This window comes from Aotus nancymaae, unplaced genomic scaffold (genome assembly GCF_030222135.1).
Source record: "Aotus nancymaae isolate 86718 unplaced genomic scaffold, 86718_ANA_hifiasm-v0.15.2.pri h1tg000033l, whole genome shotgun sequence".
Classification (NCBI taxonomy): domain Eukaryota; kingdom Metazoa; phylum Chordata; class Mammalia; order Primates; family Aotidae; genus Aotus; species Aotus nancymaae.
Genome location: NW_026988447.1, coordinates 55,010,281 through 55,082,369, shown reverse-complemented (window position 1 = coordinate 55,082,369; position 72,089 = coordinate 55,010,281). Strand labels below are relative to the sequence as shown.

At 39.5% G+C, this 72,089-nt stretch overlaps 1 protein-coding gene and 1 non-coding gene across 2 annotated transcripts; both read right to left on the bottom strand.

Annotated features, from left to right (window-relative positions):
* Positions 1-44,019: 44,019 nt before the first annotated feature.
* LOC105710143 (small ribosomal subunit protein eS24-like) lies at positions 44,020-44,538 on the bottom strand. The gene has a single exon (XM_064383739.1). It carries the CDS (start codon positions 44,518-44,520, stop codon positions 44,200-44,202), a length of 321 nt encoding a protein of 106 aa, XP_064239809.1. The 5' UTR covers positions 44,521-44,538; the 3' UTR covers positions 44,020-44,199.
* A 25,432-nt stretch (positions 44,539-69,970) lies between these two features.
* LOC135277831 (U6 spliceosomal RNA) lies at positions 69,971-70,077 on the bottom strand. The gene has a single exon (XR_010345414.1). It is a non-coding gene; the product is annotated as a U6 spliceosomal RNA (small nuclear RNA).
* Between the last annotated feature and the right edge of the window lie 2,012 nt (positions 70,078-72,089).

The following is a 72,089-nucleotide window of genomic DNA, read 5'->3' as shown; positions in this document are numbered from 1 at the left end:
TTTTTTTTGCCCTCCAACTTATAGTCTTATCGGTCCACATATCTTTATTTCATCATGCCACACACTTTCATGTCAAGTGATTTGAGTCTTTTGGCCTTGTTCTTGCTATCAGCCAACTTCATAGTTGAAGTCCAGAGTTGGTTGTTTTGGGTTTTTTTTGGCCTATTTATGTAGGAGTTATAATTTTATTTGCTTTGTGACAACATTATTTTCTGGCACATTTTCTTCATATTCTTTTAAAGAGTTTCTTTTTCAAACCCATGTTATTCAATGTTAAAAAAATAAAGAGTTTCTTTGTTTGGATGTTTTGCTTACACTTACTTGAATATGCTGTTTTTTTCCAGACTTGCCATTAGCAAGATTCCTGTGGAGTGAGAGAGGGCCCAGGGTAGTTCTCCAGATTCTTTTGCTCAAAGTCTTCCTCTTTTGATGCCGCAGTGATGAATTATTTCTTCAAAACTATGATCTCGCTGCATAGCTCCACCTTTCCTTGTTCTCACAAGGGTGTACAAAAGTGTTGAGTCTTCCCAGCCATGGCTAATGAGAATCCCAGCTACTGCCTTCCACTGTATCTTTCCCTTTTTAAAAAGAGCATTTTCTGAGTTTAGTCACCTTAGGCCTTCCTTGGGCTCTCCTTGGCTTTTTTCTCTGCCATTTCCAGTTATTGCTCTCTATTCTGTCTTGGACTGGCATTTCCCATAATGGCAAGACTGTATGGTTCCAGGAGAAAATGTTTGCCATCAGTCTCTGCGATGACCACTACCACGCCCCTCTTCTTCCATTCTTCCCAGTGCTGGGACTGCACCAATGCTGCTTCTTGGGTCTGCTCTTTAGAGCTCAGATGTTTTGACCACATCTCAATGTCATTTGGAACTTTGACATTGTCATTTTGCTGAGGATGTAGTGTGTACTTTTTATTACGGTTGATAGTGTTGTTATCCTCATTGCTCTGATTTCCAGAGTGAGAAGATTCAAAACTATGCTGCTGCCATTTTTCTACCCAATTTATTCAATTGAAAGGACAATGCTTGAGTCTAAAATTCATGTCCTTCTTACTAATTTGGGGTTAATATGTCTTTTCTCATGTCAAATGAAGATGGATAGAAAGACCGTTTTGTGGTGTTTTTTAATTGTCTGATTTAGACGAACAAAACCTAACAACCTTGTACTTGTCTCCACAGTTTTTGAAATGTTATTGGTCTGTGAAACAATAAAGTCCAGAAACTACTGATACGTATTTGTGTATCTATCTATCATCTATCTCTTTACCTGTATCCATGTCTGTCATCTTCTATCTCCATCTTCTACTAACTTCTCTATCATTTATATATTGATCTATCGATCTATCTTTCTACTTCAACAAATAAATACTATTTTCTAGGCGCTCATCCAAGATGCAAAAGTAATATGGAAATTAAAAGCAACCATTTGGTGGCTGTTAAGGAACTCAAAAGCTAGAGGGATAATAGACGTACAACTGATCAGCTAGTGTATAAGAGAGGGACCAGATCTATGCAACATGCTGCAGCAAAAGAGAGACGGGAGCTATGCTCGCTAGATAAATTAGAAGTTTGAGAAAGTTGTATGGAGGCAATACTAATAATTTGGACTTTGGCTATTTGGCGGCTCAAATGGGAACAAAGCGAAAAGACAAAACCACATTAATATAAAAGCATGTGGCATGGTCAGAAAAAGTAAGTGAACCAGAGAGCCTGGACAGGAAGGTGGAGGAAAGAAAATCACACATAGTGCCGGAAAGATAAATTGTGGGGAGTTTGACTGCATTCTAAACGCGTCTGGGAGGGCCTGGCGTGGTGGCTTACACCTGAAATCCCAGCATTTCGGGAGGCCGAGGCAGGCAGATCACTTTAGGTCAGGAGTTTGAAACTAGCCTGGCTAACATGGTGAAACCCCGTCTCCACTAAAAATAAAAAATTAACTGGGCATGGTGGTGCACACCTGTAATTCCAGCGACTTGGGAGACTGAGGTACAAGAATCACTTGAACCCGGGAGGCGGAGGTTGCAGTGAGCCAAAATCACGCCACTGCACTCCAGCCTGGGTGACAGAGTGAGACTCTGTCTCAATAAATAAATAAATAAACAAACAGTCTGGGCTTTATTCAATAAGAAAAAAATTTTAACTAATAGAAAAATAACTGAAAAATTACTACACATAAGTTGGTAATCAATAGTTTTCGTATATTCATCAGCAACCAATTAGTCCATATAAAGATTGAGAAGACACGAAAAGGTGAATTATATAGAAAAAATTAATTTGAAATGAGAAAACATATGAGAGAAAGGTTTCCCAATATTTGTGAAAGAAATAAAAGATCTGAACCTTTGAGAAGCTGTACAATGTTTGTGGATAGTAAAAGTCACATTGTAAATACATCATTCTCTGAGTTAACTTATAAATCAAATGTAATTCCAATTAAAATATCAATATGTTATTTTTGTGGAATGAAACAAGTTGATTCTGAAGTTCACAAGGGAAAATGAAAAAAAAAAATACCCTGGAAAACTCTGAAAAGGAAGAGCAGTAATACAAGGTTAGCCTTCCCAAATATTAATATATGCTATAATACTTTAATATTTAAAACAGTGCAGTACTGCAACTGCCTGTACACAGACAAAAATGTAACAGGATAGAAAGCCCAGAAATGGACCCAAATAAATGTGAGGATTTATTCTGCTTATTTAATAGGTGGGATACATTTTGACTGTTTAAAAAATGGTACAATTAGGAAGTTACGTAGGCTACGACAAAGCTGGACCTATATCTTTAAGTGAGTACAAATTCCAAATGCATCAATGTGGACAATATATAAAAATACATGACCGGGAGTGGTGGCTGAGGTAGATCACCTGAGGTCAGGAGTTTGAGACCAACCTGGCCAACATGGTAAAACCCATCTCTACTAAAAATACAAAAATTAACCAGGGATCGTGGCAGGTGCCTGTAATCCCAGCTACTTGAGGGAGGCTGAGGCATGAGAATCACTTGAACCTGGGATGCAGAGGTTGCAGTGAGCAGAGATCGGGCCACTGCACTCCAGCCTGCAGGATAGAGCAAGACTCTGTCTCAAAAAAAAACAAAAATTACATACAGTATATGTATTTGTCTGTTTTCATGCTGCTGATAAAGACATATCTGAGAGTGGGATATTTACAAAAGAAAGAAGTTTAATAGACTTACAATTCCATGTAGCTAGGGAGGCCTCACAATTATAGTGGAAGGCAAAAGGCACTTCTTACATGGCAGGGCAAGAGAGAATGAGAGCCAAGCAAAACAGTTTTCCCCTTATCAAACCTCAGGTATCATGAGAGTTATTCACTACCACGAAAAAAGTATGGGAGAAACTGCCCCCATGATTCAATTATCTCCCACCTGGTCCCTCTCACAACATGTGGGCATTATTGGAGTACAATTTAAGATGAGATGTGGGTGGAGACACAGCCAAACCCTATCAGTATGCTAATAAGACCACTTAACTACTAGAAGAAAACACGAGCAAACGTCTTTCTAATTGGTGTGGAAAGTGTCTTTCTATCTGTGACTTCAAACCCTAGATCAACAAAGTTTGAAAAATACTAGCATATTATGTATACACACACACACACACACACACATACATGATATATAAAATAGGCTTCAAATATATAAAATAGGCTTTGTTATTGTGCCTTTCCCGCCATGCCATATAAATATATGAAGTGGGCTTTATATATATATGAGATATATATATATTTATATATATATATATAAATATATAAACTATATTAAAAATATATATTTATATGGTATGGCAGGAAAGGCACAACCAGAAACAAATGACATTCTTAGAACATGTCTAAGTTTGCAACTTAGACATGAAAGGCTAATGTCCCTCATACGTAAAGACTCTTTAGAAATGGGAAAAGAATAACAAAGAATCCAATTAGAAGGGTAGGCTAAGGAAATGACTAGCAGATACCATGGAAAATAACAATAACAAATGGCCTTAAATATGAAAAAGTTCTCAGTATAAACATAAAAAGAACAACACAATTTATATTTTGATGTCACTTCACACCTGCATTAGAAGATGTGACAAATTTTGATGTTATCTATGGATACTATTTGCATTATATGACCAAGGCAAAAAGTTACAGTTGTCAGATGAAGGGAAATTGGGCAATATCTATCAAATTACAGCAAGTTTGCTTGAAAAATTTGCTCTACCATGGTGAATGTGCCTTTGTGAAATAATACAAGCTCGATTTTATTCATTGTGACATTGTTTATCATAGCAAGAGATTAAGTTAAGTAAAAGATAGAGAAGGCTGAATTAGAGATGAGGAGGAGAGATAATTGGAGGCTAACACCAATCTATGAAAAGTTTTCGGAAACGTGAGGCACCATGGAAAAGGAGGGACCCTTTTTCAATATTTTCATGAAACATCAAGTATTTTCACGAAGCTAAGTTTATCCAATATAATTGTATTTTATTTTCAGTAGGTAAGACATTCATTCACTCTTGTTTGACTCTTACTATTTTCTGATCATTCTCTTTGCTTCTCTGTTTTTATCTAATGCTTTTTGCTCTACTCTGAATTCTCCATCTAGAATATAAGCCTATAATTTATATCTGGTATATGGACATGTTTAAACTCAAACGTTTGTTTAAAACAATGATTTTCAAAAATCAAATTTATATGAAAAGGCGTATATTGGAAAGTTTCACTCCTACTCTTAATTTCATCCTTCCAATTTCATATCAGTTCCACACACACACGACCACTTTCATTATCATAAATCTTATCATAAAAAGCCTGTCACTGCCTGTGGCTGAAATCTCTTCCCTCTTCAATGAACTTTCCATGATTTGGCAACGTTATTTTCCTAAATGTCAGGTCCTGTTGCTTTCCTCCTCAAAAACTTTAAATTGTTCCGCATTGTCTTATTATTGTGAATGTTTTCTCATCTTCTTAAAATTGTGGTAAAATTCACAAGTAAAATTAGCCAATTTAAAGTGTGCGATTCAGTGGCATTCATATATTCACAATATGTGCAACCCTTGGCCTCTATCTAGTTATAAAACATTTCCATCACTCCAGAGGAAGACCCCACGCCCATTTAACAGTCACTCCTCATTCCCTAGAAACTTCCTAGTTTTTGGCAACCACTGATTTGTTTTCTGTTTATGTGGATTTACCTATTCATATAAATGCAATCATACAATTCCTTCCACTCAGCATGCTTCTGAGTTTCATCTATATGGTAGCATATATCAGTTCTGCATTCCTTCTTACGGCTAAATACTATTCCATTGTGTGGATATACCACATCTTGTTTATCTATTCATCAATTAATGGATATTTGGGTTATTTCCTCCTATTGTTAATAGTATGAACATTTACAGATAAGTTTATGTTTGAATATCTGTTTTCAATTCTTGTGGGCATAGACTGAAGAGTAGAATAGTTGGGTCATATGATAATTCTATGTTAAACAGAAAAAAAAACTGCCCAAACTCTTTCCACAATACATTCCCACCAGCGACGTACAAGGGTTTTAATTTCTACACATCTTTGTCAATACTTGTTATTTTCTTTTTTTAAAAAAAAAATTATAGTCATCCACTTGGGTTTGAAATGTGGTTTTGATTCTAACAACACTGAACATCTTTTTGTCTGCTTGTTGCCCATTCCTTGAAGAAATGTCTATTCATGTGCTTTGCTCATTTGTAAATTGGGTTGTTTATCTTTTGTTATTCATTTGTAACTGTTCTGTGTGTGTTGTGGATACTAGATTCTTATCAGATATTTGATTTGCAAATGTTTTCTGCCATTCTCTATGTTATATTTTCACTTTTTTGATCATGTCATTTCATGTATTGAAGTTTTTAATTTTGATAAAATCCAATGCATCTACGTTTTCTTTTGTTGTTGTGTTTCTGGTAATATATCTAAGAATCCTTCACCAAATCTAAGGTCATAAAGATTTAACCTATATTTTCTTCTGTTTCATAATTTTTTTTCTTACATTCAAGTTTTTAATTAATCTTGACTCAATTTTTATATATGGTGTGAGGTAGGAGTCCAACTTCAATCTTTTTTATGTAGATATTAAGGAGATTTCTGTCTACTCGAATTCCAACTCACACCTCTAGATGTAGGGCATACATCCAATCCCTAGATATATGTCTTTAACTCCTGGATATAGGGCATATTTACGTAACATGTAAAAAATACTTCCCCAAACCAATTAACTTTTTTTCTGGGGAATTTTTTGAAGGATAAACTGTTATGAGTTACTTTGTTGAGAGGAAATTTCTAGAAGGTAAAATGGAAGTGGAACTGACTGGGTTGCAAATTCAACTCTTTCCCTATATTCTCTAAAATAAAGTGATTGTTCTGATCCATTTATGTTATTCTTTAAGTTATGGTTAAAAGCAGATGCTACTCTGAGGCCATCTTGAAACTTACTTTATAACAGGATCTTACATAAGATCAAGCTTCTTAATTTAACTTGTAGAGGTAATAAACCAACAGGCCTCTGATCCCCTCCTGAAATTATTTTAGATTCAGAGGGTATATATGCAAATCTGTTACATGGGTATATTGCGTGATGCTGAGATTTGGAGTGTGAATGAATTCCATCACTCAGGTAGTGAGCATAGTACCCAAATAATTAGTTTTTTAACCCTTTCCCTGCTCCCTTCTTCTCCCCCTTAGTAGTCACCAGTGTCTATTGTTGCCATCTTTGTGTCCGTGTTTACTCATGCGATATTTGGTTTTCTGTTCCTTCATTAATTGCCTTAGGATAATGGCTTCCAGCTGAATTTCTGTTGCTGCAAAGAACATGATTTTGTTTTCGTGACGATTACACAGTATTCCATGGTTTATACAGACCACATTTTATTTATCTGGTCCACTGTTGATGGGCACCTAGGTTGATTCCATGTCTTTGTTATTGTGAAGAGTGCTCTGATGAACATGAGTGCATGGGTCTTTTTTTGTAGAAAGATTTATTTTCTTTGGTGTATATAACCAGTAATGGGTTTTCTGGGTCACATGGTAGTTCTGTTTTAAATTCTTTGAGAAATCTCCAAACTGCTTTCCACAGTGGCTGAACTAATTTACATTTCCACCAACAGTATATAAGCGTTTCCTTTTCTCTATTGTTTCTCTGTGGTTTATTTACTTCTTAATAATAATCATTCTGACTGGTGTGAGATGGTATCTCAGTGTGGTTTTGATTTGCATTTCCCTGATGATTAGTGTAAGGTGTTTTATTGTTAAATTTCTTAAATTAGTAAAATAAGTGTTATGGAATGTATGCAAATTGCATGGCTCATTGATTAGAACTTTCCTGCTACTATCGGAATATGATCATGAATAGTGACTGTAGTTTGAGGTTATGTATACTTGTCTCTTACTCTCTTTCTGTTTCCCTCTTTCTCACTTTCTGTCATTTCCTGGCTTACTTTTGAGGAGAAATCAAATTTTTAGGTAAATAAACTCATCTGCTGTTTGTGGAAATTATAGCTACTTTGACCTTTATGTGCATTCACAGCGTTTGCAATTCAAACGCTCATCTTGATAAGATGCTTTATGACAATTCCTAAAACCTATTTATTTTGAATAAAGAAGTGCCCTCCAATGTGTCAACTTTCTTAAATCAACTTTAGTAAATGGATTTTGTTTTTCTACATTACCACCTCTTCTAAAGGTCTCTGATACCATGTGGTTAATAAAAAACTTTCATATAATAGAATTGCTTCTGACCTTTTATCTTACTGTGCTCTCAAAATCATGCTAAGCTTTATATGCTATGGTATGTGATATAAATTTATTTATAGATGGAAGACTTTGCTGTCATTCTTTCAGAAAACAATTCAGAGTTATTACCATTTCCACAAAGGAAAAAGTTAATATTCATTGAAAGAAGTGATAGACATGATAATAAAAAAGTACAGCTCTTTCTTCAAATGGAAAAATACAGACATTGAAAAATGTTATGAATTAAAAGAGACTTAAAAGGCAAAAACTAAATGTAATAGATGGACTTTTAATACTAATTTGAACAAATTCAACTGTAAATAGTTATTTTGAGGAACTTAGGTAATTTTGGATATGAACTGGATACTAAATTAATTATTATTGAAAATAAATTTTTATTGAGTTAGGTACAGTAATAGTATTATAGTTAGGTAGGTAGAAAAATGCCCTTATCTTTTAGGGGAGCACCCTGATACATTAAGGTTTAAAATATCAGTAAAAATAGAAACAAATGTTGAAAATATTAATAATTGTTACATCTTGGTGACAGATTTATTTTGAATTAAAGTGTACACATTTAGTAAAGAGGGAAATTATTTTTGGTGAGATTTTTATTGAAAGCCTTTGTTTTTTCTTTTAACATCAGAGAAGATTTGTATTTAGAATTCAGGAGCAACTTCCAGTGACAGATCACTTTAGCTTTTTCTGTCATTCAATTAGAAGCTAGTGACATTTCAATCTAAATGAAAAATACTCTGAAAATCCAGGACCACCAAAGCACTTCTGAGTCTAATATATTTTAAATGCAAATGATTTCTGAATTTAAAGTAATTGATGGCAAAATCTGGTTAGGATGTTGTCTTATTTTTTGTTTGCTTTTGCAAGGTAATGCTGGAATATTCAGCAATGGTTGTGTTACAGTCTTTTTCTTATGGGTATTGACTCTGTCTTCCACAGCTTGCTGCAGTACCAGTGATAGTGACAGGAGAAAGGCAAATTCCTAGGCAGACAGGGATGGGTCCCTGGTGAAACCTGACCTTCAAGCCATAGACAGTTTAAAACCTGAAAACCAAGAGGCGATTCCAGAAAGAGCCCACGACTGAAGCAAGAACTTCTAATCCTGTCTTATCTTCTCTCTTGATTGGTTCCTTCTGGATAATGCCTTTTAACCAATCAAATTGCGCTTTTTCCAAACCTGCCCATGGACCAATCAGCACATGCTCCCTCATTCTAAGCCCAAATAAACCCCAGACTCAGCCTCACAGGCAGCTACCTCTGCTTTTGGGGTCCCCTCCTGCAGCTGTGAGCTTTTCTTTTGTCGCTCAATAAAATACTTCTCTGCCTTACTCACTCTCTGGTGTCCATGTACATCATTCCTCTTGGTTGTGGGACAAGAACCCAGAACTTGCTGAACTGCAGACCATGAGAATAAGAGAGCTGTAACATGCTCCTCCTTGTGGGAATACAGGAGAAAGAGAGCTCTAATATCCCCTGCTCAGCAAGCTGCAGGAACAAAGAGCTGTGGCATTTCTGGAGGCTCAGATATTGGGACTACTCAAGCAAGAGCTCTAACACCCTTTGGGTTCCACGGTTGCTGTCATCTCTGAGTTTTGGGGTACCACCACATTCCCCTCATATAGATGCTGGCACTCAACATGGAAGCCATTCACAGCATGCCCAGTCCAGCAGTGGGCTGGATGTGGAAATGTGGTAGGTGTGAGATCTGTGTGGACATGAGCCCAGCACAGCCTGCAAGGATGAGCAGGTAGATTGAGCCCAGTGGGCCCAAGTGAGACCTGGATAGAGGTGATGGTGGCTCCAGAGATTTCCAGCTGGCGAAGCAGCACCAAAGAAATCCTGTAACACTAGAGCCATACTCAAGTATGGAACAATATCAGGGTGGTAATTCTTCAAGATTAATATTCTGTTACAGGAATCACGAAGTCAAGTGGTACAGTCTACCGGCTGACAATCAAGTGCAGAATTTCCTTTGTTTGGTCATTCCAAGGAAGTAAGTCTAAATGCTGGAAGCCCAAGAGTGCAGCTTGGTGGATGGAATTAGGGCAGGTCAAGAGTTCCTATTAAAAAAGAATTGAATTAAAAGTAATAAATCAAATTGTTGGCAATAGTCTTGCTTCCCCCCACTCCACCCCACAATGTTATAGGATATTTAGTTCTTCCCCTGAATAAATTATTCAAGGCCATATTCACCTTGAGCCCTCTTGCTTTTTTTTTTTTTTCAAATCTCCATATCCTACTATAGTTACAACAAATGGAAACTAGTACTACATTTTACATATATTTAAAAGTTACTATGGAAGATTGAAATGAGCACAAGCTTTCTGGAGTTGGGCATGTTAAGTTTGTGTTGGAAGTCATACCGACAAGTGGAGTTATCCAGAAATAAGTAAAAAATATGGGACTGGAGATGGTGGTAGAAGTTAGGATTTAAAGTCTTAGAGGCAGGGGTTGAAGCTGCAAAAATGAAAGAGGTCTGGTGGTGGGGGTAGAATATAGAATAGTGTGGAACATACATGTTTGAACCTAGATGAAAAGCTCCATTTAAGAATAGCTGGAGATATGAAGCATGAAAATTAGCCTCCGAAGAGGTAGGAGAGGCAGGAGGAAAACAGCATAACCCAGAATATCCTAGCAGTACCAGAAAAAATAGTTTCAAAAAATATTGCATTATGGAGATGCGCGTTATAGAAAGACTGTTGAGGAGGTTGGAGAAATTACTACTGAATCAGGCATTTAGGAGATTATTGGTGATACTCAAGGGAGGAAGATTTAGGGTATGACTAGTTAGTAATTATAAATTCCACCCCTGTCCAAGAGCAGCAAATAGAGTTTTGTTTTAAATTTGAGATGTTTGAGTACATTTATAGGTCAAGGAGGATTCACAGAAAGGGGAAGAATGATGATGCAAAAAAAAAAAAAAAAGATGATGGATTCGAGAATACAGAATAAGACACTTTCTTGCAAGAGAGAAGGAGGAATATGCAAAGACAATTTTAGTTTGCAAACTGAGGTGTTTATTTTGACATGATCTTTTTCTTTCTAGTGAAAATAAGAAGTTAGGAAATTCTAATAAAGAGAAGGGAAGGTCATCTCAACAGCTATCAACAATTTTAAAATCTGTTTCATTTTCCCTGAAGATGGGTGGAAGGAGTTTGAAGCTTTCATTTATTCAATGACTGGTCAAGATCGCAAAGCTAGTACAGATAAGATGGAGTGTCTGTGAAGAGCATCACGCCATTCATGGTGTCACTTATAGGGCGGCAGTATCGAGTAGTGGTTAAACGCTTTGAATCCCTTTAAGTAGACTGATGAAGTTGAAATACCTGCTCCATTTCCCCTGTGACTTTGAGCCAGTTATTGAACCTCCCTGGGCCTCAGTTTCCTCTTTCTTTAAAATGGGTCTAACAGTAGTACTTCTCTCATGGGATTTCTGAGAGCACTGAATTAGTTATATACTACAATCACTTAGAAAATACGTGGTCCATATGTTTCTTGGATGCATAAATGTCTTCTTTTGAGAAGTTTCTGTTTATATCCTTCACACGTGTTTATTGTGGCACTGTGCACAATAGCAAAGACTTGGAACCAACCCAAATGCCCATCAGTGATAGACTGGATAAAGAAAATGTGGCATATATACATCATGGAATACTATGCAGCCTTAAAAAAGGATGAGTTCATGTCTTTTACAGGGACATGGATAAAGCTGGAAACCATCATTCTCAGCAAACTGACATGGAGCAGAAAACCAAATGCTGCATGCTATCACTCATAAGTGGGTGTTGAACAATGAGAACACATGGACACAGGGAGGGGAACATCACACACTGGGGCCTGTCGGGGGGTGGGGGGCTAGGGGAGGGATAGCAGGGGATAGGGGTTAGGGGAGGGATAGCATTAGGAGAAATACCTAATGTAGATGATGGAGTGATGGATGCAGCAAACCACCATGGCATGTGTGTACCTATGTAACAAACCTGCACTTTCTGCACATGTACCTGAGAAGTTAAAGTACAATAAAAATAAATAAATGAAATTTTAAAAAGAAAAGAAAAAATCACAAAGCTGGTATTAGAGCTGGTGTTAAGCTGGGGCTAGGGCTGGGAGTGATCATTGCACAGCAGTGAGTTTTTCTCTTTTTAAAATTTTCTTTTGTCTTTCTCCTGCCTTTATTCCTTCTTTCCTTCCCTCCTTGTTTTCTTCTTTGAGTGACTTTATTGAGTTACAATTATGAAATCACTCACTGTTTGTATAATAAGATGATTTTTGGTAAGTTTATATAGCTGTGCAACCATCGTTGCAATCTGGGTTTAGGTTATTCCTATTACTCCAAAAATTTGTTCTGTGCCATTTACAATCAGCTGCATTCCCACCCTCAGGCCCAGACAACCATAGATCACGTTTCTATCTCTACGGATTTTTTTTTTTTAAGTTTCATTTAATGGAATCATGAAATATCTGATCTCTTCCATTTGGCTTCTTTCCTTGCATTGTTTTTTGGGTTCATCATGCAACGTGTATCAGTAGCTTCTTCCTTTTTACAGCTGAATAATATTCTGTCGTTTGGATCTGTATTTCATTTCTCCATTTCCACCAGCAATATGAATGTGTTCATTTCAGAGGAACTGGCATCCTCTTCAAAATAAATTAATAATTGATTCAATTGTGAAATATTTTCTTAATTTCTGCTTTAGTTGACTTATAATTTGATCCTTATACAATAGCCAAGATATTCTCATTTATGTTATGAGGAACGTATTATAAACATTTTTTTTCTAAACCCATGCACTTCTTGAATACAAACTTTACAAACCCACTATTAAAGCCCTCCGAGTTTTTGTTGGAGAATAAAAGATAATGAATTTCTCTGACATGCTTAATACTTCCTTCTGGAAATGAAGATTAGTTGATATTAACTGAAGCAAGTAAACCAATTAAGATGATGATGATATGATTAAAACTCTTAACTGTATTTTACTGTTTACAAACTTTTATGTTATTTCAGTCAATTCTTTTAACAGCCCCGTTGTGGTATGCAGGAGCAGTATTTCAATCCTTATTACAGGTAATGAAACAGATTAAGAGAAGTTAAGAGCTAAAATCTCATAGGGCTGAAACTCAAACCTAAGTGCCCCTGTGCTCTTTATATTCCACCCAAACACTATTCCATTCCCCATGTGTCCTGTCCCATTCTAGGTGGGATGTCTCTATGTGTGTGTGTGTGTATGTGTGTGTATACAACAGTGCAAAATGGATATATGGGGCACCTTGTTAAAACAAGTATTGAGTATTTCAAGATGGCAACAGCAGAGCCTTAAACCAAATACAGAGCCCTTGAGAGCACAAGGACCCCTTGGGCCACACAGATTGTGTGCCCATGAAGTTGGCCATGAACTTGTGAAAGAATGTCCTATTCAGGCAACTACCAGTAAGATTATAGTGTCAGCTGTGGAGGCAGAAAAGCAAGGCAGAGTTACTGCTCCCATCTGTTTACTCTAAGATGGGAGCAGTAATATATAGATGCCAGGCCACTAAAATCTTATGTTCTGTGTACTATTTTTAATGTATTCCAAAGACAGAGAAAAATCACCGAATAATTTTAACTGAAAGAATTGCAATCTCATTTATATTTTAGAAAAAAATCAATCTGATCTATATTTCAAGGATGGATTTTGAAGTGTGAAAATGAAAGGAAGAAGATAAATGTGGGAAGAGATATCAGTATTCCGGGTTAGAAGAGAAGAGGGCCTCAAGGCAGTGGGATATGAAATGCTGAAGCGGGGGGAGGTGGGAGATCCTGCTCCTTGCCTTTGAATGCCTTGACAGCCAGCAATGCTCTGGCACCTCATTGTGCCTCAGTTTGGAAATTCCCTCCAGAGCGCAATTTGGGGGTTGTTGGTCAGGCTGACAACGTTTGCATTCCCTCCATCAGGAAGCATGGTGGTGAGCTGCTGGTGTCTAAAAACAGTCATTTCATGTATTTTTCCGTGTCTGAATTTCTTTTAGTTGTCAGAAGGCAATCCCACTATCAGTTTGTTCATTATGTTTGAGTAGAAAACTGTGGTTTCTTTTTAAATTTAGTAATTCAGTAGCTTCATCTGAGATAACATTGCCCCTGGTGGGTTAGTTCTCTTAACATTCTGGGAGTCATTTCTGGAGGGCGGTGGAATAAGAAAGTATTTTTAAAATATTAAAATTAGGTATCAACTGCCCTTCTATTTTCTCTCTCTCTCTCTCTCTCTCTCTCTCTCTCTCTCTCTCTCACACACACACACACACACACAAACATAAACATTCTTGAATGCTTTATAGAATGGTAGAGAAAAGGCTCAGAACTACAGATTCATTCACATAATGTGAAGCCTGTTTATGTAAATTGATGAATGTGTCACACATTTGAACTTCATCTTTTATGTGTAGCAACAGCAGATGTTAAAAATATAAACCCAACTCAGATAGACATTATGGTAAAGCTTTGAATGGGATAGGGAGTAGAGACTTACTGTCATCACTAAACATGCAAATGATCTCATGATTCATGTGAAGTGCTAAATGAGATTAATTTGTTGGTCAACTGGGGCCTTGTGTGAACTTTAGTATATGTCAGTAGTCTCTTGAGAAAGGATGTTCCACCTTATGATTAGGAAGAAAAGACTCAGGTTAGGTTTAGGGGATCAGAAATTGTGGGTGGGCAGAGAGAATGATCTATTTCTGAGATCATGGCTCACTCTGGTAACACAGAAGGAGCGAGCTGCAAACAAAGGCAATCTAAGGCTAAGAGAGAATTACAAATCAGTTGTATTGCCAGAGAGGTGGTCTCTGCTGTGCCATCTTTATATGTTTGGGATTAGTGAGAACTCCCAACTTCTTGCAGTTATCTGATGAAACAATTAAATGACATTTATTATAGTACAAAGTCATTTTCTTTGTACTATAATATACATATACAGCTTCTAACTGGGAAACCATATAGCTTTGCAATGGTAGCAAAGTAAATGTTTACTTGGGCTTGGCATTGGACTAGATATCAAATATCCTGTCCCTCAAGAGTGTTTTCCTTTGAGAGGACCCTCCCCTTCTTTCCTTTTTTTAATGAGACACTTTGTCCTTTGGCCTCTGGTCCCACAAAGGCATCCGTCTCCACTTCAGTAACTTCTATCCCATAATTTAAGAAAGCTGACATTATTTGGAATTCTGAAATCAATACCTGCCCATTCAGCATTGCCCCTTATAGAGATAATGGTCTGTGTGATTCACACAGCAGAAAACACATAAGCTTTAAATCAACCATCCTGCATGGTTCTGCAATTCTATATTCTTGAACTAGTATTTAATTAGTTTATGGGAGCAAATCTATCATGTATGTATGTTAACTACAATTAGATACAACATGAAGAAAAGCATTTTTCTTAATAAATCTCTTTGCATTGCATTGTATTTTGAAACATTGATTTTTCAGAAGAAAACTATCTTCCAAGAAGAAAAAGAAGTGTGGTAATATTCTAGATCTCCAGTTTTCCAAATTCCACTGCTTCTCTATACCACATAGTATTTTGGCTATGACTTTAACTTTAGATCTTCAGGTTAAGCTCTCCAGGAGTGTGTGTGTGTGTGTGTGTGTGTGTGTGTGTGTGTTTCAGTTAGATTATGATGCCATTAGCAAACTATTGCTTGAAAAACAAATTACCTTTCTCTATGGATCCTGAAAAACAGGCAATCTGGAGCAATTGAAGCCCCATAGGGCTCCAGTGCCAATGATGGTGTCTGATGCTGGCTTAGGTACCATACTAGTATGAGTTCTCTAGAGAAACAGAACCAATGGAGGATCTGTTTCTGTGTATATGTGTGTACGTATGTATATCTAGATCTATCTCTTCAGAATTACCTATCTATATAGACCTATCTATCTATTGAAATATATTTATTTTAAGAAATTGGCTCACAAAATTATTGAAGTTGGTGAGTCCAAAATCTGTAGGGTAGGCTGGCAGCCCAATGACCCAGGGAAGAACAAATATTGCAGTTCAATTCCAAAGGCTGTCTGCTGGCAGAATTCATTCTTGTCTGCGGAAGGTCACTCTTTGTTCTGTGAAGGGCTGCAACTGATTGGATAAGGCCCACCCATACTATACAGGGCAATCTGCTTTACTCAACATCCACCAATTTAAATGTTGATCTCATCCAATAAATGCTCTTACAGAAACATCCAAGATAATGTTTAACCAAATATCTGGGCACCATGGCCCAAACAAGTTGACACATAAAATTACCCATCACGGGTACCACATTTTACATAAAAATAATAATGGCAAATAATATATAGTGCTTATTCACAAGATAGGCACTGTTTTAAACACTTCATATGTTAACTGATATATTTATTTACTTATTTCTTTTCCTTTTTTTTTTTTTTGACACGGAGTTCACTTTGTCGCCAGGCTGGAGTGCAATGGTGTGATCTTTGCTCACTGCAACCTCCGCCTCCTGGGTTCAAGTGATTCTCCTGCCTCAGCCTCCTGAGTAGCTGGGACTATAGGTGTGTACCACCATGCCTGGCTAATTTTTTTCATTTTTAGTAGAGATGGGTTTTCACTGTGTTAGCCAGGATGGTCTTGATCTCCTGACTTTGTGATCCACCAGCCTCAGTGTCCCAAAATGCTGGGATTACAGGCTTAAGTCACTGAGCTCGGCCTATTTTTTCTATTTTTTTAAACTTTTATTTTGGCTTCAGGGGTATGTATGCAGATTTGTTATGTAGGGAAATTCATGTCATAGGGGTTTGTTGTACAGATTATTTTGTCACTCAGGTATTAAGCCTAGTACCCAAGAGTTACCTTTTCTGCTTCTCTCCCTCCTTCCACCCCTCCACCCTCAGTTAGACAGCAGTGTGTGTTATTCTTCTCTATGTGTTCATGTGTTCTCATCATTTAGTTCCCACTTATAAGTGAGAGCATGTGGTATTTGGTTTTCTGTCCCTGTGTTACTTTTCTAAAGATAATGGCCTCTAGCTCCATCCAAGTTCCTGCAAAGGGCATGATCTTGTTCTTTTTTATGGCTGCATCATATTCCATGGTATATATGTACCACATTTTCATTATCTAGTCTGCCATTGATGAGTGTTTAAGTTGGTTCCGTGTCTTTGCCATTGTGAATAGTACTTCAATGAACAAATGCATACTTATGTCTTTATAATAGAATGATTTATATTCCTTTGGGTATAGGCCTAATAATGGGATTGCTGGGTTGAATGGTAGTTCTATTTTTAGCTCTTTGAGGAATCACCACACTGCTTTCCACAATGGTTGAATTAATTTACAGTCCCACCAACAGTATATAAGTGTCTCCCTTTCTCTGCAGCCTTGCTATCATCTCCTTCCATTCCTTATTTTTCCTTTTCCTTTGCAGGATAGAAGCTTCCTTGCCTCAGGTTGCCGATGGCTGAGGCTAAACTCAAAGACCATTGCAGCCCCGTCCTCAGGAAACGAAGTCCATCTCTGCAGCCCTGGAGGAGGGCAAAAGAAGGGGTTGGTGGGTGCCATTTATTCTGGCCCCAGACCCAGAAGAGCCACGATCATGGTGGCTGCAGGTAGCAGGCATAGCCCCCTATGTAAACTAATTTAATTTTCACTATAGTCTTTTAAGAGACTATTATTATTCTTATTTTATAGGTGAGAACATGGAAGCAGGAAGAGATTAATAACTCACCTACTGTCCACCCATAGCTAGGAGGTGGCAGAACCAGACAGTTGTGTTTGTAACCATTATGCTATATTGCAGGGTTAAAAATAAAGGTTTTATAGAGTCTATTTTTTATTTTTTAATTACAGAAGACTTCTCCATTCAAGCAATGAGATGGCCTACCTGCCATCCTTCTCTTCTCAGAGAACATGCTGTTAGGTCTACCCGTTAAATATTTCCTACCAATGACTTAGCTGATACAAAATATCAATTTCAAACTTCCTCTGACACACATACTACTGTCCCCGAAATTATTTTCACAAAGAAAAATTCTCTCACATCCTCAACTGAAATTTTATCAACGTTCATGTTTATTCTTTTATCACAATCTATATTAAACCTAATAAAAGTAAATAATAATTGGATAATATTTATTCATTCCTCCATTCAAGACTTCAGTGAAAATTTACTGAATATCTCTTATGTGTCAGACACATTAACATATGGTCAAGTGCTTTATTTAAGCAGTGTGGGAGGCCAAGGCAGGAGGATTGGTTTAGCCTAGGAGTTTGAGACCAGCCTGGGCAGCAAAGTGAGACCTCGTCTCTAAAAACGAACAAACAAACAAATTAGCCAGGTGTGTTGGCATGCACCTGTAATCCCAGCTATATGAAGCTTAGGCAAGAGGAATGCTTGAGCCTGGGAGGTTGAGGCTGCAGTGAGTGAGCCATGGTTGCCCCACTGCACTCTGAGCACACGCCTACACTTTGGGAGGCTGAGGTGGGTGATCGCTTGAACCCAGTTCAAGACCAGCTTGGGCAACATGGTGAAACCCCGTCTCTACAAAAAATACAAAAATTAGATTGGCTTGGTAGCCCACACCGGTAGTCCCTACCATTTGCGGGAGGATCTCCTGTGCCCGGGAGGCCAAGGCTGCAGGGAGCTATGATCAAGCCACTGCACTCCAGCCTGGGCGACAAAGTGAGATCCTGTCTCAAAAACAAAAACAAAAACAAAAAAGCCATACACATAAAAAACCCCACCAAAAACAAAGGAAAAATAAGAAGAGGCCAGGCGTGGTGCCTCACGCCTGTAATCCCAGCACTTTGGGAGGCTGAGGTGAGAGGATCACAATGTCAGGACATTGAGATCATCCTGGCTAACATGGTGAAACCCCATCTCTACTAAAATTACAAAAAGAAAAAAAATAAAGTTAGCAGGTCATGGTGGCATGCACCTGTAGTCCCAGCTACTCCGAAGGGAGGCTAAGGCAGGAGAATTGCTTGAACCCAGGAGGTGGAGGTTACAGTGAGATGAGGTTGCATCACTGCACTCCAGGCTGGGTGACAGAGTGATACTCTGTCTCAAAAAAAAAAAAAAAGAAGAAGAATAGGAGGGAGGGTTTGGAGCTGAGAGACAATTATTGGCACCTACATATTTTACAAGTGCTCGCAAGAAGAACAGCCTTATCTGACACGTAGAACTATGATAAAAAATATATTTAAAATAAGCCTTCAGAAATATTCTGTGATGAGTATGTAAAATTACTCAACACCTATTTTTTAAATAGATGTGTTTCCCATCATTCTTTTTTATAACTAGACCATATAATGTTGAAACAGCGATTTGCTTTTGCAGAACATAATTTTCCTGTATCAATGTTTGGTTTGGATTTAAAATTTAGTCAAATAGTTTAGTATCTGGATGTTTTAATACATTTTAAAGGCACTTTAGCTGATTTTAATGCCAAACTGGAGTAGGACCATCTCTTAAAGCTTGGTAAATGAGATAGTTAAAGCAGTTTAAGCTCGCGAGAGTTCAAACTGCCAGAGAGAGAGAAAGAGAAATAGTTTCTTTTTGTTTTTTCCAAAACATTCTATTCAGTCTTGCTACTTTCATTGTGGGTTCTAGGCTTGGTTTTCTTTCTCACTGGCACATGAACACCAGACTTGCATATAACGCTGATGTTCAAGTGGAGCATATACGTGAATGGGTTGACATTGCTTCTCACTAAATTGTGCTCTTGTCCAGCTCGCCTAACCTATTTAATTTTTATTTTTCTTATCAGTAAGATGGAAATAATCATATTCTTTACTTAATAAAACAAGTACAACATGTGACGTTCTTTGACACAAAGCAAACACTCAGTAAATATTAGCGCTATTAGTTTTTTTTTTTTAAGACAGGGTCTCACTCTTTTACGCAGGCTGGAGTGGCGGTGGTACCATCTCGGCTCACTGCAATCTCCGCCTCCATGTCTCAGCCTTCTGAGTAGCTGGGACTACAGGCACATGCCACCACACCCGGCTACTTTTTGTGTTTGTTTGTAGAGATGGGGCTTTGCCATTTTGCCCAGACTGTCCTCAAACTTCTGGGCTCAAGTGATCTTCCAGCCTTGGCCTCTCAAAGTGCTGGGATTACAGGTGTAAGCTACCACACCTGGTCTTATGTTAGTCCTTATGGCTATAATTCCTCACTCAGCTGAATGGGACTGAGAGAATAGGCTGCTGGGAAAGGACGGACACCATTTGTCTCCGTCTGTCTCAGGACAGGCTGCTAGGGACAAATGATGAGACTTCTGCTGGCAGACAAGGACAAAACAAGGACAGCAATCAGGATGTAGTGACTGCTCTTCTAAAACCCAAGGCACCTGACTCTGAACAAATGTGCATACTGTTATGAGGCGGGATATTTAAAGAACAGCAGGAGAGCCAATGTAACTTGAGTGGTGTGAACAAGGACGAGAGAGGTAGGAGATGAAGTTGGGGAGGTAGCCAGAGGCTTATCGTGTGAGTCCACGTGGATCATGGCAAAGACTTACAATTTTGTTCAAAGTAGGAAGGAAAGCCATTGGGTGAATTCTGTTGTGATCCATTTTACGTGTTTAAAGAGAAAATTTTGACTCCTCTGTGGAGAATGGATTCTAGAGGGAAACGAAGGAGCATATAGACTAGTGAGAAGGCCATGGCAGTGACATGGGAGGGAAATTGTAAGGGCTTGTATTGAGGTGGAAGTGGGGTGTGAAAAGTACTTATGTTCATGGCATTCATTGAGAGTAGAGCTTACAGGACTTCCTGTAAGATTAAGTTAGCCTTTGAGAGAAAGTGAGTAATCAATGTTGATGTTTAATTTTTCTGTCTAAGCAACTGGGTTTATAGGGGTGTCATTAACTGAGGTGGGATAGAATATATGAGGAGCAGATTTGTGTGGAGGAAGGTTAAGAATTATGTTTTGGCCATGATATGTTTGACATAGATGTTAGACATTTACTTAAAAAGATGGAATTTTATTTTTCTCTACTACAAAAGTCTGAAGGTTGACAATCCAAGCCTGGAGAAGAAGCTCTGACCTATTAAGTTGCTAGGGATTTAGGCTGTTTTCAACCAGCCCAAGCGGTTGAGCTGCCTCAGCCGCCTAAGTAGCTGGGACTACCGGCACAGATCACCATGCCCAGTTAATTTTGTAATTTTTGGCAGAGTATCTCTATATTGCTCAGGTTTATTTACATTTCAAAAGTTGGCTTACTTGAGAAACGTGGTAATGTGGTCATCTAAAATACCATGCTAAGCAACCTGATCCTTTGACTGTATCGATAAAAAACTGATGGGTCACCACTGCATATGCCATGGCCCAGAGGGCCAAGAAAGTTTGTCTTTCACAAATGCAGATGTACAGAAAGAACATCTCTTCATTTACTGAGGGAGTTTCAACATTTTTATGCACACACACAAGTATACTCAAGTCAATGTTGTGTGTACTTTTGTGGAGTCAAATTTGCATAAAATTAGTTAGAACTCTCAAAGAGTTTCTACACAATTTATACCTCCAATACTGGAAATGATGCAAAGAAAAAATACAGAGCACAGTGAATTATAAAAAAATAATGCTGACAATTTAAAATGGGGAAAGCTAAAAAAAAAAAAAAGAGCAACAATAAAAAATCAACATATGAAAAAGTTTATTACAGGGATAGGTTATGGGCAATTACACAGATACTCTATGAGAGCTGGCCAGCTTTCACAATCAGTAACTGTATTTTGAAGTCTTGCATCACAATGAATAGCTGTTTTTTTTTTTCTTTTTCTTTTAGGACATGGGTTTTCTTGGAGAATATGTTCATATTCATTTTCTATGTGGTGCTGCTCTTTTAAAAATTTATCTATGATTCCTGTGATGGTGATTTTGGGGATTTTAGACTTTAGGGATTTCAACATTTGGGATTGTGGTGTTTGGAATTGTGTCTTTTGAGATTATGATCCAAATCCCATGAAAGGGATGTTCCTCCAAGTATCAGCCTCCTTTGTGGCTACTGCTCCAGCTCCAGTGCTAGTTTATCTTCTTCTGGCCCCAAAAATCTGCCCATTTGGTCCCAGTCCAAGACTAGTTCTTAAGGATCTCACAGACTCTCCTAATAAGAAAGGAGGCCGTTGTGTTTCTCTCAAATCTTAACTGGATTTATCCAGGGTTAAATTTTGATCTACCAGGGACCAGAGAGAAGACAGTAATGATTATAGTACTAGAACAGCCCTCCACATAGGTTGGTGGTGTGCTGTGAGGGGCACTGAACTATGCCCACTCTGAGGGTCCCTTCTCAATCTGTTCATCACTGAGCTGTAGTTCACTCCTGAATGACCTCTAATTCCCTTTTCAAATTTGACATTGGGTTAAATGATAAAGATACAGATATTGTTTATGAATAGTTTTTGTAAAAAGGTATGTTATCTGAGAAGGGACAGAGACTTCAGAGGTACTTACAAGACAAAAATTGTGGTTCGGTAGGATTCCTTTTGAGTCCCTGACACCATGTGAAGTAATGACTTCGGGCAGGGTTAGCCCAAGGTAATTTTGTTGCAATAAAAGGAACAGTTTGGAACTTGCCTTTTTCTTATCGATGTTAACAGGACTCATAACAAAACATCTTCTAATGCAAATAAGAATCCTTTTTAAAGCAGTAAGCTGGATGGCTGCAGGCAAGGCAAATCAACGTTCAAGATCAACAGTCGATTCAAGACAGGTCCTGGCACTCAAAAATAACTGCCTTAGAACACAGTGATGTTTGGTACTTGAGATTTATGAGTTTTCTTGATTCCATTGTGGGTTCCATTTTTTCCCTCTCAGCTCTGCTTCTCAGGGACTAATGGGTTCCATCGCTATTAAAAGCTCCAGTAGAAGTGGGTGCCAAGATGGCGGAGAGAAGCCAGCACTGGAACGCAGCTCCCGGCGAATGAGACGCAGAGGGCTAGAGAACTTCACGATTCCAAACGAGGTGCCGGGTTCATTTCTATGGGACTGATAGGGCACTGAAATAGACCCAGGGAAGGAGCCGCAGGGCGAGAGCCACCCAGGGGGACAAATCAAGATGAGGGGTGGGGCATGTCCCCACCTGTAACGTGCAGCCAGCTCAGAGGGTCGGGGGACTTAACCCCCTTGGTGCTCCGTTTCGGATCCTGTGCTTACCGCATCCCTCCTGCAACCCATGGTCCACTAGAGCCCTGCCAGATGGTGGGGCCCCGCGGGTAGTTGATGCAAATCTGAGTAGCAGCTACTGCCACATGAGGCAAGTTGTCGCAGGGCCCTGGGCGGGAGTTTGGACTATCATCAGCAGGATAGACCGTCCCACAGAGGGAGGCAGAGTTGAAAGCAGGGAAACAGACCATAAGGCCTGGCAGGCCCCACCTCCACAGAACTCAAACTGAAGCCCTCACTAGAGAGCTTAGCAGCAGATACACCAGCTTGACCCCGACCAGGAAGATCCAACTGGGGAAGGAGAGACACCATTAGGAAGGCGGGGCCAATCTCACCTGCAAACAAACTCCAGGGAAGGATCACCACGCAGCCACCTGACTGAACCCAAGAGAGCCCAGCAATGCCCTCTACAGGTCAAAAAAGATATAGCTTCAACCTCAACAGAAAAATAGTCACTCAGAGACTCCTCCTGAAATCACCAACTTTAAAGATTAAAGGGAGATGAATCCATGAAGATGGGGAAAAAAACAGCACAAAAAGGATGAAACCATCAAAGAACAGAACACCTCTTGTCCTCCCAGGGATCACAACTCCTCACCATCAAGGGAACAAAAAAAGAGAATAAATCTGACAAATTGACAGAAGCAGGCTTCAGAAGGTGGGTAATAACAAACTTCTCTGAGTTAAAAGACCATGTTCTAACCCAATGCAAAGAAACAAAGAATGTTGAAAAAAGGTTAGACGAAATGCTAATGAGAATAAATAGCTTAGAGAAGAACATAAATAACTTGATGGAGCTGGAAAACAGCATGAGAACTTCACAAGGCATACACAAGTTTCAACAGTTGAATCGATCAAGCAGAAGAAAGGATATCAGAGACAGAAGATCAAGTCAATGAAATAAAATGAGAAAGCAAGATTAGAGAAAAAGAGTGAAAAAAAAATGAACAAAGCCTCTAAGTATATGGGATTATGTGAAAAAACCTAATCTATGCTTGACTGGCGTATCTGAATGTGATGGGGAGAATGAATCCAAAGTTGGAAAACACTTTCAAGATATTATCCAAGAGAACTTTCCCAGCCTAACAAGGCAGGCCACCATTCAAATCCAGGAAATACAGAGACCATAAAGATATTCCTCAAGAAGAGCAACCCCAAGGCACATAGTCGTCAGATTCACCAGAGTTGAAATGAAGGAAAAAATCCTAAAGGCAGCCAGAGAGAAAGGTCGAGTCACCCACAAAGGAAAGACCATCAGACTCACAGCAGATCTCTCGGCAGAAACCCTGAAAGCTGGAAGGGAGTGGGGGCCAATATTCAATGTCCTTAAAGAAAAGAACTTTCAACCCAGAATTTCATATCTGGCTAAACTAAGCTTCATAAGTGAAGGAGAAATAAAATCCTTTACGGACAAGCAATTGCTGAGAGATTTTGTCACTTCAAGACCTGCCTTACAGAAGCCGCTGAAGGAAGTACTAAACAGGGAAAGGAACAACCAGTACCAGCCACAGCAAAAACGTACCAAATGGTAAAGAATAATGATGCAATGAAGGAGCCACATCAATTAATGGGCAAAACAACCAGCTAGTAACAAAATGGCAGGATCAAATTCAAACATAACAATATTAATGTTGAGTGTAAATGGCCTAAACGCCCTAATCAAAAGACACAGACTGGCAAACTGGATAAAAAGTCAAGACCCATTGGTGTGCTGTATTCAGGAGATCCATCCACATGCAGACTCACATAGACTCAAAATAAAGGGATGGAAGAAGATTTACCAAGCAAATGGAGAGCAAAAAAAAAATCAGGGGTAGCAATCCTAGTCTCCGATAAAACGGACTTTAAACCAACAATGATCAAAAGAGACAAAGCAAAGCATTATATAATGGTAAAAGGATCAATACAACAGGAAGATCTAACTAACATAAATATTTATGCACCCAATGCAGGAGCACCAAGATGCATAAAGCAAGTTCTTAAAGACCTACAAAGAGACTTAGACTACCGCACAATAATAGTGGGAGATTTTAACACTCCACTGACAACATTGGACAGATCAACAAGACAGAAAGTGAACAAGGATATCCAGGACTTGAATGCAGATTTGGGCCAAGTGGACCTAATAGACATTTACAGGACACTCCATCCCAAATCCACAGAATACACATTCTTCTCAGCACCACATTGCACTTACTCCAAAATTGACCACATAATTGGAAGTAAATCACTACTCTGCAAATGCAAAAGAACAGAAATCATAACAAACAGTCTCTCAGACCACAGCACAATCAAATTAGAACTCAAGATTAGGAAAAGCACTCAAAACCACACAATCACATGGAAACTGAACACCTTGCTCCCGAATGACAAATGGATAAACAACGAAATGAAGGCAGAAATAAAAATGTTCTTTGAAACGAATGAGAATGAAGACACAATGTACCAGATCCTATGGGACACATTTAAAGCAGTGTCTAGAGGGAAATTTATAGCAATAAATGCCCACAGGAGAAACAAGGAAAGATCTAAAATCGACACCCTATCGTCAAAATTGAAAGACCTAGAGGAGCAAGATCAAAAAACTCAAAAGTAAGCAGAAGACAAGAAATAACTAAGATAAGAGCAGAACTGAAGGAGACAGAGACACAAAAAACCCTTCAAAAAATCAATAAATCTAGAAGCCGGTTTTTTAAAAAGATCAACAAAATAGACAGACTACTAGCTAGACTAATAAAAAAGAAAAGAGAGAAGAATTGAATTGATGCAATAAAAAATGATAAAGGGGAGATCACCACTGCTTCCTCAGAAATACAAACTACCATCAGAGATTACTACAAACAACTCTACAAGCACATAAACCAGTAAATCTGGAAGAAATGGATAAATTTCTGGACACTTGCACACTCTCAAGTCTAAGCCAAGAAGAAGCTGAAACCCTGAATAGACCAATAACAAGGTCTGAAGTTGAGGCAGCAATTAATAGCCTACCAAAAAAAGTCCAGGTCCAGACGGGTTCACAGCTAAATTCTACGAGACATACAAAGAGGAGCTGGTACCATTCCTGTTGAAATTATTCCAAACAATACAAAAATAGGGAATCCTCCCCTAACTCTTTCTATGAGACCAACATCATCCTGATACCAAAATCTGGCAGTGACACAACTACAAAAGAAAGCTACAGTCCAGTATCCATGATGAACATTGATGCAAAAGTCTTCAATAAAATACTGGCAAACCGAATACAACAGCACATCAAAAAGTTTATCCACCATGATCAAGTAGGCTTCATCCCGGGGATGCAAGGCTGTTCAACATATGCAAATCTGTAAACATAATCCACCACATAGACAGAACCAAAGACAAAAACCACTTGATTATCTCAATAGATGCAGAGAAGTCCTTTGACAAAATTCAACAGCCTTTAAGCTAAAAACTCTCAATAAACTAGGTATCAATGTAATGTATCTCAAAACATTAAAATCTATTTATGACAAACTCACAGCCAATATCATACTGAATGGGCAAAAATTAGAAGCATTCCTTTTAAAAACTGACACTAGAAACAGATGCCCTCTCTCACCCATTCACTATAGTATTGGAAGTTCTAGCCAGAGCAATTAGGCAAGAAAAAGAAATAAAGGGCATTCGATTAGGAAAAGAATAAGTCAAATTGTCCCTATTTGCAGATGACATGATTGTATATTTAGAAGACCCCATTGTCTCAGCCCAAAACCTCCTTAAGCTGATAAGCAACTTCAGCAAAGTCTCAAGATACAAAATCAATGTGCAGAAATCACAAGCATACCTATACACCAATAACAGACAAACAGAGAGCCAAATCATGAGCGAACTCCCATTTACAATTGCCTCAAAGAGAATAAAACACCTAGGAATACATCTAACAAAGGATGTAAAAGATCTCTTCAAGGAGAACTACAAACCACTTATCAAGGAAATAAGAGAAGACACAAACAGATGGAAAGACATTCCATGCTCATGGTTAAGAAGAATCAATATTGTGAAAATGACCAACTGCTTAAAGTAATTTATAGATTCAATGCTATCCCCAACAAGCTACCATTGACCTTCTTCACAGAACTGGAAAAAACTATCTTAAACTTCATATGGAACCAAAAGAGAGCCCACACAGCCAAGACAATCCCAAGCAAAAAGAACAAAGCTGGAGGCATCACGCTAACTGACCTCAAACTATACTACAAGGCTACAGTAATCAAAACAAAATGGTACTGGTACCAAAACAGAGATATAGACCAATGGAACAGAACAGAGGCCCTGGAGGCAACATCACATATCTACAACCATCTGATCTTTGACAAACCAGACAAAAACAAGCAGTGGGGAAAGGATTCCCTGTTTAATAAATGGTGTTGGGAATACTGGCTAGCCATATGCAGGAAGCTGAAACTGGACTCCTTCCTTACACCTTATACAAAAATTGACTCCAGATGGATTAAAGATTTAAACATATGAACTAACACCATAAAAACCCTAGAAGAAAACCTAGGCAAGATCATTCAGGACATAGGCACAGGCAAGGACTTCATGACTAAAACACCAAAAGCAATGGCAACAAAAGCCAAAATAGACAAATGGGACCTAATTAAACTTAAGAGCTTCTGCATAGCAAAAGAAACAATCATCAGAGTAAACCAGCAACCAACAGAATGGTAAAAAAATTTTAGCAATCTACCCATCAGACAAAGGGCTAATATCCAGAACTACAAAGAACTAAAGCAGATTTACAAGAAAAAAAACAAACACCAGATGAGTAAGATAAAAAACAAAACAAAACAAAAAACAAAACACCATTCAAAAGTGGATGAAGCATATGAACAGACACTTTTCAAAAGAAGACAAATATGCAGCCAACAAACATACAAAAAAATGCTCATCATGATTGGTCATTAGAGAAATGCAAATCAAAACTACATCGAGAGACCATCTCATGCCAGTTAGAATGGTGATCATTAAAAAATCTGGAGACAGCAGATGCTGGAGAGGATGTAGAGAAAAAGGAACACTTTTACACTGTTGGTGGGAGTGTAAATTAGTTCAACCATCGTGGAAGACAGTGTGGTGATTCCTTAAGGACCTAGAAATAGAAATTCCATTTGACGCAGCAATCCCATTACTGGGTATATATCCAAAGGACTATGTATCATTCTACTATAAAGACAAATGCACACCTATGTTCATTGTGGCACTGTTTACAATAGCAAAGACCTGGAACCAACCCAAATGCCCATCGATGATAGATTGGACAAGGAAAATGTGGCACATATACACCATGGAATACTATGCAGCCATAAAAAACGATGAGTTTGTGTCCTTTGAGAGGCATGGATGAACCTAGAAACCATCATTCTCAGCAAACTGACACAAAAACAGAAAACCAAACACTGCATGTTTTCACTCATAGGCAGTTGATGAACAATGGGAACACATGGGCACAGGGAAGGGAACAACACTCACTGGCCTAAGTGCGTGGGTGGAGGGGAGAGGAGGTGAGAGATGGGGGAGGTTGGGAGGATGGGGAGGATGGGGAGGGATAACACCAGGAGAAATACATGATGTAGGTGACAGTGTGGGTGGGGGGATGGAGACAGTAAACCACCATGGCATGTATGGACATATGCAACAATCCTGCAGGATGCAGGACGTGCACATGTACCCCAGAGCCCAAATACAATAATAATAATAATAAAAAGCAGTAGCCATTCTTCCAATGGCTACCAAGACCATGACCTCTAATGCCAACCACTACTTTTTCTCATGCCTGCCATGTCTGAAGCCAAGAACATTGATGTTGTTGTAAGGGTGCAGTCTTTTTAAGTTGCCAGCACTCTCTCTGGCCACCGTTCAAACTTCTCTCAGCAGTGCAGCCGCTGTATTGTGCCTTCAGAGTTCACTAATTAGGACTAATGCTTTCTTTTTTTGTAGTTCCCTCATGCGACCATTCAGAAAAATCTGGGCAATTCATTCCCTTACTCAACACTTACCGAGCACCTGCAATCTACACACATCGTTCTAGGTTTAGGGACACATCAGTTGACAAAATAGATGAAGTCCTTGTTCTCATAAGACCTAGATTTTTGTCTGTGATGGGGAAGATGATAGTAAACATACGACAAATATTGTACTCAATTTCAATTCCCTTCTCCCTTCAGAAACTCTCATTATTCCTGAATGAAACTTGTGAGTCTTGATGCTCTTTCCTTTAAACAAAAAATGAGCTTTTCTCAGGATATTCCTGGACCCCTGATATAAATAGACTACTCATGATGCTTCACCCACTCTGAATCCTGGGGTAAACATGATGTAATTTAAATTGTGACCCTTGCTATATAATAAACAAAGTGAGGGTTTGAAAGAAAAGAAACTCGTTGAGTATCGTCTAATTTGTAGAACACAGAAACATCACCGAAGATAAAAATACCAGATAAACTTGACAATTTAAAGGTGAAACAATTTTAATTTCTCAAATATAATCTATAACTTAGAGAAGACTTTGCTAGTTGTTGCTCTAACAACCGCAACAGTATGCTTTTAGAGCCTTCTTGGGGACATGCAGCAGAATTGCCTTATGTGTATAGTTTGAAATGGAGTCTTTCGAAGCTTTTTGCTGGTAGATTACAACTGTATTTAAAAGCCTTAGTTGATGAGACAGTCACAGATATGTAAGATAACATCTTCTAAAATGGAACTGTCTGAAGTAGAGCACACTTGCTGACCAGGTCAGTAGAACACAGGAAATAGTCTCTATGAGATATCTTCAGGCCATCACACTATTGCCAGTACTTGCTCAGCTGCCAAAGCTCTGTTGCCCTTGCGAGTGTTTCGACTGAGATTCTACAATAGAGAAGTTTGTCTTGAAGGAACAGGTTATTTGGTATGTGTTGGTAGGGACAGGAGGCAGGGGAATTCTGGGCAGAAGAGGGCAGGTCCCTGGCGAGGACCCCACCCTCCAGCTGGAACCACAGCCCAAAGTGAGAACTTTACATTCCTGTTTTCCTGCTTGAATATTGCCTTTTTCAAAACCACTCATGGCCCACCCAGCCCCCCATCCTGTGCCCATAAAAACCCCGGCCTCTGCTGGGAGAGAGAGAAGAGGAGGAGAAGCAGCTGGATGCTGGAGACTACAGTTGGACATCAAAGAGAAGCAGCTTGATTTCAAAGGAATGGCTTGATGGCATTGCTTCGGAGAGGAGTCTGGCCAAGGACAGCTGGACTCTGGGGGAAGATTACCTTCCCACTCTGTCCCTTTTTCTGCTATTTATTCTACTTAGAGCCACTTTCGCTGGCAATAAAATCCCCTGTGTTTACCATCCCCAATTTGGTCAGGTGACCTCATTCCTCCTGGACGCTGGACATGAACTTGGGTGCAGGTGCAAAAGGCTGTCACACTGACCCTCCCCTGATCTGTTAACACTTAAGCCATCCAAGGATGGTAAAGCTAAAAGAGCACTGACTGTAACACTCCTTCTGGGGCTTCAGGGGCCATGGGCACCCCCCAGACACTACACAGGTCCAGCATGGAGTTCATTCCTGTTGGTGCCCAAAGCCACTTGCCCCGCCTCCTGCACCTGCTCACCTGCATACTCCCTCCCACAGGGAGGTTGAGTGCTGTGAGTTTGAGTGAATGGAGTTTACCCCTGTTGAAGCCTGTACACTCCAGTTCCTGCCTGCAAATGGGTCAAGGAAAATTTCCTGCTTCACTGTTACCAAAGTCCAGGGACTACTACTGTCTCTCACATCACCTGGTTTTAAGCAATTCTTATTATTGACAAGATTGTGAAGCTTTAGGGTGGTGTTGAGTTTATACAGTGCATGGCAAGGTGCTGTTGCCCTGAGGAATTATACTCTCAAATGGCTTGGCTTGTGCTTGATCAAAAAATCAATAAAGATAGAAAAGTTTCTTGCAAAGCCATTTGCTGGTGGTGTTAAAAGCCTTAGTGCTTTAGAATATGGAATCACTGTTTTATATTACTAGAAGTTAGAAGTGTGCAGGCCATGTTCCTCACAAGCCCAAGCATCCAAAACTTACGCACAAATTCATTCAATGAGTATTTACTGGATGTCTGCTGTGTACTAGATACTATTCTATGGGACGAAGATATAGCAGTGAACAATACTAACAAAAATCTCTGCCTTTATAATATTTACATTCTAGTAGGTGAGACCAAGGCTGATGTACTCATTAGGCAGAGTAAGCACAGTGCATGGGGCCCATAATACTTTCAGGGGCCCACAGAATTGTTTTAATTTTAACTTCATTTAAAATCAGAAGAAAAAAACAGAATATAAAAGAATGAATCTAGCCTAGACTAGAATTGTTTTTATATGAATACATTCTTCAAATAAAAATTCTAGTATTTTTCCACAGAGGAAGGGTCCCACAAAAGCAATATGCCTAGGGCCCGTGAAAGTCACATTAAGTCCTGGGAGAGACAGACAGTAAACAAGATTTAAAAGTAAAATATACAGATGCTCCTTGAATTATGAAGGGGCTACATCCCAATAAACCCATTATAAATGGAAAATAATGTAGGTTGAATTATGACATTTTCAATTTAATGATGAGTTTATCTGGATGTAAACCCATCGTAAATTGAGGAGCATACTGAATGCACATGGCTTTTGTATCACTGTAAATTCAAAAAATCATGTCTAACTACTGTTAGATTTGAGGACTGTCTGTATAGTGTATTACAGAAAGAAACAGATCAAGAAATGGGAATTAAAAGTGTTTGTGGAAAGAGGCTGGGTATGGTGGCTCACTCCTATAATCTCAGCACTTTGGGAGGCCGAGGCAGAAGGATCAATTTGAGGCCAGCAGTTCACAACCAGCCTGGGCAGCACAGCAAGACCCTCTCTACAAAAAATAATTTTTAAAAAAATTATTCAGGTGTGGTGGTAAATGCCTGTAGTCCCAGATACTCAGAAGGCTGAGGAGGGGACCTGCTGTGAGCTGTGATTGTGCCACTATACTGAAACCTGAGTAACAGAGTGAGACTCTGCCTAAAAAAAAAAAGTGTTAGGAGAAGGACAGTTGAAGTTTCAGATAGGACACCCCAGGAGCAAAGTTTCCTGAGCAGCTGACATCTGAGTAAAAATCTAGAAGAGGCAGGGATATGAGGTGTTTGAAGTGTAGACAGAGATTGTTCTTGTAAGAAGGATCAGCAGATGCTTAGGCCCTGCGGCAAGAAGGTACTTGGTATGTGAATGACAGCGTGGAGGCCAGTGTGACTAGAATGTATGAACAAGGAGACAAATAAAGGGAACAGAGTGAGAGATGAGATCAGAGAGGTGACTGGAGGCCAGAAATACAGGGTCGTGTAAGGTTAAGGGAAGAACTCTGATTTATATTTTGACCTGATTCACATTTTACAGAGATCTCTCTAGGTGTTGCATTTGTTTTGAAGAGAATGAATTGAAGGAGGCACAAGCACAAGGTAAAAGGCCAATTAAGAGATGACAGTAACAATCCAAGTGAAAAAAAAATTCAGATGAGTAATGACAGTGACTCGGACCAATGTAGTTGCAGTGGGAGCGGTGAAAAGTGGATGGATTCTGTAACTATTTTCAATGTAGTCATGACAGGCTTTGCTGATGGGTTGCATGCGTGTTGTGAGAGAAAAGGAAGGGTCAAAGATGAATACAGTGTTTTGACCTGAGCAAAAGAAGGGGTGAAGTTACCATTGATTGAGGTGGGGAAGATTGAGGGAGGGAGAGAGGGAGGAGTAGGGTAGCTTGGGTGAGAAGAGCAAGTTCTCAATTAAAAATGCAGATGCCCCGGTGGCTCACGCCTGTAATCCCAGCACTTTGGGAGGCCGAGGCGGGTGGATCACGAGGTCAAGAGATCGAGACCATCCTGGTCAACAAGGCGAAACCCCGTCTCTACTAAAAATACAAAAAATTAGCTGGGCACGGTGGCGCGTGCCTGTAATCCCAGCTACTCAGGAGGCTGAGGCAGGAGAATTGCCTGAACCCAGGAGGCGGAGGTTGCCGTGAGCCGAGATCGCGCCATTGCACTCCAGCCTGGGTAACAAGAGCGAAACTCCGTCTCAAAAAAAAAAAAAAAAAAAAAAAAAATGCAGCTGCCCCTGCTGTAAAAGCAGTTGAAAATGTCCTCGCTAGAAATATACTTCTGGGAGTCATCAGTTTGAGCTCATTCAGTCATCAACTGAATATCATCAGGTGATGGTATTCTGTGCCTTGGATGGGAAGACATCACTGAGAGAGTAAGTCCAGAGAGTTGCAATGTCTTTTAAATTTTTGTATCTTCAACAACTAACTCAGTACTTGACTTTCAATAACTATTATCGAATTTGTTTTCTTTTCCCTTATATTTTCCCCAGGACATTTATTTCAGTTTGCACTTCTGTGTTCCTCTGGATGATTATTTAAGGTCTATCTCTCCACCTTTATGAGGGTAAAGGTCATATATCCTCTATTCTCCTTCCCCCAGCATCCAGCACAGTGTCTGAAATATAATGGTTAATTTGTTGAGGGAAAAAAATGGAAAATTTTTTTTTTAAATTGCATTTTAGGTTCTGGGGTACATGTGAAGAACATACAAGATTGTTACATAGGTACACACGTGGCAGTGTGATTTGCTGCCTTCCTCCCCATCACCTATATCTGTCACTTCTCCCTAGGCTATCTCTCCCCAACTCCCCACCCGCCGCTGTCCCTCCCCTATTTCCCCCCAACAGACCCCAGTGTGTGATGCTCCTCTCCCTGTGTCCATGTGTTCTCATTGTTCAACACCCGCCTATGAGTGAGAACATGTGGTGTTTGATTTTCTGTTCTTGTGTCAGTTTGCTGAGAATGAGGGTTTCCAGGTTCATCCATGTCCCTACAAAGGACACGAACTCATCATTTTTTATGGCTGCATAGTATTCCATGGTGTATATGTGCCACGTTTTCCCTGTGGAAAATACTTTTTTTATATCAAAGTCATTTTATTTGGACTTACCTATTAAATAAACTTGCTTGGACTCTTTAAATCTACTTTTTAAAAAATATTATGGGGAAAAAACACAGTGACCTAAATCTTCATTTTCAACTAGTAGTTTTAAGTTGATACTCCTTCCTTATCTGCTCATCTGCCCATCTCAATTATCAATAGACAGAGAGTTCACCACATACTCTTCTTACAAAGTCTGTATCTAACCTCACACTGTCCCCAGACACTGTCTCAGTTGCCCATTACCACATCATCTGATTGGTACTCATCTGCTATCCTTTATCTAAATCACATCAGGTGTCCTCAAATCAGCTTTATGCCCCCATTAGGCTAAATCCATAAAAATAATATGACATTTTTGGATATTATATCTGCAAAGTCAACATGGCTAATTAGCACTCACATCCAGCAACTCCTCGTTCTTGCTGAAAGGACAGCCTTTGCTATCATTGGGCCAGCAGTCACTTAGTAATAGTTGGTCAATGATGCTACTGCAGCAGATGCTTCCCAGCCCTCACTCCACAAATAAAACCCACTAGTGAAGGGTTCTTTGGTGTCAGCTTTTGTAGTTCAGAATTTCTCATGAGTCCTAGAATGTTATTATGTTTCATAAAAACCATTCTTTCTGAGATGTCTGTGTATTTCTCTGATACCGTGATTTCATATAGAGTTAGCTCTTAGAAGTGGTTTTTTTTTTTTGAGATAGAGTCTGGCTCTGTCACCCAGGCTGGAGTGCAGTGGCAGGATCTCGGCTCACTGCAACCTCTGCCTCCTGGGTTCAATGATTTCTCTGCCTCAGCCTCCTGAGTAGCTGGGACTACAGGAGCCCGCCACCATGTCCAGCTAATTGTTTTTTATTTTTAGTAGAGACAGGATTTCACCATTTTGACCAGGCTGGTTTTGAACTCCTGACCTTGTGATCCACCTGTCTTGGCCTCCCAAAGTGCTGGGGTTACAGGCGTGAGCCACCATGCTCAGCGTCTCAGAAGTTTTAACCCAAACTAGTGAGAGTATTGTTGGTCTATTGCAACCCCCAAACTACAGGATCCTTTCTAGCCTCTATTCATTTCAAATGATTCCAACCCTTAGAAATCAAATAAGGAGACTGGAATTTGAATGACAGAGTTTGAGTGCTCTATAGTGCAAGGCTTCAAGGGGTTGGGAGAATCTGATTTGAAAAGCACGTCTGGGTGGAGGATGCTAATGGTGCTTTTGAGGTCTGGTCGAGCAAAAGATGGTATGAGTCCCCAAAGTTTGGTATGAAGCCCCAAGTTCTAGAGCAATGTGTGCTTCTTGTTTTTGTTATTTTAACTACTACTGATTGTGCATTTTATTTGTGCTTAATAATTGTATAGATTTATTATTCAATACCCTCACAAATTCTGCAATGCAGGTATTATCATTTTTCCCCCGTTTTACAGATGAAGAAACGGGGCACTGATAAGTTACTTCCAAGAGTCTCATAGCTAGCAGATGATATAACCAATATTTGTGCCCATATCTCAGAATTTGTCCACTTAACTGTTTCCTTATTTTTGCCTCTTAGTGTTCAGTACCAAAGAGACTTCTACTAAAGCCGTAGCTTAGGGCGTAAGGATTGGAAAAGACTTGAAAGGCACACAACTCCTATTTTCCTATTTTTATCTGAGGTTAGTCATACATCCCCAGATAGGATGGGAAAGAACTGAATTGTCTTGATTACTGCTGTTTCCAATGCCTAGGCAATATTTGGTGCACAGGTGCTAGACAAATATTAGTGGAGGGAATACATGATTTGGAATCAGAAGTTCAAAGCCATCATCACATAGTCTTTTTTTCCTAGCACCAATATTCCATAAGGTTTTAAATAAAGACTTTTTTGAGGTTGTTTTTAAAAAGAAATGGCATTTCGGGGGCTATCTGTGGTTCTCTTATGTCATGGTGCTCGGGGGGGATCTTTGCAGAGCACAATCAGAGAACCCTATCAACTTTTTGTTTTTAGAGACAAAGCCTTGCTCCCGTCACCCAGGCTGGAGTGCAGTTGCATGATCATAGCTCACTACACACTCAAACTTTTGGGCTCAAATGATCCTTCTGCCTAAGTCTCCCAAGTAGCTAGGACTAGAGGTGTGTGCCACCATGTGTGGCTTGTTTATTAACTTCTTGAGTGATCCCTGTGGTTTTAACTGGAAACATTCCCTTTTTTTCTTTTTTTGAGATGGAGTATCACTCTCACCAGGCTGGAATGCAGTGGTATGATCTCGGCTCACCGCAACCTCCACCTCCCAGGTTCAAGTGATTCTCCTGCCTCAGCCTCCTGAGTAGCTGGGATTACAGGCACACGCCACCACGCCAGGCTAATTTTTAGTAGAGACTGGGTTTCACCATATTGGCAAGGATGGTCTCGAACTCCAGACCTTGTGATCCGCCCGCCTTGGCTTCCCAAAGTGTTGAGATTACAGACTTGAGCTGCCATGCCTGGCCCTTTGCTTTCTACTTTAAACTTCAGCACAGTACATTGATGATGTTTAAACAGCTGCTAGTTTCCATTCTAGAGGAATCTACGTTTCAATGATGAGCAGGAGAATGCTGATAAGTAGGGCTGAGGCAGAGTTCCTGGAATAAGGTGTGAGACTCGGCTTATCCTTCTGGGCTGTGTCAGGTGAATCACAGGACTGTCATGGAACTCATTGCTCAACTATACTCCTGAGAGTTTAGAAGATGTCCTCCATATCATCAGTTATAGGACCTATCTGCATATAATTACTTCAATTACTTCCTGGTTTTGACTTAGATGACCCAAATAACCAAAATCTGTTGTGATCAGGCTCTCTTCCAGTGTTTCAGCCAGTTTTGCTGATAGGTGATATTTAGATAAGCCTTCTAAAAACAGTCATCTTATTTAAACTTTTAAGCTCTGTGCCACCTGAATATATATCCAGCCCACTCCTCGTATTAGTTTACTATTGGGCAAATATTCATAAAACAATGAAATTCATAAAAGAATGAACAATTCATAAAACAATGAAAAATTTCATTAAACAATGAAAAAAAAGTTCTATATTATACTATTGAAAACCATACTTGAAGCTAACCCCAAATCCCTGACTGCCCATTCTCTTGTCCTGATGGATCTCTTTCCTATCTTCCCTGTAGTTACCAGAAAAGCCCCCTAGAGTAATGGTTTTCAACTGGAGGTGATTTTGCCACCAGGGGACACTTGGCAATGTCGGGAGACATTTTTGGTTGCCACAACTTAGAGGATGTTATGGGAATCTACTGGGCAGAGACCAGGGATGCTACTCAATACACAGGGCGGCCCCACAACAAAAATGTTCCTTCTCAAAATGTCAACAGTACTGCTGTTGAGAAACTTTACTCTAGAGAATGGGGAATGTTAATATCATGGGGATCACAATGAGGACATCTCTTGTTTACACTTATCAAATTTAATTTTATTGACATTAAAATAATAAATCTGGTATTTAAAAGTAGGTAGAGGAAAACACATGCTCTTAACAGAAATGGTAAAGATGAATTATGAAACACCAACTTTGTGCTAGCCATTCTATTGGGTCCTTTATGTATATCTTCATCTCATCCTTATAATTCTATGAAAGAAGTATTGCTCTTCCCTTGTTTTACAGGAAGGTAACTGCAGTTCATAGATGAATAAATGTGCTCATGGCCACGTGGATACAAAGAAGCCAGGATTTGGATCCTAGTGTGACTTCAAAGTCCACATTCTTTCTACTACAGCTTCCGAACTATCCTTTGCCATTCAGAAGGAGAGCACAGAAATACAATTCTCAAAATTTTCAATCTCATCTTCGATGACTTTTCTTTCAATTAATTCACTTGACCAGAAATTCCTGTTCCACAGCTAGTCAGGCAGAGAAGCCCATCCCCAGACTCATTTCCACGGTTTACAGCCTGCCTCTCCAGCTTGCCTCTCAAGCACGATCCTCCCATACATGGGAAAGCTGTGGTGCTCTGCAGAGACCACATTGTTCTTGTGGTTTGTGGCCAAACTCCCTCACTGAGCCTCCCTTTTAACTGTTTCCTGGTTGATTTGTGAACAATTCTGTGGCCATTTCCCCAAGAAAATATCAAAGACTACCATATTGATGTTCCCTGGTGAAGGGAGTGGCCTTTTTTCAATTTTCTAACTTATCTAATATTTTGGGGATAATGTTTAGCCAAGTCCTACCCCACCCCATTTCAAATATCTGCTTAGCTAGGTCTAAATATGTATATAAAACTTTTGAATCACTTTAACACTGTACCATAAGGATGTACACTCTTTTACACTATTATAAATATTTATTCTGGTTTTCTCCGTATGCGCAGCCAGGGCTAATACTTCAGGGAGGATCTTCTCTTCTTAAACTAAAATCATGATTCTCGTGCTGTGGGACCTTGAAGATGATGAAATGAAGTTCATTAAATTACCTAGCTGTGGCCTCCTAAGAACAAAGGATTGGCTACTTGGTAAAACAATTTAATTGAAATCCTCATCCACATCTCAAAATCAATTTCTTTTTTAAAAATTAATTAATTGATTATACTTTAAGTTCTGGGGTATATGTGCAGATCGTGCAGTTTTGTTACATAGGTACACACCTGCCATGGTGGTGGTTTGCTGCATCCATCGCCCTGTCATCTACGTTAGGTATTTCTCCTAATGCTATCCCTCCCATATCCCCCCACCCGCTGCTATTCCTCCCCTAGCCCCCCACTCCCCAGTCCCCAGTGTGTGATGTTCCCCTCCCTGTGTCCATGTGTTCTCATTGTTCAACACTCACTTATGAGTGAGAACATGCGGTGTTTGGTTTTCTGTTCTAGTGTCAGTTTGCTGAGAATGATGGTTTCCAGTTTCATCCATGTCCCCTGCAAAGGACATGAACTCATCCTTTCAAAATAAATTTCACTAAGCATGATGTAAAGAAATAAAACATTCTTTTATTATTATTATTTTTTTTGAGATGGAATTTCACTCTTGTTGCCCAGGCTGGAGTGCAATGGTGCGATCTCGGCTCACTGCAGTCTCTGCCTCCCAGGTTCAAGCAATTCTCCTGCCTCAGTCTCCTTAGTAGCTGAGATTATAGGCAGATGCCATGATGCCCAGCTAATTTTTGTATTTTTAGTAGAGATGTTGGTCAAGGCTTGTTTCAAATTCCTGACCTCAGGTTATCTGCCCACCTCAGCCTCCCGAAGTGCTGGGATTATAGGTGTGAGCCACCATGCCTGGCCAACATTCTTAATAATAGATAAAAGTATGGGTGAGTATTCATTTTATCTCTGGATGAAGAAAGACTTTTATGTACAAAAGCAATGAAAATATTTTCAAAGGAATAGAGCAATAAGTTGAAGAACCAAAGCATACTAAACTTTTCTTTATCAAAAATAATAAATAAAATTAGAAGTCAGCCATGGAGGTAGAGATTGAAAGGGGGAAAGGGAGGTGCCTGGGCCTAGGATGCTGATAGTGCTGTGTTTGTTGATCTGGGTTTGATTACATGATAGTCACACTTCTCATTGAGCAGTATATTTATTTTATATCCATACATACCTATATAGTCAACAAAAAGTCAAAGGCAAACAGGTATGTATTTCATGGATATGATAGAGAAAATGTAAAATAATAATGAAACTTTAATGATAAAAAAATTGACCATGGAAAATATAAATGAGTAATAAACACAGAAACAGTTTGAAATGACACATGCACACGTATGTTCATAGCGGCACTGTTTGCAATAGCAAAGACCTGGAACCAACCCAAATGCCCATCAGTGATAGACTGGACAAAGCAAATGTGGCACATACACACCATGGAATACTATACAGCCATAAAGAACGATGAGTTCATGTCCTTTGTAGGGACATGGATGAATCTGGAAACCATCAGTCTCAGCAAACTGACACAAGAACAGAAAACCAAACACTGCATGTTCTCACTCATAGGCGGGTGTTGAACAATGAGATGCTGTTCATTGTTCACATGGACACAGGGAGGGGAACATCACACACAGGGGTAATTAGGGGGCGGGGGGGCTAGCAGAGGGACAGTGGGGGATGGGGAGGTTGGGGAGGGATAACTGGGAGAAATAGCTGATGTAGGTGACAGGGGGATGGAGACAGCAAATCACAATGGCATGTGTGTATCTATGCAACAATCCTGCAAGATCCACACATGTATCCCAGAACTTAAAGTACAATAAAAAACAATAAAAAACAATAAAAGCAATGCATGCATATGATTAAAAACTCAACAATACAGTATAGCAGAAGTAAAATCAAGTTTACCTCATTATTCTTTGACTCAGTCTTGCTCTTCTGGAAGAAATTACTATGAACAAGGTCTTCTTCATTATTCCAGAAAATTTCTATGTATATTAATAATGGAATTATACTATGGTAATGTTCATATTATTATTCTTCCTGAAAATTTCTATGCATATACATATGTGTTTAAACCAAATGAAATCATACTGTACTGCATAATCAATTACTTTTTTTTTAACTGAACAATGTCTTCTGAAGGTCTTTGCTTATTAGCACATGAAATTCTACCTCATTTTTTTTTATGGCTTCACATTATTCCAGTGTATCATGATTTAGTTAACTGTTTATTAATGTGCATTTAGGCTGGTTTTTGTTTTTGTTTTGTGATTACAAGCAATGTTGCGATTAAAATTTCTACATTTATTCTTTGGATATTCATTTTAAAAATTGTCAGAAAAATTTTTAGAAATGAAATTGCTGAGTCAAAGGGAGACACATGTCATACATACCTTTTGCATTTTGCAAAATATTTTCAAATTGCTCTCCATTACAATTATTTGTCAATTAAATATTAAATTAAAAAAAAGACAGGAAAAAATTGTTCTCTAAGGAGTTAACTCCAAAATGTAGTTCTGTGAAAGTGCTGTCTTCCCATGCCTTTCCAAACAGTAGATATCTGCAATTCAATTATTTATTTATTCATATTTTTTAGAGATGGGGATTTCACTCTGTTGCCCAGTCTAGAGTGCAGGCTAAATTTCTTTTTTTAAACTTTTTTGTAGAGACAGGGTTTTGCTATGTTACTCAGGCTGGTCTGAAACTCCGAGCCAAAGGCACTTCTTCTGACTAAGTCTTTCAAGTTGCTGGGATTACGGGCTTGAGCCACTGTGCCCGGCTCAATTTTATTAGTCTTTGACAGTCTAATAGGTAAAAATGGCTTTTTATTTTAATTTGCATTCTGTAATTATATGCAGAGTTGGACATTTATGAAAAAATATTTAACCTCAGAACTTGAGCAGAGTGAGAAGGTTGTCCATGATGGAGTGGGGTGGGGAGAGCAGAGGCAGCAGCATTGGATGGAACCCAGTTGGGTACATCACTGACATATAGGTAGTATTTAAAGCCACAGCAGTGGATGAGAGGACCATGGTGAAAGAAGAGAGAAAAGGCTGAGGATGGAATCTGCCTCTAGTTTTAACCCAACCACAGCTTCTCTGAAACCAAGATATCCATTTCTTTCTTATCCTCACTAAGACCTCCCAGCTCACCTAGTTTTCTGACAAATGACCTTTCGATAATGTTTGGGGCTATTTCATAGGTGGTGGGGATCAGTTCATAGGTTTGACCTTTGCTCTAGGATCAAGGAATTGCTAACATCCTCCTTTCAGGTCCCTACGTGGTTTTGATTCCATTTGATTTCTGGCTCAACAGCTATGGCCTTGTGGAGAGGCCCTCACCTCCTCCCTCCTACTTATCTGCATCCCTTTGAATTTTCCCAGCCTCTCAGAGCAGCTCTGCGGCTGAGAAACAAAGCTGGTGGATATTCTCACCACTTCCACAGCCCCATTGCCAGAGGACTGCTCTAATTTGGTATTTATCTGGCTCCAGCTCACCGTCCTCTGACCTGCTTGGATTCAGCTGGGACTCTGATTTCCTTGGTTCTACATTGGCTATTGCTACCACTCTGGCTCTGAGTGGAGCTTCCTCAATTTGCCTCTTACCCTCCTACAGCTGCTGATGGAGACGTTTCTGAAAATGTGCTGCAGATGTGAATATTTTCTGGAAGTGTCTGTGGCTGACCCAGGCTAATGACGTAGTCGGCCTGCTAAGCACTGCTTCTCCGGAACAAACCCTTGACCCCTCTTCCTTTCTCTTTACTTGGACTTTGAGCACTTTCTATCCCACTTTATCCTGATGCTCTGCTCTCTGCTTGGCTGGCTTAGTTGTTAATGTTTTTTTTTTTTTTTTTTTTTTAATTCCATAGCTTTATCTCTTCTAAAAATTCTGCCGTTGTCTCTCTTGATAATTAAGTACTCTCTACCAATGTGGTCCCCTAGGAGGGGAGGGGGGTCAGGAGAGAGGAGAAGAAAACAGAGGAGAATTAACATGAATTAAGCAAAGATTTTGTACCAGGCACCAATGCTAAGGTGCTTCACACGTTATCTCTTTAATCTCCCCAAAACTTTGAGAATGGGTCATTGTTAGCTCATTTTACAAACAGGAAAATGAAAGAATTGAGAGGTAAAATTATTTGACTCTAATCATTCAATAGAAAGAACTGAAATTCAGCTAATATAAATGTACAGGCTGTTCTATATTTAGTGTGTGAGGAAGCTTCATTTTCCTTAAGTTGGATGACATATTTCTATTATGGCAGACCAAAACCCCAGTGAACGCTCTGGTTTTGTTTGTTTTTGCTTTTGTAACCTTGTCAGATTATAAAACTGTTTGGATCATGTGAAGTTCCTTAAAACATTTTCATAGGCGTGGAATCATCCCAAGAGTACTGTGCTTTGGCATTGAGCTTATTGCAGTTACTGCTGGCTAACGCCACAGGTGTTCTTCCACGTGGGCATTTGCCCCGCTGCCTGGACCCACTCTGTACTTGCTGCGTTTGGAATTTACATTTGTCTGCATCACAACCATTTTATTAGTTCGTGCCCTGATCATTTTTTGTCTTTGGGAATTTTTTTTTTCTTTAAAAATTTCAAAAGTTTTGAAATGGCCATATAATTTGCTAAGCAAAAATAGTATTTTAGTATAGTTTCATTTTGGATTGGCTCTATGAATCAGATTAAGCATTTTTTGACTATTATGTAAAAGCCATTTGTAGGTCCCTCTTGTGAGTGACACTCATTTTCTTTGTCCATTTTTCTAGTGGATCATCGGTCTATTCTTACTGAGTCACAGAAATTCTTCATATATATAGAGGAAATTAGCACTTGTGATAAGGGTTGCAAACGTTTCTCCCAGTTTGTTGTTTGTGTTTTAAACTTTATATTTTAGAATACACAGAACTTTTTGTTTTTATGTTGTCCAATTTATCATTTTTTTGAGAGTTTTTTTGTTTTGCTTTTGAGACAGAGTCTCATGTTGTTACCCAGGCTGGAGTGCAATCTCAGCTCACTATAACCTCTGCCTACCAGGTTCACGTGATTCTCCTGCCTCAACCTCCAGAGTAGCTGGGATTACAGGCACCCACCACCACATCTGGCTAATTTTTGTATTTTCAGTAGAGACAGGGTTTCACCATATTGGCCAGGCTGGTTTTGAACTCATGACCTCAGGTGATCCGCCCACCTCGGTCTCCCAAAGTGCTGGGATTACAGGCGTAAGCCACCACACCAGGTTTTTTGAGAGTTTTATAACAAACTTAAGAGCATTTTCCCTACTTAAAGTTGTAAGTAGATCTTTTCATGTTTTCTGCTAGTATTTTTACACATTTCTTTTAAAACTATCATCATTTTGTCATGATTTTGTGATAGGCTCTCAGTGAATCTCCCTGCCTACAGCTTCAAGATCCCTTGAATCCATCTTTCCCCTGTTGGCCACCGTGATCTTAAAATGCAGGTTGGATCCTGTTACTTTCCTGTTCAAAATAGTTTATGGTTTTCGTTACCCACAGATTAAGACCAGTTCCTTAACATGGTACACCCAATGATATGATTGTTATTTCTCCTCTGTACTCTCTCACTTTGATGACTATTCACAAGATGCTCCTTTTGTCTGGAAGCTTCAGCTTTATGCCATCTCAAGTTCCATCTTCTTAGAAAACTCTTGTAATTCCACCACTGTTAGGCTTAGCCATCATATTCTTTTTTTTTTTTTTTTTGAAAGTTTTTAGTTTATTAAGCTTCTCGTGAAAAGTCCACAGCGGCCATAGATAACATCATTGCAGCACCTTTACTCCTTCGGCTGTGATCCAATCTCGAGCTCACTTTTTGCCAGCACCAACATTGGCCTTTGCAGTCCCCCTGACTTTCTTCATTCTGTTCTTGTGTTCCTTTCATTGCTTTCTTGAGGTCTTTTTCTTCTCATACAGGCCATGTCTTGCAAGTCTATGTTTGGGTTCATTTTTCTTTGCATAATCCAGGGAATCATAAATCATGCCAAAGCCAGTTGTCTTGCCACCACCAAAATGAGCTCTGAATCCAAATACAAAGATGACATCCGGTGTGGTCTTGTGCATTTTGGCTAGTTTTTCCCGAATTTCTGTCTTAGGCACTGTTGCCTTCCCAGGGTGAAGGACATCAATGACCATTTGTTTCCTCTGAAGTATTCGGTTGGTCATGAACTTTCTAGTGCGGATAGTTACTGTGTCGTTCATGATGGTGGCCTATCCTTAGACAGCTGGGGAGGAAGAGAGAGCCAGCCATCATATTCTTGATGAGGCCCCCCTGACCTCTGCCCGAGGTAAGTCTTTCCCTGTCTGAGCTCCAGCACTCTGTACGTACCTCTACTGTATGTTCCTCCTGTGGTGGCTTTGCTGGTTTACTTTTCTTCTCTATCATCGGAGCAGGGCTGTGTTTTATTAATATTTGCATTCCCAGCAAATGCACGGATTTTGGAACATAGCAACAGCTCAACAGTGGTTTGCTGGAATGAATATTTCCTTGTTTTGTTTCAGTATTGTTCAAAGTAGGATTAGGAAACACATCAGAATAGCCTAGGGTGCTTGTTTTGAAAAATGGAAATTACTGGACCCACCCTAGATATACCGCATCAGACTCTCTAGGGAATGAGGCTCAGGAATCCTCATTACTTTCTACTAAACTCCATACATGATTATTACACATTCTGAAGTTTAAAAACTACTGTTACTACTTATACCTACAAAGGGCTTTTAAACATGACACCTGAGAACAGAGGATCATTTGAAGAGAAGAAGTCCTAGGTATTAGGGTGCAAGGCAAGTGAAATAAATTTATGGTATGTCCATAAAATGGAATATTAATGCATCTATTAGAACTTATAAGCTATATATTCTCTTATGAACATTCTCCAAGAGCTGTTGTTAATTGAAAAAAAATAAGGAAAAAACAGAACCATATGGTTATACATAAGCTCAGAAAACCTTCTGAAAGATTACACAGAGAACTGTTAGAAATGCTTGTCCCTAGGGAGTGAGATTGGGGTGGCTGGAAAGTTGTAAGCTTGTATTGTTGTCTGTGCTATTGTATACTGTTTAAACATTTTCAATTCCTACTTCACTTTTATATTATTTAAACTTAAAGTCTTTCTTATTGTATCACATATTAAAGTAATAAAGTAAAAAAGTAATAAGGTAATAAGTTGCTTTTCTATATCTAATTTTAAAATGTAATAGAATATCATAAAATTTTTATATATCTTCCAAGTAATTCAGTGAAAGAAGTTCAGGCTGTAGAAATCAAAATACCTGGGTTTTAAAAAAAGATTGACATGAAATTCACATGACATAAGAGTAACCATTGTATTTTATTTTTATTTTTATTTTTTTAGAAATGGGGTCTTGCTATGTTGCCTAGGCTGGAGTATAGTGGCTATTTAAAAACAGTCATAGCCTCAGCCTTCCACATAGCTGGTACTACAGGTGCGGCCACCATGCCTCATTTTAAAGTAAGCAATTCAGTTAGTAAGATGAACCATTTTAAAGTAAGCAATTCAGTTCATGCTGTGCAACCAACAGCTTTATCTAGTTCCAAAATATTTTCATCACCTGTTTCATTGTCAGCAATTTCATGGGCAGCTAATAATCTGTGTTCTGTCTCTATGGATTTACCTATCCTGAGTATTCATGTGAATGGAATAAATTAATGTGACCCCTTGTGTCTGACTTCTTTCACTTAGCATAATGTTTTTGACGTACTGTAGTATGTCCCAGCACTTTATTCCTTTTTTGATGAGTTATATTCTCTTGTACAGGTATAAGACTTGGTTTTCAGTCCAGACTCCACTTAGTTCTTGCCTTGAGGTGGGCAAGACACTAACCTATCTGAGTCTTAATTTTCTGAACTCTAAAATGGGGATCTTAATAAGAATTTGGATACCTGTGTCACAAAATTGTGTGTATAAAAACAAGGGACTGCACGTGAAAGTGCCTGCTACATGATTAGGCCAAACAGAATGTGCTGAACCCAGATCCAGACCCAGACCTACACCCAGACCCGACCACTGGAGTGGAGCTGGAGGGGACTGCTGCAGGCAGCAGCCCCGGCTGCAGTACAGAAAGAACTCCAGCTAGGAGGGAGCCGAAACGCTGAGAGTGGTTGTCTATGCAAATTGTCAGCAAGAGAGAAGCTTGGCAAAGAGAAAGGCAGTGTATCCTAGATGGCTGGAACTCAGCCTCAGGGTATCCAGGGATCTCTGAAATCTGAGATTCCTGTGAGGAAACAGTTTCCTTTGGGGGTTAGGGACTGGTCTGTCATCTCAGCGGAGGACAGGAAGGAGGGGTCATCCAAGTCAGAAATCTGCCTGTAGGGAAGCTGACTAGCAATAGGTATCCAGACATGAGGGAACGAAGTGGATCTCAGCAATTAGAGTAGGAGTCGCAAGTCAGTCTGGCCCTAAGACTCACTTACGCTGCCTTGTTGAACTAGGGTTTACTTTCTGCCCAGGGGCAGAATTGATCCCAAAGACTCCCTTCTTAGGAGGGGAAGGGGAGCCGTTGGTGGTGAGGCAAGGACATACCTGAGCGACATTTTGCAGAGATTCAAGTGATATGTGGTCATGGCTTTATTTCTCTTCCTCCTAATTCAATATGTTATAGAATTGGTTCATATAACAACCTATGTGTTATAAGTTGGTACAAAAGTAATTGTGGTTTTTGCATTGCTGAAATTTGCCATTTGATATTGGAATACATTCTTAAATAAATGTGGTTATGTTGTACATCATTTGAATCCATATTTCTTATTTTATAATTTTTTTTGCTAATGACTTATTACTTGCTGTTTATTTTATATTTATTTTAGACTATGGAAATAATGTTAGACAAAAAGCAAATCTGAACAATTTTCTTATTCAAATTCAAAATGGGTCATAAAGCAGCAGAGACAACTGGCAACATCAGCAATGCATTTGGCCCAGGAACTGCTAATGAGCAAACGTACAGTGCGGTGGTGGTTCCAGAAGTGGTGGTTCCAGAAGTTTTACGAAGGAGAAGAGAGCCTTGAAGATGAAGAGAACAGTGGCTAGCCATTGGAGGTTGACAACAACCAACTGAGAGCACTCATGCAGGCTGAGCCTCTAGCAGCCACACAAGAAGTTGCCCATGAACTCAAACTCCGCGTCAACCATTCTGCGGTTGTTCATCATTTGAAAAAATGGAAAGGTGAAAAGACTCGATAAACAGGTGCCTCAGGAGCTGAGCAAAAATTTTTTAAAAATAGCCATTTTGAAGTGTCATCTTCTCTTAGTCTACAAAACAACAACGAACCATTTCTCGATTGGATTGTGCAATGAAAACTGAATTTTATATGACAACCAGCGACAACCAGCTCACTAGGTGGACCAAGAAAGAAGCTCCAAAGCACATCCCAAAAAGCCAAACTTGTACCAAAACATGGTCACGGTCACTGTTTGGTGGTCTGCTGCCGGTATGATCCACTACAGCTTTCTGAATCCCGGTGAAATCATTACATCTGAGAAGTAGGCTCAGCAAATTGATGAGATGCACCAAAAACTGCACCGCCTACAGCCAGCCTTGGTCAACAGAAAGGGCACAATTCTCCACGACCATGCCTGATGGCACATCACACACCAATGCTTCAAAAGTCAAACAAATTGGGCTACGAAGTTTTGCCTCCTCCACCATATTCACCTGACCTCTTGCCAACCAGCTACCACTTCTTCAAGCATCTCAACAACATTTTGCAGGGAAAATGCTTCCACAACCAGCAGGATGCAGAAAATGCTTTCCAAGAGTTTGTCGAATCCCAAAGCTTGAATTTTTATACTATAGGAGTAAACAAACTTATTTCTTGTTGGCAAAAATGTGTTGATTGTAATGGCTCCTATTTTGATGAGGCATTTGAACCTAGTTATAATGATTTAAAATTCACGGTCCGAAACTACAACTTTTGCACCAACCTTAGATAGTGACTCCGTAACATAACAGGCAGTTCAGTCATCAAGAGCAGGTCAAACTGTTTCTTCAGAAAAACAAACTCATTTAAGTATTTTTCCATTTTTCAGCTAGCTGTTTATAAGTACAATCATAGAATAATAAAATAATTATAATTAATTAAATAATAATAAAAACCTATAATTATTTTAGGTCCTCTGACAGCTTATGTGATTTGAGAATAGCAATAATTTGTACCAATTCTCCAAAATTGACAAACTCATCATCAGAAGGGAGAGAAGTTGGGTGAAGGGAGGTACTGACTTGTTTGGGAATCATGTGATGAAAAGCTCCTTTGCTTCCAGGATTACTCTTCTGTCACTGGATGATATGTCTGCAATGGAATTTGCTGATAAAGGACAATTTTGCTTTTATGTGCCTTTGCTTATGGGACAGTTAATAATCTCCTGTGCCTGCCTCCTCATTCAGCTGTTACAAGACTGTTCAGGGTACTCTGAAACAGAAGGCTCTGTGCTCCCATCTGTTTAATTATCCTCTGCACTCCCAGAGCCTTCTGCTTAGAACAACCCTGTGACCACAACCCTGTGACCCTTTGTCCAATGTGGTGCCACTTCTCCTTTAATCATATTGTGCTTACTCAGTTGTCTGGAGTACAGGTGTTATTAGCTTAGCTGCATACATATAGTTGAATTAGAGATAGTCAGCTTAGGTACAGACTCCCCTGCAGTTCACAAGCTTGCTTTTTTAGTTTTAATGTCCAGATAACCACATCCTCTACCTCTTAAACCTACTCATTCTCTGATGCCCCAGCCTCTTAAGATTGAGTTTAATAATGATTATTACTACTATCAAAACACCTACTGTGGGCTAATATGTCCATCACAACTACTATACCTTTTTGACAGCTTCTGATGTGCCAGCCATTGTTCTTGACACTTTACATACATTCATTAATCTTCCAAAAACTCTGTGCGTAGATACTATGATTTGTTCCATATGAAAGATGATAAAACCAAAGACCAGGGAGGTTAAGAAACCTTCCCAAGGTAACACACCTACTAAGCATTAAAGCTAATTTGGAAATTACATAGTTTGGTTTCAAAAGCTGAACTCTGGACTGCTACCCTATACTTTTTTTGCTTTACAAGCACTATCTCTGGCCGGGCGCGGTGGCTCACACCTGTAATCCCAGCACTTTGGGAGGCCGAGGTGGGTGGATCACAAGGTCAAGAGATCGAGACCATCTTGGTCAACATGGTGAAACCCCGTCTCTACTAAAAATACAAAAAATTAGCTGGGCATGGTGGCGCGTGCCTGTAATCCCTGCTACTCAGGAGGCTGAGGCAGGAGAATTGCCTGAACCCAGGAGGCGGAGGTTGCGGTGAGCCGAGATTGCGCCATTGCACTCCAGCCTGAGTAACAAGAGCAAAACTCCGTCTCAAAAAAAAAAAAAAAAAGCACCATCTCTAATTATTCTTTATTAATTCAATTAATTCAACAAATATGTCTTGAGCATCTACTATGGGCCAGAACAGATTCTTGGTGCTAGAATACAAGTGATCAGAATAGAAATAAATCCTTGTCTACATGGAGCTTCCATTCTAGTTCATTCTAGTTGTAGAAATAGACAATAGCTAACATAAGTAAGTAAAATATATTGTATGTTAGTGTCTTAGTCTGTTCAGGCTGCTATAACAAAATGTGATAGACAAACGGCTTATAAACAACAGAAATGTATTTCTCATGGTGGTAGAGGCTGGGAAGTCCAAGGTCAAGGTGCCAGCAGATTTGTTGTCTGGTGAGAGCCAGCTTTCTGGTTCACAGATGGTGTTTTCTTGCTGTGTTTTCACATGGTAGAAGGGCTGAGGCTTCCCTCTGGGGTTTCTTGTTAAAGGCACTAATCCCACGCATGAGGGCTCTACTCTCACTACATAATCACCTCCCAGAGGCCCCACCTCCTAATGTCATTACATTAGGGGTTAGGGTTTCAACATATGAATTGTGGAGAGGACACACTAGGTTCATTGCAGTTAATTAGTGATAACTGCTCAGGGGAAAAACCAATGCAGAGAAGGTATCTGGGAGAAGAGACGGTTGAACTTTTTGGCAGAGCACCAAAGAGATCCTTACTAAGAGGGTGTTATTTGAATACAGAAAGCCAAACAAAGACCTGGAGAAGAGCACTCCAGGCAGAGAGTAGAGTCCGTGCCAAGGTCCTGAGGTAGAAGCGTAGTTGGTGTGTTTGAAGCATAGCAAGGAAGCCTATGGAACTGGTCTGTGGTGAGTGAGGGGAGAGAAGCAGAATAAGAGGTCAGAGACCTAACAAGAGGTCAGATCTGGTAGGATTATAGTAGTAGGGACTTGGGCTTTTACTCTAAGTGAAATAGAGGAGACCCTCTGAATCTGAGACTGACATGATCTGACAGGCTGCTGGGCAGGAAAGGGAGAGCAGCAGCAGTGAAGGCAGGGCGTGCATTCAGGAGCTTTCCATTCATACAGTGAGAGCTGATAGTGCCTTGGGACAAAGTATACAAGATAGTCATTGTTATTTTCAGAGAAGGTGTTTATTATTATTATTATTATTATTATTATTATTTTGAGATGGAGTTTTGCTCTTGTTGCCCAAGCTAGCAACTATTGTGGCACTATCTTGGCTCACTGCAACCTCTGCCTCCTGGGTTCAAGCGATTCTCCTGCCTCAGCCTCCCAAGTAGCTGGTATTACAGGCACCCACCACCATGCCTGGCTAATTTTTTTAATATTTAGTAGCAACAGGGTTTCACCATGTTAGCCAGGCTGGTCTCAAACTCCTGACCTCAGGTGATCTGACCGCCTTGGTCTTCCAAAGTGCTGGGATTACAGGAGTGAGCCACCGTGCCTGGCCAAGAGAAGGTGTTCTTATTTACCAGTTTTGCAGGTTATGAAATTGAAACTCAAAGAGGTTAAGTAACCAGACCAAAGAAAACTAGCCAGTGAGAGCAGCACTGGGATGTAAACACAATTCTGATTTTCCTGAGTCCGTGTTTTTTTCTCTGCTGCACCAAGAATCTTTGCAGCACAGTCCTCAGTTCAAAGTCAAAACTAAATTGTCTCTGGAATATTGAGGATAAAAATCCCTTGAATTTTGATGAATGATGTCTCCCAATTCATTAACCTATTTATTAATTTATCCATCAACTCACACCTCTAGGGAGAATTGCTATTAATGTTTCCTGCAACAAGTCAGGACTGGGATGGGAACTGGGAAAGGGCAGTGTATATGTGGTGGCGGGACATGAGTAAGCCATGAGAGAGGGACTTGGGAAGGCAGGAGCTAGAACGTCAGATAAGACATGACAAAATCCTCATGCACATCTCCTAGATTTGGGGGCCTAAGTGTCCAGCTTGCCTCCTCACCTCATTTGATATCATCAAGCAACTTTGAATTATTACTTTTCTAAATAAAAACATGTCAATTTTTTTTTCCCTAACGATCAAAGGAATACCTGAGACTTGGCACAATATGGTGGATTGAACCCATCTTCCTGCCTCCCACTCACCCCAATGACAGATGATGTCTGTAACTAGAAGATGAGAAGGGGTACCGGTGTGTTCTGTAGACCAGAAGTGGTGAGAAAGTCCTAAAAGATGGGAAACAAATGAGGAGAACTACAGTCCCAAACTTGCTGCCAAAGATGGGAGTGGCTTTAATGGGGTCTTAGAAGGAGGGAATACGTGGAGCAGGATGGAGCTCTGCTGACATAGTCAGAGGAAGAACTGGGTACCAGAGTGGGAGCAGCCCAGTGCTATGCCAAGCAAGGGCCAGGACAGGCACCTTCCCAGGAGGAGCTGTATGTGGAAGCCCCGGAGGCAGAGCAGATGTCCTGGTGGCTGCCACGCCAGGGGGAACCAGGAGCCCGGAGGCTAGCTCCTGAGATAGTCTGGAAGCTCATTCTGCCTGTCTCTCACCATCTCAGAAGACAGATTGTGTAAAACCTGATTTTCTTTATAGGCTTTTTAGCACCATCTAATTTTCCTAATGTATGTGAAAGTATTACTTGGATAAAAATCAAATTTAAATATCTGTAAATTTGATAAATAGGGCTAACCACTAGAAAAGACATATATGAAATAAAAGAAAGAAGATTCAATTTGCAGAGTAAAAGAATGTAAAGAGAAAAAACGGGAAGGCATAGTAGAAAGAAAGCAAAATATAATGGTCATAAAGTCCAAAAATATCAATAATCAGAAATATTAAAAGACAAACACTTGTAGGTTGGAAAGATAAAATTTCACCATGAAATAACTCAGAAAAGTAGAAAATAAAGAATTGGCAATTGATTTATCAGGTGAATGTAACAAAAAATCAAGTATAAAAATATTTGTATCACACCAAATGAAATCTAAGTTAAGAATGTTATTTAATGTTCTTAACTTTAAAAGGGGCTGGGTGCAGTGGCTAATTTGCTGGATCCTCAGAGCCTGGGTCTCACTTTGTCACCCAGGCTGGAGTGCAGTGGTACAAACACGGTTCTGTAGCCTTGACATCCCAGGCTCAAGTGATCCTCCCACCTCAGTCCCCTAAGTACCTGGTTCTACAGGCTGGTACTACCACGCCTGGCTAACTTTTGTATTTTTAGTAGAGATGGGGTTTCCTATCCTCAAGTGATCTACCTGCCTTGGCCTCTCAAAGTGCTGGGATTACAGGCGTGAGTCATGGTGCTTGTCCACACTGAATATGTCTTTAAATCATCAGTCTACATGTGGAATTCAAAGCCATGAGAGAATTGGGATTACCAAGAGAGAGAATGAGGGTAGAAAAAGGAACATTTCCTAGGATTTAACCTTGGAATGAATAAATGTGAGCAAGAAGAAAGGAATTAAGTAATAGAAAAATGATAAACCTATTCTGTCCTGAAAGTAAAGAAAGTGTTCCAAGGAGGAAGGAGTGATGTATCATGCCAAATACCACCGATACATCACCTACTATGAGTAATGAGAGTTGGCCATTAGATTAGCCACACAGACATCACTCAAATCCAACAGAAAATCTTCAAACTGTAATCAAATACAATTTATCATGGAAAATCAAGAATGCTTCAACATCAGAAAATCTATTAATATAATAATTCTCTACACTCACAGACTAAAAGAAATAAATCATACGATCATTTCAATAGATGGTGTAAAATCATTTGATAAAATTTAACAGTCATTCCTGATTTTAAAAGCAATTGGTTGTCTTATATGCAAGTAGATGTTTTTAATGTTGTCTGTCTTCTGTGCTGTTCCTGTAAGTTTGCTATTAAAATACGTTAAACTATAAAAAAAATTAGAAAACTAGAAATTATCTAATTATTTAAACTTGATGAAGAATATTGGTATGTTAGAGCACAATCTATAGCAGGGGTTGTCAAACTTTTTCTAATGGGCAAATAGTAAATATTGTAGGCTTTGTAGGCTACTTGCTGTCTCTGTTGCATATCCTTCTTCCTCCTCCTCCTCCTCCTCCTCCTTCCCCCTCCTTTCTCCTTTTTCACTGCTGCTATTTCTCTACAACCCTTTAAAAACATAATAGCTCTTTGTAGCTCTCGGGTTATACAAAAACAGGTCACTGGCCAAGTGGCTTTGAATTTGTCAACCTCAACCTCTCCCTGCCAGTGACCCATCCCTGTGCTGACATTGCCACAGTACAAAACTAGGCACAGAGAACAGCTGACCCACCTCCATCCACCAGCATCCCACACCTGTGCTAACACCACCACTGATGAGAACGTATACACAGACACCTGGTGAGGGGAACATTCCCATGCTGTGCTGCCACCGCTACGAATGCTGGTGAAAGGACATGAACAGACACTTTTCAAAAGAAGACATTCGTGCAGCCAACAGTCTATGAAAAAGCTCAATACCACTGATCATTAGAGAAATGTAAATCAAAACCACAATGAGATACCATCTCACACCAGTCAGAATGACTACTACTAAAAAGTCAAAAATAACAGATGCTGATGACATTGCGGAGAAAAGGGAACACTTATGCACTGCTGGTGGGAATGTAAACTAGTTCCACCATAGTGGAAAACAGTATGGTGATCCCTCAAAGAGCTAAAAACAGAACTACCATTTGACCCAACAATCCCATTACTGGATATATACTCAAAGGAGTATGATCATTCCATTGTGAAGATACATGCAGGCACATGCTCAATGCAACACTTGTCACAATAGCAAAGATATGAAATCAACCTAAATGTCCATCAGTGGTAGACTGGATTAAGAAAATCTAGTACATATACACCATGGAATACTATGCAGCCATAAAAAAGAATGAGATCAGGTCCTTTACAGGAACATGAATGGAGCTGGAGGCCATTATCCTTAGCAAACTAAGGCAGGAACAAAACAAAACACCATGTTTGTACTTATAAGTGGGGGATAAATAATTAGAACACATGGACACATAGAGGGGAACAACACATACTGGGTCCTACATGAGGGAGGAGGGTGAAGGAAGAGAGAGGATCAGAAAAAATAACCTATGTGTATCACAGCAGGGTATAGAACATACATACTGTCGGTGTAAGTGTGGAGTTGTTTTGACATGCATTTGGGCAGTGCCTATTTATAATTATGAAGAATTTTAATGGGTTTTATATTAACTAAGCAATTCAATTTCCAGATATCTAGTTAAAGAACAGCTAGGCAGGCCAGGCATGGTGGCTGGCACCTGTAATCCCAGCACTTTCAGAGGCCGAGGCAGGCAGATCACGAGATTGAGATAATCTGATCACCTGATTGAGATCACCTGATCACAGAGGATCAGGAGATTGAGACCATCCTGGCTAACACGGTGAAACTGCGTCTCTACTAAAAATACAAAAAATTAGCCGGGTGTGGTGGCCCATGCCTGTAGTCCCAGCTACTCAGGAGGCTGAGGCAGCAAAATCGCTTGAACCCAGGAGGCAGAGGTTGCAGTGAGCCAAGATCGCACCATTGCACTCCAGCCTGAGCGACAGAGCGAGACTCCATCTGAAAGAAAGAAAGAAAGAAAGAAAGAAAGAAAGGAAGGAAGGAAGGAAGGAAGGAAGGAAGGAAGGAAGGAAGGAAGGAAGGAAGGAAGGAAGGACAGCTAGGAAATGTGTGTAAAAAGTCTTATTCAAAAATTTTAATTGTACCAATGTTTTAATTAGGCCAAGTTTGAAAAACAAAACAATGCCAAATATCTAAATTTCTATCAACAAAATAATGGTTACATAATTTTAGAGTACAACTATGGTATTGAATATTACGCTTTAGTTAAAGAGAGTAAGATATACCTCTATGTCTTACATATAAAGACTCCTACGACATACTGTTAAATAAAACCAGAAAGTAGTTGAGTAACACATACAGTATGATATAATTTAAGGGGAAAAACAGCACCCAGTAAACCTAAACCAGTGTGGTTAAACATGCAGAAAAAGTCTAGAAGAATATGCTATCAATAGTCTTATTTCTGGAAAAGGGACTATAATTGGAGGTTGGTCAAGACAGCACAATTCTATTATATAGCGTAATATTTAAAAAGTAAGACTGTATTAATATATTCGTTATTCAATTAACAAATTCATAAATAAGAGCAACACATACTCACTGTAAAAAGAAGCAAACAAAAAGTACAGAAGTATATTAAATGGAACATGAAAGTTTCCCTGACAAACCTCTAGAACATAACCACTACAAAACCTTACATATCTTATCCTAACATGTTTGTGCATGTATACAAACAACTCATTTTTGTTTTAGAGAAATAGGATCATGTTTTAACTCTTAATATTTTAATGTATTATAATAGCTGACACCTTTAAAAAAACGATTCACTCATTTAACTACTATTTATTGAGCACATACTCAGCACCAAACACTTTTCTAGGGTTGCTACTATTGTAGGCATGTAGCTCTAAGTCTTCCCTTTGATAAAATTGTGTAATGGTCTACTGATTGGATTCATTATGATCTTGTATTTTGCCAATACCTGATTGATGGAAATTTAGGTAGTTCCTATTTTATACATGATAAACGCTGCCATGACACACTTCCATGTTCAGAACTTGTACAGACATCTTTGCACACTTTTTTTGATATTTCCCTAGGATAAATTGCCCATAGTGGGATAGCTGGGCTAAAGGGTATAATACACAATATGATATTACTGTGCCTTTTCACATTGCCTGTAGAAATCTTGTAAGATCAAGGTATAAGAATTCTGGATCCCAAATGCCTTCAACAGTATTACAAATTATGTATCTTTTAAGTCTTGGTGATGTGGAAGTCAGCAAATTATACCTCAGTGTATTAACTTTTATGTCTTTGGTGATGTATGTGGTTAGGGTTATTTCAAGGCTCTATTAACTTTATGTCTTTTTATGAATCGCCTGTTCACATCTTTTGTTTGTTTTCTGCTGGAATGTTTATCTTTTTCTTATTCAAATATTCTAACAATATTAAACTGATGTTTGCCAAATATTTTCAAAAGCTTGTACATGGAAGCCTTGTGCTTGCTTTAAAACCATGCATGGCTGAAGACTGGCTGGGCTAATGACTGCATGACTGATTAGTGATAGGACAGAAGTGGACTCTAGTGCTTCCCAGAAAAGATAAAAGAGCTTTGTAATAATCAAATGTAAAAATATTAACATATCAGTCACTGTTCTATAGCTTATGGCAGTAAAGAGTCGATTATGTTGTTTGCCAATGTTTTACAACACTTCTCATAACACCTTAAAAGCCACAAATGCTTGGCTAAGTCTTGCGAAATTCTATTAATATTAAGATCCTAGATATTACAGTTCTGAATTAGTCAGAATTATTTGGGTTACAAGTGACAGACAACCAACTTGAAGGAGTTTAAGGTCAGCAGAGACATATTGGAAAGATTTTAGGGCATGCCACTATCCGTGGGAAGAGCTGACATGGGATGCCTGATTGGGGCTTAGGGTCTTGATCACTAATAACCTTCAAGACTTGCTCTTTATTGCACCTGGTTTCTCTCCTATGGCAGATGCATTTGTCAGCGTGGAGGTGAAAATGGGGACCAACGGCTCCTGAGCCTCTCTCTCGTTGATTATACTGCTATAATCTCCTCAGTGATACGACTACACAATGACTTGATTATATTAGGTTGGTGATAAAGTAATTGCGGTTTTGCCACTAAAAGTAACGGTAAAAAACCACATTACTTTTGCACCAACCTAATACTACTAGTAAATCATACCCATTTCACTTTGCCTCTGCTATTTTAAAACTCAACACTGATAGTGACACTAACAGTGTTGAGTTTTAAAATCGCAGAAAAGAATTATAATTAAGTCACCTTTAGACTGGTGCCCACTCTTGCCTATGAGAAAAGGCAGCATCCATTCAAGCCCCGTGTTTGGAGTGGGCAAGAACCTTTCCCAGAAGGAACAGAAGACGGATTCTGAAGATGGAAGGGACACTTGCCACTATCCCAGTCTAGAGGGACCCATGTGCTAACCTGCTCCCATCTCCCCTCCAATAGTTTCATGTTTCTATGTCACACATACCTGTCAATGTAGTTCAGGGAGAGCAAGCACATGCTGACTGATTAGTCTCGGCTGTCTAATGGGCTGATAGGAAAATGGTTCTGAGATCCGAGGATAGAGTGCTCCCATCAGATAGTTATGTCTGCCGTAAATGTGAGAAGGGGAGGAGCAGCACTTGTGTTGGGTAATTTCCATTCCTGTTCAAGCTCTTCTGTGTTTTAAATGCAATCCAAATGTTAAAAAAAGGTGCTTCATTTTTTTCCCCAGTAGACTTGTTGAGACTGAGGTTGTGCTCTTCACCATCAGTGGTAGTCTCAAACAGTAAGAGATGGGTGAAAGGCGGCTGGGATGCGGCACGGCAGAGGCTGTTTTTAGTATGCGATTGTGGGTACTTGCAGAAACTGATACTGCTTAATATTCCAAACTCTGTGATTCTTTCCTTATGTTGCTTACCAAAGTTTTATTCAGCATCCACCCTATGACAGACACTCTGCTGGGCTCTAGGAATACAGAAGAGAGAAAAAATAGCTCCTGTCCTGCAGGAGCTCTTTCTTTATTAGTGGTGAGACCCAAGTAGATGAAGGAGTTTCAAGTGGTCAAGTAGAGTGACTTGTTTCCAGAGGCATGAGGGATGATTTAAGAGCACAGAGGCTGGGCAGTTAAATGACACAGATAGGAAAAGAGGGTGTCTTTGAAGAGTAGCACTTGGGCAGTTTGGAAGGACAAGATGAAGATGCTAAAGCATTGAGGAAGAGAATGGAAGGGATTCCGGGGGGGGTTAGAGGGAACGGACTGAGATGTCATGGAGGTAGTAAACAGCATGACACACATAGGGAGTAATTAGTTGTTCAGTGCGGTTGCAGCAAGGATGTGTATAAGGGTGTGACAGGGATAAGATTAGAGTGACAGGCTTATTTTTGTCAATCTTATTTGTGTCAATAAGATATTAAATTTCAACCTGACTCTGGTATAGCATCACATGACAGATAGCACACCCTGAAGGAAATAAAAATATTTTACCTCTAAATATATTTCTTTGACATATTTTGAAATGGCCTGCAAAGCCATGTCTTGTGGAGGAAACCAGCATCTGTAAAGAATCTTCATTAATGCAGCCAGAACTTCCCTTTCTAGGTCTTTCCTGGATCTAGGAGAGGTCAAATGAGAGTCTGACACCTTTAAAGTCTGAAGAGTGACATTTATCACCTATTCTTGCTGAAGGCTGCTATCTGGAGTCTTCATGTACATTATCATCTTATTAGAACCTTGGTCTCTACACCCTCCTCTTATCTTAACTCAAACATTTCCTTCTACAGACTTCAAATCTTTAGACAAAGCTTAACTCTTTCAATCAATTGCCAATTAGAAAATCTTTGATTTTGACCTGTGAGCCCCCTTACCCACACCTCACCTCTCCTCCCACCTCCTCACTTCAACATATCTTGCCTCTTTAGGCTAAATCCATGTATACCCTCCATGTGTTGATTAATAAATTTACTTACAATTCTTGTCTTCCTAAAATGCACAAAGCAAAACTGTAACCTGACTGCCTTGGTTATACTTTTTCAGGATATCGTGAGACTGTACCCTAGGGCATGGTCACTCATATTGGCTCAGAGTAAGCCTCTTTAAATATCTTACAGAATTTGGTTTATCGTTAACATGCTCTGGCTTGGATACCTGGGAGAAAACTGATGTCTGTTTCCAAGATGAAGAACCCAGAGGGAAGTGCTTGATTGATAGCCAAATGTAAGGAAGGCTTGACTTCTTTTTTTTTTTTGATAATAAGTTCTGTAATTTATTTTTTTAAATTTTAGTTTAAGTTCTGGGATACATGTACTGATCTTGCAGGATTGTTACATAGGTACACACAGGCCATGGCGGTTTGCTGCCTTCAGTCCCCCTTCACCTACATTAGGTATTTCTCCTAATGTTACCCTTCTTCAATCTCCCCACACCCTGCTATCCCTCCCCTAGCCCCCTGTCCCCTAACAGATCCCAGTGTGTGATGTTCCCCTCCCTGTGTCCATATGTTCTCATTGTTCAACACCACTTGTGAGTAAGAACATGCAGTGTTTGGTTTTCTGTTCTTGTGTCAGTTTGCCGAGAATGATGGTTTCCAGATTCATCCATGTTCCTGCAAAGGACATGAATTCATCCTTTTTATAGCTGCCTAATATTCCATAGTGTATATGTGCCACATTTTCTTTACCCAGTCTATCACTGATGGGCATTTGGGTTGGTTCCAAGTCTTTGTTATTGTAAACAGTGCTGCAATGAACATATGTGTGCATGTGTCTTTATAATAGAACAATTTATAATCCAGGAAGGCTTGACTTTTAGAGGGATTTTAAATTTATCTAAACTAATGGCATTAAGGCTTACAAAAGTTAATTATAATCCCATATTATTGATGCAACTGCATCATGTTAATCATCTAAATTTGCATATTATCATATATGAACATATTTACATTTTTAAAATTCTAAGCATATGTTAAATAATTCCAATAACTGCAATTACTGGAAAGATCCCTTTGTTTCTATTTCCCCAGATGACAGGTTACAGAAAGTCATTTAGTAGTCCTAAAAATCATTAACTAATACTACTCAATTTGAAGTTTCAAATTCTGTGTTGACAGGAACTGAATATTCAAAGGCAATGACATTGATTAACAGGAAGAGATTACTTCTTTTCAGGTGATGCAATAACTGATGTTATTTTCAGATGAAAAATAAAAGGATTTACATGCAATGTATTTTCTTTGTGTTGCTTTTAATAGGGACATATAAAAAGAATTAAAATTTCAGGTTTTCAGCACAGCATCAGAACCAAGGTGAAAAATTTCCCTTTTCTAATAACAAAACTGTTACCTCGATTAATACTCAAAAGAAGTCCAACTAGAAGAATAAAGGAGCCATCATCTCCTAAACTGGAAGCAGACATCCTAGTATCTTCCAGGGTCTTTGCTCTCTTATTCTCTGCCTGATATGCTGACCTTCAGAAGAGAAAAGCGTGTTATGGTGCATGTTGGTTGAAACCATCCACACTCCCTGTGAATGTCTAGAGTTAGGGGTAAGCAGAGTCAACAGTGAAGGGTCTGTGTGCTCTACCCGTGGTGGTTAGTCCTTTGGCTGAGGCTGCTGGTTGCCTTCCCTGTCTCTCCTTCTCTACCTTAGCAACAGATTGTATTTGGGACAGCCATGTACCAAGCTAATGATGGCCATATACCAAGCTGCATTTCTAAACTTTCCTTGTATTTATAGGTGGACAATCATTAAGATGTATGAGGAATGTCTTTGAATGGGGCTTCCTGGAAATCTCCTTAAAGGGGCCTGATTCAGCTGAGATGAGTTCCTTTTTGCCGTCTAATAGTAAACAGCCCTAATTTTTAGGCCACTGTAGTCAGGTCACAGTGCAAACAGACAAAAGCAATTCCTCACTTGTAAAAATTATCTTAAGTATTGAAAAGTTGTGCTTCAATACTTCTCTGAACCATAAAACAAATCCTCTCAGCATCTTTATGTGATACAGTAAACACTGCTATTTACATCTGAAGGACCAGTTACAAAAAGTTCTCAGGCCTGAACCTTTTATAAATTCAGTAGGTAAGGGAAAGAAAACCCTGCTACGGCTGGATCTGGGCCCTGAGTGAAAAGATCTTTGTTCTTTTCACTGTCTCCTTCAGTAACTAAAACAAAGTAATTAGAAAGTCTTTTTAGAATGTTGGTTTATCTAACAGATTAGTGGTTTGTAATTTAATAACATAGCAGTCCAAATGTTGTTATGAAGTCCCTGTGAGAGAAAGAATAATGGAGATGTGGTTAAGAGTAGAATCCCAGCTTAATCACTTTCTGACTCTAGGACCCTGAAGCAGGTGCTTTAAAAAAAAAAAGTTTTGTCTAAAATGAGAGTGCTGGTGGCAATCAACTCAGAGACTTGTGTGAAGATTAAATGTGGTAATAGATGTTTGGTTCTTCACACCTGTCTTGGAAACTAATAAATAAGCAGTTCATACTAGCGATTGTTATTTTATGGCCCAAAGAAACCGATGTTTAAGCTTTAATTAGGTTCAGAGATAAGTAATAGAAAGACCTCAAGTAACAGTAGCTTAGATAAGGTAAAAATAATTGTCTGTCATGTAAAAGTCCAGATTTCTGTTATCTGTGCCTGGAATGGTGGCTCTTCTCCAACTTAAATATTATCTCTGCTATTTACCTTTTCCTAGCCAGAACTTGATTTCTTTATAGTATATATTTAGTAACTTTATTTCTTTTTTTGTACATGCATATTCTGCTTATGTAATTGCTAACTTTAAAAATTGCGAATTCAAAGAACAATGTCCAAGTACATGAGCAATTAAGATGATGTGATTAGAGGTGGGTAGAGATTAGAAATCTACCACAGCATCATCAGAATCCAGGTGACAGGTGAAGTTTCTGGAGTTTGAACCCTGAGGAAATCAAGTTTGTGAAAAAAAGAGTTGCTAGAGAGAAAAGCAAAAAGTTAATTACTGCTTGGATGTCATTATTAAGATGTGAGAAGAAGAAAAGAAATGAGCAAAACAAAACAAAAAACAGAAACTAAAGAGTAAGTATTCTTAATCCAATGGTTTATTTCCAGACACACACGCAAACTTTTTAGGAGCACACACAGATGCAATAAACCCATATATAGAGGAAAACAAGACTGAATTATAAGATTCAGCATAAGGAGAGATTGCATATGAAGTGGTAAGGAGAGACTGGATGGAGAAGACTGTATGTTTATTTGTAGCATATTATGGACAAGGCCTTAATTTTTGGTTTAAGTGGTGGTTTCACTGCCACTAAATACTATGTATTAGTTAACGATAACTCTTTATACAAAGATGAACACCAGAAAAGAAAGAAACTCTAACAGACTAATTATTACAGAAGAAATAGCTTCCCAAACAGAAAATTTGAAGGGGAAAAAGATCACAACTACAATATGAACAAAAAGGATGAATTCAGAAATAAATTTTATGAGAAATGTACACTCTTAGGGTTTTGGAGATTGTGGTTTACATGCCAGCTTTAGAAGTAGTACCATTTTTCTGGTCTCTGCATCCTCATTAGAAATAAGAGAATCGCCGGGCACTGTGGCTCACGCCTGTAATCCCAGCACTTTGGGAGGCCGAGGCGGGCGGATCACGAGGTCAAGAGATCGAGACCATCCTGGTCAACATGGTGAAACCCCGTCTCTACTAAAAATACAAAAAATTAGCTGGGCACGGTGGTGCGTGCCTGTAATCCCAGCTACTCAGGAGGCTGAGGCAGGAGAATTGCCTGAACCTGGGAGGCGGAGGTTGCGGTGAGCCGAGCTCGCGCCATTGCACTCCAGCCTGGGTAATAAGAGTGAAACTCTGTCTCAAAAAAAAAAAAAAAAAAAAAAAAAAAAAAGAAATAAGAGAATCAGGTTACACAATTTTAGAATCTCTTTCAGCTTTAATTGGCTGTGTCTATACACACTTCCTTGTTGAAATTTTCAATGAACTTGACTATAATGTAAGTATTTCCATGACCTTTCATTGACTCTAGTAAATATCTTGAATAATCATCTAGAACAAAAAAACAAAAACATTGTTTTTAAAACCTGAACAGGAAGAAGATTTGTTTAAAGCAGTTATATTTTTATTTCTCTATTTTGTTTGGGTGAAATAAAGTTCTGAGTTCCTGGGATGTGAGCTCTCTCCTGATGGTTACTATAATTTGCAGTGCTATATCCCTTCTGGCTTTATTGTTATGAATATATTTCTGAAATTATAGTGAAAGGCAAATAATGGAATGTGGTCGTTTTGTAATGGAGAGAATAACACATTTATGTCAAAAGAACTGTGTCCGACTCCAGCTTTGCTGGTTAGTAGCCATTTGATCTTACATTAATCACTTCACTACTAAATGGAAGAGCCCTGAGCTACACAATGAGATAATAATATAACCTCTTCAGGGTTGCCGTGAACATGGGAAGGAGTACTATAATGTCATTTTATAAAATGTAAAATGTTACGTATACTTCATAACTTATTTCACTAGCAGTTTGCAAAAATTCTATTTTGAAAGTTTCCTATGTATGCGTGTCTTACTTGATCTGAAAGGAAGTACTCTATTGTTCGTGCAGTCAGTATTGGCTTGGCTTTGTTGCCCCAAAATTAAGTGATTATTCAACATGCTGGAGGAGAATTTTAGAGGTAGTTTTTTTCTCTGTTAACTAGATGATTTTATTATTCAAATGTCTCCTCTAAATTGCTCTCCAAGAATTTTGATAAAGAATGCTGCTTATATGCAAAATTATACAAAATGGAAAGCCTACATTTCTGATAAAGCAACCTCATCTGCCTAGATTTTGCAAACTGTGAGGTCAGGTGGCTGGGATTAGGGGTTCCTTTAACATTGCTAGAGTTTCCAAATTCAAATGCTTCCAGGGGCCAGGGCCATGAGGCAAATGAATGACAACCCCTAGGATGATAATCTTTTACTTTCTTCTTAATTAAACAGCAACAAAAACACCAGCATAATCTTAGTGTTAAATATCAACTGGCACTTTCATCCTGTTGGGTAGAAGAGAGAATGTTGGGGATAATGTAAAATGAACTCCAGATACGCATCTAAACGGAGTGTCTACTACTCAGTGACAGCCAATTGTTCCTAATCTGACTTTTCAGGAAGGACTCCGTATCTTTTTATGTTTAAAATGCTCATAGATAATTCAAATTTCAAAAATCACTGTGCTGATCAATACTGTTTATGGGGGAAAATGTTCTGTGACGGATTCCAGTGGCCAGGTGATGACGACTAAGTGAGACATGTGTTATTGGGGGAAACCATGTATTTTTGCAATTAAAAAGACTCTCTTGTGCGTCCCTTTCCATCCAGCACTCTCTCTCATTTTGGCTCTCATAACACTGAATCTACAATTATTTACTAAATGCATTGTTTCTTCTAGCTTTCTCTTGACTAGATGGCAGATTGGAGAAGGCGAAGAATTAGATTTCTGAGGTCCCCAGGTCAGTGTTTCTTTTTTTTCTTTTTTCTCTTTAACATTTCCAGCTGAAGCTCAGTGTTTCTTAAACTTGAGTTCAGCAGAAGAGTCTCTTAAGGTCTTACTCGCAGGGATTCTGATTCCTTGGATCAAGGTGAATCCCACAGGCACACTTTTTAAAAAATAGAGTTTCAAGATGCTTTGATTGCAGAATAAATCTCACATGACACTTTGAAAAATGTTGCCTTAAAGCAGTGATTGGGTTCTTCTATTTTTCTCCTTTGGCCAGGACCTATGGACTGTTCAGTTTGCACACATGTTCATAAACGAATGTGCTCATGCAGTCCAGGTGGATTACAGGGAAAGAACGCGAAAGTTTTGTACTGTGCTCTTCTCCTCCTGCTTGATGGGGTGGGAACGGAGGTGGAGCAGGGCACAACCAGGCTCCATGACCCACTGCTCTATGTTATTTAGCACACAGCTGGGTCCCTTTAGAGGATAATTTTACTGTTCTTTGTTTTAAAAATTAACCGTTGGGCTAGGCGCGGTGGCTCAAGCCTGCAATCCCAGCACTTTGGGGGGCCGAGGCAGGCGGATCACGAGGTCAAGAGATCGAGACCATCCTGGCCAACATGGTGAAACCCCGTCTTTTTTTTTAATTTAAAAAAATAAATAAATAAATAAATAATAAAAATAGAAATTTACCGTTACATCAATGCAAAATTCTTAAATTTTCACTTTTAGGAGAGTGATCAAAAGAAGCCCACTTGCTTCTTACTTTCCTGGTCAATAGCAAAAGTTCATATATGATTTGAAGCTCCTGCAGCATATTAACCCAAACTAAGCATTGGTAAGCCAGAGACAGTGCAACCTTCCAGTTACGATTCTTCTTGTTCCAAGAAAAGACTAGTTCTATGTTATATGAGTGCTCAAAAAGAATTTCTTTCTTTGGTAAACCGATATAGTCTATTCCTGATTGCAGATGGAAAAGTAACAATTATGTAAAGCAGCATTGCAAACAGAGATGTGCTTCCTTCCTTCCCTTTCTCTCTCTTTCTCTCTCTCTTTCTCTCTTTTCCTTCTTTCTTTCCTTCCTTCCTTCCTTTCTTCCTTCTATCCTTCCCTCCCTCCCTCCCTCCCTTTCTTCTTTCGACAGGGTCTCACTCTATCACCCAGGCTGGAGTGCAGTGGCGTGATCATAGTTCACTGCAGCCTGGAACTCCAGGGCTCATGCAATCCTCCTGACTCAGCCTCCCAAGGAGCTGGGACTGCAGATATGCACCACCATGTTTGGCTAATTTTTTAAATTTTTTATAGCGACAGTGTCTCACTCTGTTGCCCAGGCTGGTTTCAAACTCCTGACCTCAAGCAATCCTCCTGCCTCATCTCCCAGAGCCACTATGCCCAGCCCTTTTCTTAAATATTCATATAAGAAAGTTTGTTATCTTTATTGTCAACAAAGAAGAGGTATCATCCGGATTAATATACCCATGAAAATATAATCCTGACCTCTGTCAAGCACAGCAATAAGGGGGAAATGTATTTTGACTATAAAGTATAACTTTCTTTCTTTCTTTCTTTCTTTCTTTCTTTTTTTTAAACAGAGTTCTGCCTCAGTTTCCTTAGAAGCTGGGCGCACCATCATGCCTGGCTAATTTTTGTATTTTTTAGTAGAGATGGAGTTTCACCATGTTGGTAAGGTTGGTCTCGAACTCCTGATCTTGTGATCTGCCCACGTCGGCCTCCCAAAGTGCTAGGATTACAGGCATGAGCCACTGCGCCCAACTCTAACTATAACTGTCTTTACAAAATCTCTGATTTTAAATGATTGTCTGACATTCCATCGTGTTATCTTTGGCCAAATTACCAATTTTTCATTGTTAATGAGCCACTTTGACAGGGAAATTCACAGGTTTTCTTTCTAGGTAAGCTAGGAGGCTTTCATATAAATGCTCACTTAATTCCATCAACAACCTGGAATGAGGGTTTTGTTTCTCATTCTACAGGTGATGATGCTAAGGCTCAGTGAGGCTAATAAAGTTTCTCAGAATCACAAACCAAGTCAGTGCAAGAGCAGACGTCAGCCATGACAACTATATGCTACTTGGCAGAGGGCATATCAATCGAGATTCTTTTTGTTGCAGTTAACAAGAACCAGCGGGAGTTTTGTAGTAACTCTCAGAGTGGATGGGAGGTTAGAAAACCAAAGAACCAAGACAGGTCTTAGAACAGCTTCCAGATATCTAGCCAGCAGGATCCACTCTGGGCTTCTCTTTAGAATGAAAAGCTCAAAAGTTGTCTTCTTTGTCTTAATTCAGCTTGCTGGCAATTCAAAGTACCAGAAGAGAAATTCCTATTGTCCCAGATGAAATCACACACTCCTTTGCTAGGGAAAGGCAAAAGCTCTGATCACATTTAGTGCTACCAAGACTGTTTATCCCTGGGAGAAATAACTCCCCTAAGTGAAATAAAGGTGCTCCTAGGAACGGAAAATTGGTGCTGAGATATATCCTTTCTTCCAAAAAGTGAACAAAAGTCCATATGCACTGACTGAGGGAGTTAGTTATACACACGAAAAGGAAAAATCCATATGCAGTTGTCCTTTAGGACATCAACCTCTTGTAATTCTCCTAATTAATAATAAGATCTATAATAGATTGTTAGGAGAAATTAGGGAATATTCTCCTTTTAGGAATTCTCCTTTTAGGAGAATATTCCCTAATTTCTCCTAATAATCTATTATGGAGCTTATATACCCGGATTTGCTCAGATCCTTCATGAATATCTTCTTATAGCATAGATCTATGACCATCAACTCTGATAAAATTTTTGCACAATTGACCCTTGAACAATGTGGGGATTAGGGACGCCAACTCCTGTGCAGGCGAAAATCTGAGTATAAGTTTTGACTTCCCAAAACCCTACTGTTGACTAAAAACCTTACAGATAACATACATAGCCAATCAATATACATTTTAAATGGTATATATATTAAATACTGTATTCTTGTAATAAAGTACGTTAGAGAAAAGAAAATGTTATTAAGAAAATCATAAGGAAGAGAAAATACATTTTCTATTCAGTAAGTGGAAGTGTATCATCACAAAGGCCTTCATCCTCATCGTGTTCATGTTCAGTGGGCTGAGGTGGGGGAAGGGGAGAGAGTGCTCTTGCTGTCCCATGGATGGCAGAGGCACCACATATAAGTGAACACACACAGTTCAAACCCATGTTGTTTGAAGGTCAATTGTACTTTGATTTCATCTAAATGACCACCTTTGAGATCCCAAGAATGTCTATATGCAGAACACGATACACAAAGACTTTTATTCACAGACTTTGTGATAAATGTGACATGCCCTCTCCTGTTCTTGGAAGTTTTGTCACATTTCTGACCCTTCGCATGTCTCACTCAACTGCAACAGGATGAAGAGGTCTAATCACAGCTTGAACCGGGTAAGTCCCAACCACTCAGGTGGCAGCAGACAGAGCTTGATGTCCAAAGAGTATAACAGATGATCTTAGACTTCCAAATGAAATTTGTAGAGTGTCTCGATGGAAAAATCAAAGAATGAGAGATACTGTTCATTTTGTCTCGATGGAAAAATCTAAGAATGAGAGAAAGCCTTCATTTCTAGTCAGGTTGGGAGTTAATACCAGAAAGGTCTGTCAGTGGTAGTAGGATTCAGACCACTGCGCTGGAGTTTGGGGACAAAAGTCCAAGTCACTCATTCATGCTCTAATGCCCCATCGGTCTATAGAAAAGGCTGTTCCAGATAGGTGCCCGTTGTCGGTGGAGCTTCTCCAAGCCACCTCGTACTTGGTTCACCTGTTACTTTAATTATGGCTTTCCTAATTCACTGATATCCTGCGTTTGGACTTTGTACTGTGAAGGGGGAAAATAAATATTGGGACCCCAAATCACTAAGCCAAGGGAAAAGTCAAACTGGGAACTACGTCAGGCAAACTTGTCTCCCATTTTAATTCCTAAATAACATATCTAAAAATATGAGTTCCTTATCTCCCTCACAATTTGCCCACAAGGAAATTCCTTGTGGGCTTCAAGAACTTTACCCTAAAACAGTTGTGTTGAATTTCACTCTTGGAATGTTAGCCAATAGCCTATCTTCACAAGTACAAAAAGTCATCCCTCTGCTCACCTGAGACAAATGCATATCTGACTGTTTCTTCTGCCCTATTTATGTAAAAATGCAGATTCACTGAGCCAGACTAAATTGTGTATTTAGTGAAAGGCTGAGCAAGGACTCAAAAGAATGCAGCCTTTTGTCTCTTATCTACCTGTGACCTGGAAGGTCCCCACCACTACCCACTTTGAATTGTCCCACCTTACCTGACTGAACCAATGTACATCTTACACATATCGATTGATGTCTCACATCTCCCTAAATGTATAAAAACAAGTTGTATCCCGACCACCTTGGGCACATGTCATCAGGACCTCCTGAAGCTGTAGCATGGGTGTGTCCTTAACCTTGGTAAAATAAACTTTCTAAATTTGCTGAGACCTGTCTCAGATATTTTGGGTTCACGGTACCTTGGTCTCCTTCGGCTGAGCTGGCTTGCTTTCCAACAAGCTCCTGGCTTTTGACCTTAGTTGTATGTCTGCTCTCCATCTTCTGTGTCCAGTTCTCTGTGGCACAAGACAGGGCACTAAGGGCACTCTGTTTTGGACCCTGGCTGGACTCTCCTTCCAGTAGGGGAAAATTGGACAGGGAGGAGCTAGGCCCTCTGTAGGGATGCTGTATCCCTCCTGTCGACACTCAGGGCTAGTCCTGGGACAAGCTGTGAGAAAGGGAGGAAAGCAGAGGCTAGAAATTGGCCAAAGCTTAACATTCGCCTGTGAATAGCCCCACTTGGGCCAGCCTTTCAGCCTGACTGATATTCTATTTGCTCTTCTTGACTTTACTAGCTCCTGAGGAGAGGTAATTTTAAGTTTACAGCTCCCAAGGAGAGGTAACTGTAAGTCTACACAGGAGTCAGATGTGCAGATGAACCATGTTTGTGGCCAGGCTAAAAGTTTTGCTGGAAGTTTTCCTCACATACCTAATAGGTTTATTTAGCCTCAGTAATACAGTGGGATATTTGGGGATGAAGAATTAATTAGATATAGTACTTCTTAATTCCTATTTTAAAAGTTGCTATTCTTGTTTTTTTTTTAATTTTTAAAAATTATGGAACGCTTCATGAATTTGCATGTCATCCTTGCACAGGGGCCATGCTAATCTTATCTGTATCGTTCCAATTTTAATATATGTGCTGCCGAAGCGAGTACAAGAGTCGCTCTTCTTAAAAGATTATCTTGTTTAAACATTCAGTTTATATTCCTCTAAAGATATTTTTTGAGTCTCTTTTTGGCCTTTCAAAAACTTCTGACAGTAATTTCTACGTACTTGGAAATGAATTCTCATAGAGGGTTGCAAAATTGTGCCCCAGGCTTTTACTGGACCATCAGGCATGATTTGTTTTGCCATTTACTATGTTTGTATTTCAACAATTACGTTTTAAAAATATTTTCAAGTGGTTCTTCATAATTGCTTGTTCATGCGTCACATTCTTCCTTATTTTTATAAAGACATTTATTATGTTTATTTTTAATTCCCATTCTGCCTGTTGTACTGGTTCTGCTTCTCTTTGGAAGGGTGTTCTGTTTATCATCTGTCTGTTGTTCCTCAGATGTCACATAATTTCCCCTGCTATGAATTTATCTTTATTGCTTTGGGACAGCAATAGTTCTATGGCAATACTTAGTTGTGGGTTTTTTTCTTTGAATGTGAAACACTTAGTATAGGCCAGGTGAGGTGGCTCACGCTTGTAATCCCAGCACTTTGGGAGGCTGAGGCGGGTGAATCACGAGGTCAGAAGATCAAGACCACCCTGGCCAACGTGGGGAAACTCTGTTTCTACTAAAATTAAAAAAGAAAAAAAAAAAATTAGCTGGGTGTGGTGGCACACACCTGTAGTCCCAGCTACTTGGGAGGCTGAGGCAGGAGAATTGCTTGAACCAAGGAGGTGGAGGTTGCAGTGAGCCGAGATTGTGCCACTGCACTCCAGCCTGGCAACACAGCAAGATTCCATCTCAAAAAAAACCAAACCAAAACAAAACCGAAAAAACCACTTAGAATAGTGACTGGTGAAGAAAGCACTCAATACTTGCCAGCTAGGGTGTATTTTCTATGGCTACATAACAAATTACCCCAGAGAGCAGCTTAAAACTATACCCATTTATTATGTCATAGTTCTATAGTTTATAAATCTGCATGGGTTCTTCCGGGGTCTCTGGCTCAGGGCATCCTTGTCAGGCTGGACTCCCACATCTGGAGGGTCTGGGAAAGAATCCACTTCCAAAATCATTCAGGTTGTTGGCAGAATCGCTTCTTGCAGTTGTTAGATGACTTTTTTCTTATCTTCAGCTGGATTGCTGTTACCTTCTAGAAGCTTCCCTCTGTTACTTGCCATGGGGCCTTTCCATTTCACTGCCTCATCAACACTTTCTCATGCTTGGAATAGCTCTGACTATCTCTTTGGCTACTCTTTTAAATGCATTTAAATGGCACATGTGATTAGCTTGTGCCCACCTGGGAAAACCTCCCTTTTGCTTAATTCAAAGTCATCTGTCTAGTGCAATTATTTGCTAGGGGTGCCATCACAAAATACAAGAAAATGGGTGGTTTAAACAACAGAAATGTATCTTCTCAACAGTTCTGGAGGCTGAAAGTCTGAAATGGAGGCATCTGGTGGGTTGGAACCTTCTGAGGACTGTGAAGGAGGATCCATTCCATGCCCCTCTTCTAAGTTCCCCCAGTCTTAGGCATTCTTTGGCTTGTAGACAGCCTTCTCCCTGTCCCTTTACATTGTCTCCCCTTACTAGTATCTGTCTGTATACACATTTCTCCCCCTTTTAAAAATCAGGACATAAGTCATAATGGATTAAGGCCCACCGTAATGACCTACCTCATCTTAACTTGAACATCTGTAAAGACGCTATTTCTTTCTTTTTTCTTTTTTTGAGATGGAGCCTTGCTCTGTCACCCAGGCTGGAGCACAACAATGGTGCTATCTCGGCTCACTGCAGCCTCTGCCTCTAGGGTTCAAGCGATTCTGCTGCCTCAGCCTCCTGAGTAGCAGGGATTACAGGTGCTCGTCATCACACCCAGCCAATTTTTGTATTTTTAGCAGAAATGGGGTTTTACCACATTAGTCAGGTTGGTCTCAAACTCCTGACCTCAAGTGATCCGCCCACCTTGGCCTCCCGAAGTGCTGGGATTACAGGCATGAGGCATCATG

Excerpts from the sequence above, each read along its gene's own strand:
- LOC105710143 (XM_064383739.1), bottom strand. The coding sequence starts at position 44,520 with ATGAACGACACAGTAACTATCCGCACTAGAAAGTTCATGACCAACCGA.